Source organism: Pempheris klunzingeri, chromosome 2, assembly GCF_042242105.1.
Source record: "Pempheris klunzingeri isolate RE-2024b chromosome 2, fPemKlu1.hap1, whole genome shotgun sequence".
NCBI lineage: Eukaryota > Metazoa > Chordata > Actinopteri > Acropomatiformes > Pempheridae > Pempheris > Pempheris klunzingeri.
Window position 1 is genome coordinate 29,627,374 of NC_092013.1, and position 64,917 is coordinate 29,692,290.

Consider the following 64,917-nt stretch of genomic DNA (forward strand, 5'->3'; position numbering starts at 1 on the left):
CATTCATTTGAAATAATTGAAATAACTTCAGCCTTGTCATAAATTGTAGATTATTTATGAATGTAACTATCCAAACAACAGAACATGTACATTTTAAGTCACAGACTGTTACACAATTGGAAACTGGAGGTAACAAACTAACATACCAAACTAGAATAATATACGACTAAAAAAATAAACTGATCAGAGCAGAACATTCTATGTGCACTTGTTACACAACACATTACAACTGGAAAACTTTCATCAAGCAACGTCTTGCACTTCTACCGCTTTTCACTGTAAGAAACCATATCTTCATCATCAGCCTCATCCTCATCGTCTGCTCTCTCTTCATCTGCTTCTCCATACTCTACATTCTTGTCTTCTTGCTGTGAGTGTATGAGCGGGTTGGAACATGCACTGTCACAGGCTTTGCAGAAGCAGAAGCAGAAGCTGGTGCAGGCCTGCAGCTCTGCACTTTGCTGTTGCACATGGCTTTAAGCAGCTCTGTAGTGTCCAACAGGGCAGGAGGAGAAGCGGGGCGTGGATCCAGGTCAGACATGAGGACTTCCTCTCCTTCCTCCTTGTCCCGTCCAAACATGGTGATGTCCACAGCTGGTGGACATCACCATGGCGGTCTGCTGCTTACCGAAGCAGCACCTGTAGATGGGCACACGGTTTAGGGACGTGATTTGGTGACACCTTGAAGAAACCCCTCACTGCGTCTGTAATCTGCAGATCAGTATCTCCCTCCTCTCCCAGGAGGTGAAGCAGTTCACCAGGTGCGACTCTTGCGGCCTTGCGTACATCAGCGTTGTTGCTGAGAATGTTGACAGTTGCAGCTTCGCACCGGGCGGCATACAGAACAGCTGTGCAGGCAGGTGACCAGTGGGCAGGTTTGGCATGACAGAAGAGACAGCAATAGAGCGAGAAGGGAGAAACTGAAGCCTGGACAGAACAGAAGATAGGAAAAGAGAGACAGAAGAGAGCACACGGGAGAGCAGGGAGACAGTGCCTTTAGTCTGAGATATCGGTTTTACTTCCACTCAACTTACTAATTGTCTAAGTATCTATAAGAGCACTGATTATGATATGGGCCTTAAAGGACACTTCTGCCATATTTCAGGTTCCAGGTTTGACCCTGGGGTCTTTGCATGTTCACCCCGTGTTTGCTTACTTTAAGAAGACAGTGAAAGAAAGACAAGAGGTCCAGACCTGCACTGTAGAGACCATTGTATATGAAACACCGTGGACAAACATCCCAGTCTTTCTTTTGTTGGAGACTGGATGAGGAGACAGGAGATTAAGGTCTAACAGGGTGGGGGTGTCCCATAGTGATTGTTTGTATCTCTGAGAAGGTGGAGGTGGATCACTCAGTGTACCAAAGCACTGAGGCATCCTGCTCCCACTTATTCCATACCTCTAAATGCTCATTATCACCTGCATGCCCCCCCCCCCATCCAAAGCCAAGATCCCACACTGTGCTCATTAGCTCTAACGTCTTTTTACGCGTCACTATTACTGTTGTCGGCAGAGTAAACTGAAAGCTACAATGATGTAGTTGTGGCCTGTAGTTATACATTTTGTGTAACTGGCAAATGGAATATTTTAACTTTGGATGGTAATGCTGTCTGTCGTTAACGTTGCTCTTACTTTCACCTGACTTTACCTTTCTGTTCTCATCCAATGAAATGATACCTACTGTTAGCACTGTTGTTTTTCCTTTGCTCCCCAGCCTGGTCTCATGTCCAAGTCTTTTCCCTTTCGAATATATTTGTTCCTGTTAGAATAGTGTTAGAGTTGACTGGAGATTTGCTCCGACTGACTCGAGACTCGACTTTGAATTGAATTAAAACAACTCTTCATGTCAGCGTCCATTAAAGACTTGTTGGGATATTTTCTCTGCAGCCCATCATTTACAGCCTCTTTCTTTAACCCTTTTTACCCATTTTCTCAGTGAAAATCATCCCATTTCTAACCATCTTTTCAGAATCAGAATCAGAATCAGAATTACTTTAATAATCCCCAGGGGGAAATTGCTTTTTGTTACACACAGCTCCAAAAGAATAAGAATAAGAATAAGAATACACTTCAAACACAAAGTAAAATATAAATATATAAAAGTATGAATAAAAAAAAGAAGAAAAAAAGAGAGAGATTAAAAATTATTATTACAAATGATTACACAGAGGTAAATTACTGCACCAGGTTTCTCCAGTGTCCTCACCACACATCTCTGCAGATCCTGTCGAGCTGCCCTTGAGCACAGCACTCAGCTCTCTGGATCCTCCGCTGTAGCAGGCAGCGACTTGTAAGAGTAGAAATGTGAAACAGAGTGGTGTTAAGAAGGCATAAAATCTAAAAAACCTTTCCTGGCTTCAAAAAAGAAACCTCAAATACAAGCTGACAGGGTTCAGAGTGTGTGTGTGTGTGTGTGTGTGTGTGTGTACTGCATCACTCACACTGACCCCTGCCTGTCAGGTCACATCCTGTCCATATCTTCTTTTTTTTACTGTTTGCTTTGGCGGCTGCAGGTCTATTGGGGTTCAGGTGTGAAGCGAGCGACAGAGTGTGTTCGCATTCGTGTCTGAGTGTGTGTGCGCATTTGTGAGCGCTTTTGTGCATGCGTGTACAGTAGGTTTGTAAGTATGTTTGTGCATGTGTTTGTGTGTGTGTGTCCAGTTATTTTAGGCACAGTCACCACGGTCGTTTATTTTTAGTTCTGAAAGACGTTGTGTGTATGCATATGTACGTGTCTACGGGGATTTGTACACACCGTGCTTACGTGTGTGCGTGCTGTGTATCTGTGTGTGTTTTTTGGCAGTGGACTGGCGAGCAGGGTTAGGAGGTTGTGGTGAGTTTGTGTGTTCAGGGCCGCTGGTGTGAAAGAGCAGTCAGAGCTGCGCTTCCCCCTGGAGAGAGAGTTTAATTTAGAAGAACAAGGCTCCTAACACACACTTGTGCCGCTGAAGTCTCCTCAGCCTGTCTCTCCACACCTCATCCCTCCCCTCCCCACAGCTCTCTGCCACTCCATAAAACTTTAACCATCTCTCCAGCTTCTCTTCCTTTACTTGTTAACCTTTTCATCTCTTTTCTTCCTCTGTCTGTCTCTCTCCCTTCTTCTCGCCATCAGAAGCTTTAAACCTTTAAAACAGACCAGAAGAATAGGTGGTCAATGCCACTGGGTAATATCATTTCTGTGTGCTTTGTCCTTTGGGGGTGACACACCCCCAGTTTTCAGAAGCTGGGGTTTTCCAGGATCATGCAGTTTTCTGACAAAGTTTCTGTCTGTGTTGTTTTTTTCTTCGCTCTTCTCACTGGCCACATACAACAACAACAAAGTCACATACAACACATGAACTCTAAATCCTATAAACTCTTAATATCGCTCCTAAGATGAATAACTATGTTTTTGTTCACAGCTTTAACTTCCCAAAAACACTTCATGCAGTAGAAATACTTTGAAACCAAGTTCTAGGGAGCTTTAAAGCTTTTTTACTTAGACAGCCAATGCGCCTTATCAGAGCTGCCCAGGATGCAAAGATCTTAGTGTCTAATCGGCGATATAGAGGCCCCACATTATATCCTGAATGTCCTCTAATTACCAGACAGTAAATTCATAATCTCTCAGTAAAAATATCCACCTCTAACCCTCCATGCTGTTAGTCACAGATAGTATCCCATAGCTGCCCCTGCTGCTTAACCCTAGAACACTGACATCGGCTGATTTTCACCCACACGATTAATAATAATTTAAGAAATTTTTCATTAACAATTCCCTAATTTTTCACTAATTTTAGAGCCTTTTATATGGTCCCCCCCATCATACCTTTTTTTCATTTTATGAGACGTTGTATAGGGGAAAATAAAAGAGTACTTTAATTTGCCATGTATTATTGTACTTGATATATTTTGATGAGAAGTATTTTACGTTATATCAGGTAAAATATACCCGCCGTTAGTGATGGTGTTACTAACTGTGAGGTTAGTGTTCTAGGGTTAATATCGCTGAACCAATTCTCACTGAACCAACCGTCCTAAGATAAAAGCACCCCATACAAAGCCGACACTGAAACTCCTTCCAAGCTAATATTGCCTCCACAATATTAACAACATCTCAGGAGGTTAAGTAAGGTGCCATGTAGGCGCTCATTTCACCTGCATCACCTCTTTCCTGTGACTTGTTGCTAAGTTTGGTTACTGAGGGTGTTTGTGTTTTTCTCTCCCCAGAAATCTCCTGTCAATCAAACAGTGTGGTCAGTGCTGTGACGTCTTTTCCCCTCAGACTTTCTCTGGGTGGCACCCTGTCCTGACCATCCACTTTGTCTGCTCATTTGTCCACCTTTTTTTTTTTTTTTGCACTACATCTGAACTCTGAGGGTTTATGACAGCAAACTTAAAATCTTCCATGAACTTGGTTTAGCTAAATAAGTAGTGTGTCACAAAGCAGCAAAACAGACCAAAATATTTCAGATTATTACCAAAATGCCTGGAAATGCAAACTTTTAGATGCAGCGTTTTCACAAAGAAGCAATAAAATGCAAGTTGAGGGACCACATTTAACCCGTGCTGTTGATTGCCAGGCATTATATAAGTGTGTTTTTCCTTTACGCTGCTGTGCATATGGAGCAGCAGGTCTGGCTGTTGTCTGCAGCGTTCAGCAGAAGTTGTTCTTGGCAGGATATTATTTCGAGGGAGAGCGCTCTCCTGTAGTCGGAGGATAAATCCAGGTAAACCGTTGGTATGCCGCACGATAAATCTCTGTGGCACAGCACTGCCAGAGGGCACACATGCACACACTCAGACTCAAGTTCACAACAACAGCACAGACTACCAGAGCTGTCAGGCGGTTTGATCTGAGAGGATGATTTCCGCACTTCATATGCGAGAGGGTTTGTGATTCTGTCTCTTCATGATGATGATGATAATGTTTTTGTGTCAGAGATGATAAATGTGTTCTGGACCACCTCTCACCCAGCTGATGTATGCACTGAAGATGTGCCCTGAGGGGAGTCTGTACAGAGTGTGTGTGTGTGTGTGTGTGTGTGTGTGTGTGTGTGTGTGTGTGTTATCAACTGTTCTAAATCAGAAGCAGAAACAGTTTAATCATCTAAATAGTTTTCTTTCCTGATAAACAGGTGTCAGGGGATCACGCTCCGTGACACTAAAGACATCAACACCAGGACATAACTGGACTGTTGTGTCAGAGTGACATCTTGTGGTCAGCTGGAAGTGAATCCATGGTACACTTCCTCTCCATCCACCTCCACCTTCCTCTCGGACGGACAGACAGCAGAGTAGAAACACGCTTAGTATTTTCATGGAATGTTAAACCTGGCAATGTTACAAAGGTCCAGTTCATTCAATTCAAATATACACAGTATTTAAACATGCAAATTGTGGTTTGAATTGATGAGGATCACAGCAGTCAAAATAACTAAGCAGCATCATTTTTTCTCTAAAACAATGTTTCAGTCCCTCAGTCCTCAGGTTACAGTACTTTCTACTGTAGCTACCTGTGAGATAACCACAGGTACTTCAGTCATTTGAGATTAGTGAATAGTGGGCATCCTTAATCATTGCAAACACAATTTAAACAAATGCACCCATTAATATATGCTCTTTTAGATGGGCTGTCTCCTATACATTGGGTTTGGGTATACTGTATGATATGTAAAGACCCTGACATAAGATTACCTGAGTAGGAGAGCAGAGGAGCAAAAATACAGACAGTCCTATTATTGGTTTATTTTATTCATATATTATTTCGTAAGACAGGGTTCACTGAGGTAAAGCCCAGTCCACACTTCACAACACTGGATGGCGGTAATGAGCACTTTAACTTTTTAGTTAACCACACAAAAAGAAGAAGAGGAAGGAAAAAAACGGAACACAGCCGGAACCTTTGTACAAAGCAGCCGTCGCTAACTCGGATGTATTTATTGGTGACACCTTGAGAGCAGCTGTTTTTACCGGCTAGTAAGGAGCTACAGCCCACTTCCAGGCCAAAGTACCGTTCATCAAGTGACATTACTGTTTTCTGCCTTTTATATTCCGGGGGTAAGTGCGCCATTATCTGGAGTTAAACGTCTCTCTGTAGAAATAAACGACAGCTAGCTCACATTAAGCTAGCTCACAGTAAGCTAGCTCACATTAAGCTAGCTCACAGTAAGCTAGCTGACTGAGCTGAATGTGAGTCTAAGGTCTAACTAAAGAAACGTGGCCAACTAGAAACAGAGCGTTTCTAGCTAAGGTATCATTCCTTCTAGCTAATCTCCTCCTGACCCTATAATGAGAGCTGTCCTGTCCATCCCTGACCAGCACTCATCCAGTGTCCTCTGCTAAACCCGACAGCCTGTCCTGGACCACCGTCTCCATGGAGCCCGCCTGCCGTAAAGACAAACCCAAGCTGAACTCGACCCCGACCAGAGGAGACCGAGCCAAGCAGAAGTCCGCACAGCAGGAGCTCAAGCAGCGACAGAGGGCCGAGGTGACTGGCATCACTGCTAGCAGGCCTCCAGAGCACTGTGTAGTCACTGTGTAGTCACTGTGTAGTCACTGTGTAGTCACTGTGTAATCACTGTGTAGTCACTGTGTAGTCACTGTGTAGTCACTGTGTAATCACTGTGTAGTCACTGTGTAGTCACTGTGTAGTCACTGTGTTATCACTGTGTAGTCACTGTATAGTCACTGTGTAGTCACTGTGTAGTCACTGTGTAGTCACTGTGTAGTCACTGTGTAATCACTGTGTAGTCACTGTGTAGTCACTGTGTAGTCACTGTGTAATCACTGTGTAGTCACTGTGTAGTCACTGCGTAGTCACTGCGTAGTCACTGCGTAATCACTGCGTAGTCACTGCGTAGTCACTGTGTAATCACTGCGTAGTCACTGCGTAGTCACTGTGTAGTCACCGTGTAGTCACCGTGTAGTCACCGTATAATCACTGTGTAGTCACTGTGTAGTCACTGTGTTATCACTGTGTAGTCACTGTGTTATCACTGTGTAGTCACTGTGTAGTCACTGTGTAGTCACTGTGTAATCAGCTGGCTCTACTTTCTCTCTCCGTTCACAGATTTACGCCTTGAACAAGGTGATGACAGAGCTGGAGCAGCAGCAGTTTGAGGCCTTCTGCAAACAGATGCAGTCACAAGGAGAGTGATGACCACCTGGACCAGGACCCTCCAGAAACACCATGTTACACACACTGTTACACACACACACACGTACAACCACACACCTTTATGTGCACTGGTGGTCAACCTGTGCTCCTCATCACTTCAGCTCCTGACTCTGCAAGCTGAATATGCCAGAGAGTATTGTTATAATGAGCTGACCTGATTGTTATCTGAGAGCTTTGTTGTGTCAAATGTGTCCAGACAGGAGCAGCTGGGAGGTGGGTTGCATTTCTGTGCTTTCTTACATTTATATAAAGGTCAAACTGAGTTTACAGGCTCTTTTTTTTTTTTTTCTTGTTGAGATTTTGAAGTTGACCAGGTCAGAGACAGATTACGAGCTGTATGTGAACTGACAGTGCAGTGTTAAGAGTTCAGGAGGAGCAGAAGTTATCAGTGTTCTCAGAGACGTGCCAGTTAACAGCACAGTTTTCTAACCACCAGGACGTGTCCGTGTTCAGAAAGCTGCAGTGACAGGTCTTTGACCATCACAGACGGACATAAACAGTCAGGCTGAATACTTCGATGGGCCGAGAAAGCACGGCAGCACCTCACTGGGTTTAGAGTTTCACCCTCACATGTGTTCAAGAAGTAAAACTAGAAGCCTGCGTGTTAGTTGCTGCAGTAAATGAACAGGTTATTGTGCAGTGCTCATATAAAATATGTTTGTCGACACCAGATGTGAATGGACCTTACTGTGTAGTTTCAGGCCCAGTGTCCCCTGGGGGCTCACATGCTCTAACTTCATGGTTGGTATGTGACATACTGCTGTATTCCACATTCGTAGAAATGTTATTTTCTTACCTTTTGTATTTGGCCCAGGTGGAAATGCTCCCGTCCTCACATTGTACATCACCATATTCCTCAGTTATCCTCCCCTCTCATGAAGTGTGTATCTTATGTAATCTGGGCCTGCCTTGCTGACAGCACTGCTGCAGATGCTGTTGGCTCTGTGCTCTAAATGATGCAGCGCTCCACCGTGATGAGGACATCTCTCACACTGACCTGACAAACTCACAGCCACAGACGCCGATTCTCACTGGGAGCGTCCGGGTTGGAGGTTGTCCTTCAGCGATCGTCAGTGTAGCTTCACAGCAGACTGTTCCTTTAATGTACCAGCGTTAGTGGTGTTTCACTTTAAACACTGTCTCGTGAATGACTTTGTGCCAACTGGCCTGAACGTGAACAATATTGCGTTTTATTGTCACAGCAGTCGAAACAGCTGTAAAACATTTACAATCCAGTTTGTCTTCCACTTTCTCTGGAGTTATTCTGTTTTGGTTGAATCAAAATAAAAGTGAGTTTTTTAAGAGGGTGTCTATATTTGATAGTGTTATCCAGGTTGTAAAACAGTGGATGATGGCTGTGGCTACATGTTGAATCTTATCTTCTCGTGTCTCCAGGCCCCCGTTCTTCCTATGTGGATAACTGAGTCGTCCAGATTAGATTGTTAATGACTTGACTACATAAGTTTGGTATGTTTAATGTTGGTTTAAAACCCACAAGGGTTCCCAACACGTGCTTTCATGGTTTCTGCTGATTTAGCCTTTATTTCAAAATAAGAGCACATTGTTGATAAATTCATCCAAGAATAAAATAACGTACCACTGCTAGTAACAGTGTTTGTATTTATATGAAAGTACTTCTTCCACCACCACTTTAATGTCGATGCTCGAGGTGGAGGGAGTTAATCTACTTTAGACACAGTTTGGTATTTCAGTCCAGTGGTTTCCAGGAACCCTCCAAAGGGTCACCACATAAACCAATGAGAAAAATAAAGTTGTGCTTTACTTGAGTTATTTAAATGAAACTCTTCATTGGAAGCTCTGTGTTGGAAAACGGTAAATGTGATTTGCCCTGCCTGTCACAGGTAATAAATGATAATGTTTCCTTCTGATCCACTCAACTGTGATTTGTACCTCCTCTGTTGGTTTGCACAAATTTGACTGAATTTGTTTTCAGATTAAGCTTTTACATGAAAAACATATGAGAAGATTATATATTACAACATATTAAACAGATTCATCCAGCAACTCCAAACTTTTCGGTTTGTGACAACTAATCATGTTTAGTCACTAGTCATGTTTCAGATGTCTATTAGCTGTTTCATTTAAATAACACAGAGGCACAAAGTCCGATATTTCACAAATACGATAGAAGATTTGAGAAAACAAATTTTCGCAGTGGAACACATTTGTTTTGGTGTAAAATGCTGAGATCCCATACAGAGAAGTAAAGGACATTAAAATGTGAAGAGTATATGTTGAATTGTCTTCTCATAAGTCTGGTTATGCACAATCTTAACCTGAAAACAAACCAGTAACTGTCGCTGTCCAATTAATGTAGTGAAGTAGGAGTAGAGAGATGCAAGTAAATGCACTTTGACACTTTGCACCACTGCTCACAAGGACGCCATTGTGAACGTCCAGTTAGTGTGGCTGTGGTAACAGTCTGCACGTCCTCACACCTTCAACCACCTCAAACACACCCCCGCAGCAGGTCAACCACATCCTGTTCGTTAGATTCTGAAACACACAATGATGTAGCTGACAATTTATTTCATCATTTTAATTCCAATTTTATAGAAGTAAGAGAGATCATGTACAGCGAGCTGGTCATTAATGCAAAATGAATCATCCTGAAGGGGTTCGTTATTACGACTTCGTAATAAAGAAATCAACAGTTTGACACAAAATGCCGGCTTAAAAATGATCTTATTGATTTCAAAATGATTTTATGGCTTCCACTATTAGAACCGCACCCATAGCAACGTTCTGCTATATGAAAATAACAGACTGCTGTAACTGACCAATCAGATTTGAGTATTCGGTAAAGTCCTGTCGTACGCCCCTTTACTACTCACAACATCCCCACCCACCAAACACACATTCAGTTAACCCAGGATGAGTCACCGTGCAGAGGTAGAAGTTAATAAATGTTAGTAGATGAGGCGCAAGCAGCAATTTCACTATTTTAAGGTTCGTAATGCCGAAGTGTCACCATGATATACTATAATATATCTACTAATAACTACTAATATATAATATTAACTACAGTGTTCTTAGCAGCATTATGTTTCCACAGCATGAGCAGGGTTGCATGATATGCAGAGGTGTGAGCTAAGCGCATAAGGCAAACCTGGTCCTCTTGAAACCTCGAACTCTACACTGAAGCTCTTCTAACACTCTCTGCCCCCACCTGCCTCCTTCACCCGTCGGCGTTTCTAACTCCGGTGTTCCCCTCTCCTTCCACTCCTGTTCCTCTCGTTCAGACGTCCACAGTGACAGAGCTCCCGGTGACCCGCACTCCAAACCAGCCGTCCCAGAACCTGGTGTCTTTTCCTCCGTGTTCAAAGGAGATGAAACGCAATCCAGGGCCATACTCAGAAAATGTATGGCTGACCTGGAGTTCAGACACAGAGTGAAAACCACTGTCATGTACAGTCGGTCATTTCAGCAAGTGCCCCAAAACAGCGTGTGTGTCGAGGGACAAATCAGAAAATGCTTCTATGTGTTGATATTTTGTTGATGAGTATGAAGTATTTGTTCACATGGACCTCTTTGCATCTCTTTTGGTGTCTGAGTGACTGGTAGGTAGTAAAAGTGTTGGAACTGGTCCAGTAGATCACCTCAGCCAGCAGACACCAAACGGGCTGCAATAGCTGCAACGTGATCCTTTGGGCCAACTGCACCTGATCACAGTAGGTCCACTAAAAGAGCTTGTTTGATCCACTGACAGGCTCAGAGTGTTATTCTAAGTGTGTGACAGCATCATGGAAAGGATCCCTACAGAGAGAGACCTGGAAGATCCTTTTGGTTTAACCACAAACAGCCGTTGTATCGCTCTCTGCACACAGTAGACCAGGAACTCCTGTGTTTTTTAGTTCTAGTCAGTGGAGTCTTGGTGGCTTTGGTGGTCCCAAAGGATTATATTGCACCATTGCAGTCCATTTCATGGCTGCCAACAGAGGCGATCTACTGGATGAGTTCCAGATGTTTTTGTACCAACCAGTCATTTAGACACCTTTAAGCTAAATATCCTTACGATGCTGAGCCCCAGAGGACCTGGGCTAAGAGCATGGGTACCCACTGACACTGTGCTCTCCTCTCAAGCAGAGAAGACGACCTCAGTTTGTTTGACGTATTGTCACTCCCCCCTCTCTGCCTACCCGCTTCCATGAGCAGTCGTCATCACACTCGGGTTCGAGAGTCACCATCTCAGGTTTGAACTCCTCGATGACCTCGTGACTCTCATCCAGCAGACTCGTGGTCATATTGTAGGTGCAGCCGCAGTCCGTCCTCCCGCAGTACCTAAAGGATGAGCCACCCGTTAATCGTTGACACGAGTCACTCACAAGAGGCGCAGACATGCATGTCAGTCCACCTCCGTCTCACCAGTCTTCCACTGTGACGGTGGGCTCGGCGTCCAGCTGCTCGCAGGAGTAACCCTCAGCTAACAGGTCGATCAGCTGCCTCTTCAGACACAGCCTAGAAGAACACACGGGAGGATCTTGTATGGGGTTTATAAAAACTCCTGAACTAACAAATAGGTAGTCTGAAACAATAATATGACGAACTGCAGTAACAAAGTCATTACTGTTGTATTTATACGATCTAATAATGATAATGGAACCATTTCATCTGCTGAGATCTCGATGAAGTTGTTTTTCTAGGGTTTCATGGTTCCATTTATGTAAGTGATCCCATTTTATCTGGATTATAGTTACAGTAATTCATTTTCTTCTAGATTCCATTTCCATTTCTCAGTAGTGGAATGTACTTTTCTTTTCGTGCCATTTTATGCTTCTACTCCACCACATTTCAGAGGTAAACACTGTACTTTTTACTCCACTACATTTATCTGACAGCTTTACATATGGTTGCTGCACAAATTAAGATTTTTGCCCACAATTTTTGCCAATGAATCAATTAGCTGATTGGCAGAAAATGAATTAGGAGCTATTTTTAACGTTAAAAAAACATGTTTCCAGCTTCTGAAACGTGAGGATAGTAATTTTATTACTTTGAGTACATTTTCCTGATTATACTGGACACACTGTGACTTAAGCAACGTTTTCAGTGCAAGCTTTAATTGATCTGAATACTTTTCCCACCACTGCCTGTTAAACTTACCTGTTAATGCAGGTTGTATGTGGGAGAATAGAAAATACAGGATTTTAGCATGTAAATGCTGTCACATGACCACACATACAGTAATAAACACTCACTCAAAGGAGGTCACAAAGTATTTGGTCACATCGTTGTTACAAAATTCGAAGCCACAGTCTCCTGGCATGTCCTCCACCTTCCACTGACTCCCACCATTCTCCGTCAGCTCCCAGAATTCTAGCTGCTCTGGGGGGGATGCACAGTGTCAGCAGTGCTAACAGCAGTGTTTTACAACAAATGACCAGAACTTATTCAGTCCCATTTTTTTCCAAATGTAAAAGTTAGACCTGAACACACCTGACATCAGGGGCTTCAGATTAGTGGGCCATCAGGACAAAGGGCAGTCCCCACAGTAGAACCTTACCTTCCCCACTGGGGTTCATCAAAAAATGTCCCATTGGACCAAAAACCCATTTGTTGGACAACACACACGCTTCAGAGGTCCATTAAGGGCAGAATCCCTCCGATTCAGCACAATGGACAAGTGCGTTTGCTTTTAGGACAACGGGCTGTCGAACAAATGGGTTTTGGGTCCAGTGGGGATTGTTGGGGCTTCAGAATAATGCACCATCAGGACAAAGGGCAGTGCCCCGATGCAGTTGCAGATCGTCCTGAAGTAAAATGGCGTCTTACCTTCCCCACTGGGGTTCTTCAGCAGGTTTCTGGTCATGACTGTAGCTTATACAGAGAAGATGGTGCCTGCACAGAAGAAACAGGAAACTCAGATCAACGATTGTCTTTGCTGCAGTCCAGATCCCATCCACCCTCACCACTCACCACTGCTTCCTCCCCAGGAGCCTCCGGCCATGTCTTCACATCGATGTCTCAAACACACACGTGCATACAAAGATCGTCTTGCAGAAAAGGCAAACAACTGACTGCTGACTGCAAACAACTGAGTCCAAAAGCACCTCCACAGATGCTAACCCAAACACTAATACCCTGTCTGCTGACTCACAGCACAACAGTTGGAATGGAGCCAACCTCTTTATATGCTGAATAGGAGGAATCACATAGGATCAAGCTGTCATCAAACACACATCAGTCAGCAGGAAAACAACCTGGGGTAGCAAATTGCCATAGAAACCAGTGCTTCAAGGGGATGTTTGGGGGCTTTTTGGGGGGTACCTAATTTTATTATATATATCTATCTATATATATATATATATACTCTCTACTTAGAGAGTGTATAGAAGTGACTATTGTAATGCTTTTTTTTGTTGCTGTTGTTTTACTTTTTCTAACCACTGTTACCTCATGTATAATGTACATACCAGACACTCACAGCACAAACAGTACTAACCATTTCAGAAAGTACAAATATCAGTTTTGGCTCTTTGTTCTCAGAGGCACAAAGAACCGACAAGGCTTTAGTCTAACAGATCTGGGTGCATTAAACACTACACGGCTGCACATTTGTCTGTGTCTCTCAGTTCACCCAGTCTCCAAACACAAACAGCTGAGTCATTGGCCCTGCAGACAGGCATGAAAGATTCAGTACATGCACGATAACATCGTTCACTACAGTAAATGACACACTCTCCCCTGTCTAAACACACAAGACAGCAAATGTGTTACTCACAGCCAGTGGAAGCTAAGTGTAGTCTTCTGTTTTCTCTGTCTCTGACTTAAACCTGAGCTCCTCTGCAGGATAATGCCCTTGTGACGGTGTGGCTTTTATAGCCAGGCAGCACACACACAGGCAGTGAGAGGGAGGGAGGGAGGGAGGGAGGGAGGGAGGGAGATCAGGAGAGACATGAACCCAGTCTACAGGATGGGAGGGAGCATCCATCAAGCAGAACTCAGCAAACCCACACATGCACCCACTCAGCACAAATGTCAGTTAGAACGAACACATGTAGTAAAACAGCAGCAGCAGAAACATTCAGCCCTCTTCTTTAAAGATATTTGACAAAGGGAACACAAACACAACACTTGCATGTTGGAGAACAACAAATGTGCGCGTTTTGCCAACCATAGAGTTCTGCCTCATCCTCACTGGTGCACCCGACTGTTTTTACGTTTACACACTCAAAATTTAACTCATGAACCAAAAGAGCACAGTAGAGTAAAGAAAAGATCAGCATCTGATCAGGTATACTCAAGTCAATAACTATCCAATTAAGTATCCCCAGATCAGCCCTGATATGGATCCTGGGGATCAGCTTGGGACATATCAAGAAGGGTTGAATACATTCAAAATTAGTTAGAAAAACAATCAAACACGCAAATTATGCTGTGAAATCCAGTAAAAATGCAAATTTGATTTTTATCATACATCCATTCGTCATCACCTCAGGCTGAAGGCAGACGACATCCTTCATCCCATTGCTGGAAGAAAATCATATCATTTATCATCTGTTGGACATTTTAAAGGAACATTTTGTTATTCTAGGAAATATAATGAATGTGTTTTTGGTTTGATCATCACACACCACTCTGTCTGTTTGTTAATGATAACGCTACAGCAGCAACCAATCAGCTTAGCTTAGCACAAAGACTGGAAACTGGGATAAACCAACCCAATCTAATATTCTAGTCTAATATGCCCGCAGGCATACTGGACTTTCATCGCCATGGAAACAGTAAAAAAAAAAAAAAAACATTAATCAGAAACTGTGATAGTTTGGTTAGGTTTAGACACTAAAACTAGGTTGGGTGTAGAAAAAGATGATGGTTTTGTTTAGAATAAGAACGTCGCTCACAGAACTTAACTTTCATGTAAAACATGAATGTTTTCTGGGTCAAAGTTCACTTTTAGTGCCATTCAACCGTCCTTCCACCTCCTTTAATTTGTGGATGTTTAATGCTGTTATTCACAACATTGCCCTTTAACATCTCATCATGATGCACAGAGGATGTCTCATGTAGACATTAAAGCGTGCCTTGTGCGTCAGACACAGCATAATCAGACACCAAAGGTGTTGGTATCTAAAGCCCTGGGAACGACTGCAGGTTGGATAAACAGTTATTGCTTCCAACCAAGTAATACTCCAACACCCCCACAAAATGGCAAAGTGCCTTTAGGCATGGCCTGCCTCTGATTGGTTAGTCACAAGGTAGCCCTGCCTGTAAGACTGTAAACTAGAGACTGAGAGCAGAAACTCATGAGGAAAAGGTTCACTGAGCTGATAAATCAGGAGAGAAGTCGCCTCATTTCCTCATTGACTTCCATTCAATCAGACTTCTGTTTGGAGCCAGTGGAGTCGCCCCCTGCTGGACATTAGAGAGGATGCAGCTTTAAGGCTCTTCAGCATCGGCTTCACTGTTCAGCCCCAGAGGACACCGACACTTTTATCATACAGTCAGTGCTTCGGACAGAGCCAGACTAGCTGCTGCCCCCCTGTTACCAGTCTTTGTGCTAAGCTAAGCTGTGAGCTTTATTTTATACAGAGTGCTAACTATGTACTTCTCCAGTCAACCTGATCTCAAAGGAATCTGCTGAAAGACCACAACCTCTTAACACAGGCAGAAAGTGAATTAAAAATGTACCTCAAGTAATTGGTGAACCCCTAGACTGTGCAGCTGCTGATGAGCCCAAAACAGTCAATGAACCAACTGTACTGTAGTTAGCTGTAAGCAAGACGGAGACATATGCAGTGACTGTGTGTGGAGCTGAGCGGCGCCTCAGAACTCACACTAGACTTTATCCTTTCTGCTGTTTGAATCCAGTTTATCTCCTTTTCCTTGTACCTCTGTACGTTTAGTTTAATACCTTTTAAAATAAAAAAAAAAAGCTTTGCAATAAGCATCTCTCCTCGGTTCTCTTTCAAGGTCTCATATGGAAGCATTAAAGCATTCAGTGCAAAGCATCAAAAGTTAGACAGTATGTGAAACACCAGGTAGAAAACGTCCATCATTCACAGCTGCCTCAGAAAGTCACATATAAGACACTGAAAGTGAACTGAAGAGTAACCAGGGTCTGCAGCGTCAGTAGACTTTAAAGGTGCACATACTGTCGACATCAGGCACATGTTCACTTAATATATGAACCAAAACAATCTACTTGGGCTGAATTCACCTTCAATGATATGTAGAGGATGTGGTATCAGGCCTCCCTAAATGTCAGCATCAGGGTCGTAGTCACTGCTGTTAGCAATCAACTTAAAGTACGATGGCTGTGGTGGCACTTGAAGGCATCGCGGCTCTGTATGGTGGTAATAACACATCTCACCTGCAGAGGGAGGTACTGCATCACTAACACACCTGGCTGTGTGGAGGAAAGCCACTTTCCTGAGAACTAAATATGGAGAACTGATAAATGCAGTTATATATGAAATGCAAAGAAATGATTGGTCATCTCAAAACCTGAGATGAGAAAATCCCAGAGGTTTGTTCCATGCTACAATGCCAATGTCAAACAGTTGAAAAATATCAATTTTGAAAGGAAGAAAGCTAAATCTACACAATGTTTCTCATTGATTTTTCATTGGTTATTGCATTTGTTATTTCCAACATACAGTCAACAACATTTTGGCTGGGTATACAAAATTAGGCTTTATTCTGGGTCACACACCAATGGGTCATAACACAATGAATACATTACAACATACACAAAATACCTCCCAATATGGGAGAGGAATGGTTCAAGTTAAACACTGCAGTTTCATCAGGATTGTCGTGCAGACAGTACAGTACAACATTCAACAACCAATAGGAAAAACACTGAGCCATAAATAAAACGTGGTGTATAAATCATACAAAAGCAGGAATTTCAAGAAATATCAAACACTGGGATTTGCAATCATGGCTTAAAATACACCTTTTAGGAATGATGAAATACTGTACTATTAGTGCCTTTTGCTGGAGGTGCATCTTTGTTTTCCCTGTACCAACATTGGCTGTGAAGTCCTAATCTGTTCCTGGTCAGCACACTGAGTATGAGGAGTATTTTCCAACAAAACAGTTTTCCACAGGGATGAGCTTCAGAGGAGCAAATCCTTGCTGCTGCTCCTTCTGCAGAAGCTCCATAAATCTCAATCTGTACAAATTCATGTCCAAAACAGCAGTGCATTTTCATCTGCGTGACCTTTGTAGTCTTTCCTGCTTTGGCATTTTAGTGCAGCACCAGATATTGTGATTCCAGTGATACATCACCCATAACTGTCCCTTCATAAATGGGTTGCCTGCTTATCATTAGCAAGTTTCCTTATTTGTTTGGGAATGTGATGATAATTCCAGTTCTTTGGAACAGCTGCAGGGAGGCTCCCTCTTCGATCTAAGCTTCAGAGGACGCCTGGGGTTTGAGCTGGGCCTTCTCCATGGTCGTCCCATACGGATCTGACCTTTTAAAGAAGCCCATCTGGACGGAAACATGACGAGAGAAGATCACATACAAATCAACCTGACACAAAGTCCAGACTTCTTCCATGGGTGTAACACTTGATCCTTGTTTAGAGTTTGCAATTTTTTCCAAAATTGTTCTTAAAATGCAGTACGCACATGCATCAACACACTGCATCAACACACTGCACCAACACACATGCATCAACACACTACACCAACACACATGCATCAACACACTGCATCAACACACATGCACCAACACACGACATCAACACACATGCACCAACACACGACATCAACACACTGCACCAACACACTACATCAACACACTGCATCAACACACATGCACCAACACACTGCACCAACACACGACATCAACACACATGCACCAACACACTGCATCAACACACATGCACCAACACACTGCATCAACACACATGCACCAACACACTGCACCAACACACTGCATCAACACACTGCACCAACACACTACATCAACACACATGCACCAACACACTGCATCAACACACTGCACCAACACACATGCACCAACACACTGCATCAACACACATGCACCAACACACATGCACCAACACACTGCATCAACACACTGCACCAACACACTGCACCAACACACTGCACCAACACACTGCACCAACACACTGCACCAACACACATGCATCAACACACGACAACACACATGCACCAACACACAACATCAACACACTGCACCAACACACTACATCAACACACTGCATCAACACACATGCACCAACACACTGCACCAACACACTGCATCAACACACTGCACCAACACACTGCACCAACACACGACATCAACACACTGCACCAACACACTGCACCAACACACTGCACCAACACACAACATCAACACACAACATCAACACACTGCACCAACACACTGATTCAACACACATGCACCAACACACAACATCAACACACTGCACCAACACACTGCACCAACACACATGCATCAACACACTGCATCAACACACTGCATCAACACACTGCATCAACACACTGCACCAACACACTGCACCAACACACTGCACCAACACACTGCACCAACACACTGCACCAACACACATGCACCAACACACTGATTCAACACACACGACATCAACACACTGCATCAACACACATGCACCAACACACTGCATCAACACACTGCATCAACACACTGCATCAACACACTGCATCAACACACTGCATCAACACACTGCACCAACACACTGCATCAACACACATGCATCAACACACTGCACCAACACACTGCATCAAAAAGTACCTTTTGCAATAATATAAGAGGTTCGTTCTCCTTATTATCTTTTTAAGCATAAACATACTTTATCAAGAAACGCCATCATCATCACATGGATGGATATAAACAATGACATGTAAACGGTCCCCCGCCCCTCCAACATAGAAACAAGAGACTAACAGAGAGACTGAGACGTTTGTAGTCGTTTTATCTTTGTGGTCTCTCTGTGGTTGTTTTACTTCTCTTGGTATTTGTTTTTGCATCTCTCTGCTTGGTTTTGAGTCTCTCTGCAGTCGTTTTATGTCTCTTTATGGTTGTTTTGTGTCTCTGAAGTCATTTTGTATCTCATGGTGGTCACCTGGTAATGCCGTCAAACAGAGGCTCTGTGTCAGTTTAGGACCATTCAGTAATCCATCCAAGTCTGATGATCATTTATTGATCATGCGTATGGGTGTGAAGTGGAGACAATGGCTACCTAGCAGCAACAGAGCTGACAAAACATGTGTCATTTAACCCCCATTCAGTCTGCACCTGGGGTGATCTTCAATTTGAACACATCTAGCCCTGATTTCTGTGGTCAGGAGTTATTCAGCAGCATGTTACCTTATATAGAAGATATATGAGCAGGGCGAGTAATAGCAACCCAGCTAGAACAGCCAGGATGATGATCCACACTGGCACAGAGAACAGACTGTCCGGCTTGTTCCACATCACAGCCGTCACCACCTGAACAACAGGGAACCACAGCAGGCACATGAGCCTCGGCAGAGCTGCACCCCCGTCACCGAATAAGTTCAAGTTTACAAGCTCTAATGATGTTTACCTTTTTGGATCCCGATGGCTTGAATTTGGGAGGAATAGAATAAGGCATCCGGTCCACCTTGTACTGAACAGAGCACTCCAGAACATACTGCTTAGAGGCTCTCTGTGGACACACAAAGCAGACAGACTGAAGTTTAACAGGAACGCTGCGTGGTTGAGGATTGTCGGTGGACATGATGTATCATCTACTGTTGTTATCAACCGATAAAGTACAGCTGTTTCGTGAACTATACCTGTAAAAATGTACAATGAAAATGAGTAAATAACATAGTATATATTGTATAGTAGTATGGAGTTGGGACACACATCTGTAGCGGATGTTTGCTGCCCAACAGAGGGCAGTAAAAGAACACAGACTGTCTGACTTTATTTAGCTTCAATCAACCGGTCTGTGGTTTCCTCCTGATCACAGTTCCCTAACAGATCAGATGTGTCCTGCAGTCTCACCTCGATGAAGGTTTCGGCCCAGAGTCTGGAGCGTACAGTCAGGATAGCGCTGGCTCCTCTCTCCAGCTGCCCAACATTACACTGCAGCTGCCAGCACTCCACCGTCGAGCACGTCTACCGAGGGACAGGGCCACAGTCAAACACAGCACACAGATAATGGACTATTCAGCACTCCAGCGTTTTATAGCCCTACTTTAATATTTCCTCCAGAAGGCTTCTGTAATGACTGGATTGGCCGATATCAGCCTAGAAGTCTAAGACTAAAATAATTTGGTGCAGCTTCCTCTGCAGAAATACAAACCATGAAAGAATTATTTCAACATGTTTTAAAGAGTAACAGACAATCCACTGCCTGCACAGTGTCCATCTGAAGGCACAATACACCACTACTCCTTTTTAAAGAGGAAAGTCCTTCTTCATTATCAAAATGAATATCAAGCACCGCTATTCATTATTGTACATGAAAGACTGTGGCCTGCAGTAAGCACTGATATGTATCCCTGGCTACTTTTAGTAGACTGTAAATCCCCCCCTCAGGAGGGTGTACGTCGCACACCTGTGCATGCGTACCACCACACCTCTGCACCAGAGAGCATGCACAGTACAACAAGAAAAAGCAAATCTAACGGATCCGTATCGAGACGTCTTGCCTGTGTCGAGTGTTAATGTTAGGAACAAAGTGCTGCTGGCTGATATATAATATCTGTCCGGGGACTACAGATGACAGTAGCTGCTTAGCTTTGAGTTTCTGTAGGTGGGGCTCTTCCATGGTGGATATCATATTCCTTTTCACTTCATTCACTCTACTTAAAACGCTGAACAGAGCGGAGACGTGGGCACCAACTGAAAGATCTGGAACAGGCTGAAATCACTCCATAAACACATGAAACCCTTTCAGAGAAATAAACCTGAGTCACGTGTTTTGAATGTTTATTTTACACAACAGGCTCTGGACTTAAACCCAGAGTCAACCAAAAATCTATCCCTTTACGCTGGTACTAACTCAAAAATAATTTCAATACTTCAAATACCATTCAACTGTCAGACAGTGGACCATGTCTGGAGACATCGTCGACATGTGTTCATATCCTCCAGGCGGTTCATTCGAATACCAGAAGAGATCAGCTGTCAAACAGTTGGCGACACAAGCCGCACAAAAGCAACCCAGTAAATCACTAACCTAATTAACTTCATCTCACAAACAATTACAGCGAGCAGCAGAAGATGTTGAGCAGAGCTCATAATATCTGTTCCCATTTCCTCTGTTGAAAGAAATAATGTCATTATGATTTCAATCTTTTTCAAGTTCACATCCCACAGCAAGCTCTTCCTACAACCTGTCTAGTGTACGCCACGAGTGTGTAAAGCCCACTCAGGAGGCCGAGAAAAGGCACAGTACACTTAAGTAAAGAGCCACACACTAATGAAAACACTGTTAAATAAGAGAGCTAGGGGGACACAAGAGCCACTGACGTGATTTTGAGGCTCTGTTGTGGTGTGTTTGGAGGGAACAGATCTACAGACTCGCGTCGCCATGATTCCCTCCACATGTCGAGTCAAGCAGGAAAGAGAGGGAGAAAAACAAACACCTCCCGGGGTCTTTATAGGACACATGGAGTTAACTGTTAAATCCTGATGAGGACCAAATGTTCTCAGGGGGGTAGAAAAGAAAAGGTAAATTCACCCCAAATGGGTTATTTTGTCATTTTTCTCCTCTATCATTTACGACTGGATTTCCTGTTCTCTCCATGCTCTCTCACCAGGTTTCCCTGTTCAGGCAGAAGGTACGCCTCCCTCCTCCGGATGAGGTGCTCAGTGGTGGATGTCAGTGATGCGGGACCCTCTGCTGCTGGAGGCTGGAGCTGCACACACACACACACCAAGAGTCATTAACAAGCAATCACATGTTCAAGGCCGAGAATAGGCAGAAGGTAATGGCATCACTATGCCAACCAAGTGTGTGTGTGTGTGAGAGTGTGTGTGTGTGTCCTCACCTTGAGTTTCAGTGCATTGAAGGTGTGTTTGGAGGAGCAGCTGAGCGGACCCTCAGTGACCACCTCCACAGGGTAGAGCAGCTCGTGGCCGTTGGCCCTCAGAGGACATCGCACCTCCAGTGTGGACTGGCTGACCACACTGGGCCCGTTATTCACCAGCTGACAGGGAGAGACAGTCTCAACACACAAGCAGGCGTGTGCTGTTTCTGCACACACCTGCTCAAGAAGCTCTTGGGGATGAAATACAAACGTTCTACATGGTTACAGAAACTGTAATTCAGATAAAAGGATGTCATGAAATCTCACATTGTAAAGAAAATGCATGTTTGTAGAATGTTTATTTTCTAAACTACACTACACACAACTACCACACAAACCGGTTTTAAAACAGAGAGGCAGATGGTTGGCTATGTATGGTTAAGAAATCCTCGCACCTCATAGACCTGCTGGAGCTCCGGCCCAATGTCCCGCTCCTCCCGCAGACTCTGAGTGAGGCTCCAGCTGGGAGGGGGAAAGATGACTTTGTCTGGGCGGGAGACGCTGCAACAGGGACATAGAGTTTGGCCGTTACCCCAGCAGGACCCCCGGTGATCAGGATGATCATAGTGTAATGTGAGCGAACCCTCACCCCTGCAGAATGACATCAGCCATGGCAGCCACCTCCAGCTCCAACAGCACCACCTCGCTCTCTGAGTTATTCACATTTTTACTACAACAGACACATTCGTCCTCATCACTTACAAATATCTAAAATGTTCTTTTAAAACTTGCTAAAAATAGAAGTGGATTTTAATGACGATGATAATAACAATACATTTTAATTACCTTTCAAAACATCATTACGAAGTGTTTTACAATAAAATGGCAGTCATAAAAAGAACATAGCAGTTCATGATTAGATATTAAAATAATTAAAAATAGGATAGATTATTAATTAATTATTATTAGTAAAAGTGCATTTTACTAGAGAACAAAGCTTTGGCCTGATCTCCTCAGGTCAGATGAGGCTCTGGTTTTCATTCTAGATGTTGGAACCTCTAAAATGGACCCACCAGAGGATCTCAGGCTGCACTTAGACTGGGACTTGATATTTCATTGAGAGTCAGGTGTCAAGTGAAAAATGTAAACCTAAAATGCAAAGGGAGGCAGAGTAATGAAGCTAAATAACAGCTTGAAATTCATGAAAAGTCTGTCAGCTTGTGCTTGGTAGAGGGAGTTACGGTAGTCTAGACAGGATATGATGAATATATGAATGACAATGTCCAGGTTCTTGGGAGACAGAAAGGACCAGATGACTTTGTAAGATTTTACACATGAACCCAACAGTACTGGACTCTAACAAGTGGCCTACCTTCGTATTTGGAGCTCAAACTGTACGGTCCTGTGAGCGTCCTTCAGTCTGGGCACAGTGAACCGAAGGCCGGCCCATAACTAGGAAATGAAGAAACAGAAAATGTACACAGTGTATGAACTGAAAACTGACAGAGAGCATGTTCATATCTCAAGAGGTCTAAAAACGACCTCTGCCCCTCATCAACACACGTCCACCTGATTCTGTAGGTGGCGCAGTAAGAAACCTTTGTGGCCTTAGATTTATGTCTTGTGTGTTTTACCAGGTCAATGAAAAAACCTCTCGCGTTTGAGTTACGAAATGCAAGAACAATTTGACTCGACTAAATTGCAGTCACACACAAAAACTGCAGACGGCCAAAGACAACACGTGGGCTTTGTCGGCTCTTACACTGGTCCCAGACTTCATGGGGTTTCCCAGATCACACACGAGATAGCGGGTCTGGTTTTCTGCCTCGTAGCTGCACGTCAGCTGAGTCAAACTCTGGAGAGGACACAAAAACATCAAATCCTGTCATCGCTTCCACTCTCAAGTCAAGATTACCAGATAACTAAACACATGAGTTCAAATATTTAGTCTGTCTCTTTTCTTCATTATCATCTCAGTTGGTTTTGGTGGACGCACAGCTTTTCTGACAAGCTTTACCATGTGTGTTCTGCCAAGAGGTGATTCCTGTTTTGTTTGTTTTTTTGGCACATTTTCCATGATGTGTTTTTATTCTGCTGAGATGCTGGTGGGAACGTACACAATGTGGGTTTTCCACATCGTTTGCTGAACAGCTCTACATTCAAGTGCTACTTTCCTGGAAAATCAAACAATAATCAAATTTGGCACGTTTGTTCTATGCATGAGAAGCCCTTCCTGCAAAATAAAGACCTGATACTGGTCTTAAAGGTGTTGCAGGGTCTGAACTACTGCCTCTGCTTGAGGGTTTTTCCATCACCAATTCACTTAAGCAAAGATCCCAGCAAGCCACTCTTACCTGTGTCACTGTTGGCGTGTGGCGCTGCAGTTAATGTCACTCACTTTAAATTGAAAACTTTCTTAGCGTCACTCAGTCTGATGCTACTATCAGTGAGGGCTGTTCCTCTTCACTGTATTGAATGTGCTGCTACTGTATGTTGATGAGCTTCCACTGTAGGCAGCCTGTAGGCAGGGTTCATCTGGATGTGACGGCCACTGCCTCATTACTAGATCTCACATGGTGACATAAAGTAGGCCTAAATGTTCAGTCCGCCCTCTCTTTGAGACACATGGTCATCACATCGTTACAAAGAGGGAGTTTCAGTTTAGTACATTGTCATAAAAGCTGGAGTTTCGTTATTTTTTACTTCACATGGAGGAGAATAATAATAATTACCTGTGTTCATGCACAACTCAAACAGTGGTAGCTAAAGGTGTGGTTACGGTGACACGTGTCTGCCTCACCACGTTGTTGCGAGCTATCCCACTGTAGTCTGCCTCTGGGGGAAGCACCACGTAGAGCTCGGCCTCGTACGCCCCTCCCTCTCCCTCGTTCCTGGCATTGAAGGTCAGGCTCAGGGAGTTTTCGTCACCCAGGTAAACCTCAGTCCTGTCACTGCGAGAGGAGAAGCACAACGTCATCACGGTGTTTCTCCTGACTGTTTACACTCCTAACTGATCCGACGCCAGCAGACTGAACCTCACTCCAGCTGACGAGAATGATCGGGTGATGATTCTCTGCAGGTTCATCACTGCCAGCCGCTCCTGTGTGACAGATCCACTGCTAAGATAAAACTATTGATTGGTGCAGGTCAGGGACGGTGTGAGGAGGAGGTTCAGCTGTGTCTTGACACTCTAGTGTGGATGGTTTGATCCAAACATTACAGCTTTAACTGAGGAGTCACGTTTTAGCAGGCACAGTTTTGTAGCAGCTGCATTCTTAAGTTAAAATGTGATTATAACATCTTACAGACAATCCTGTCGACGAACACAGATTGAAAACTTGGCGCATTAAGAAATCAATATTATTAAACTACGGTGGCTGACAAGGACAAACATGTTACAAAGGTCGAAAGAGAGAAAAGTGTTTAGTTTCGAAGCGGTGGTATAAAAATGTATGAATTCGGTCTGAAATTCTGTTGATGTCACCTCTTTACTCCACTTTTCTAATGAATTAATTCATATAATTAGTACCTTTTGTCTTTCTGCAGCATAGTTTTTCATTTGCAGCATGTTCCCATTATTGTATTTGCTTTGGATTTCCATGTGTGCCGCTTCAGAAAAGATGCCGTGCTAGCTGCATCAACTATGCATTTTGTTTGACAATCTGCCCGTTGAAGGACTTAAATATTCAGGAGCCTTTTTTGATAACACTTCATTTACAGCCTGCATCGCTTGTGTGTAATCAGGAAATTGGACTCATACGATATAAGCAAGAGCATTTTGTTGCTGACTGTTGACTCTTCAGAGGTCTTGTTGGAAGTGTTTAAACCTTTAATATGTCTTTGGATGGCCAAGAACAAAAGTAGACTGTCTGTCAGAATTACAAACATGGCCAGTAAAATGACTGGGAAGAGCAGAACTAGTGGGATATTTATATATAACACATGTGAAACAACACATCAAAGCAAATCATGTCTGATCCTGTTCATCCCTTCTTCAGTGAAGTCACACAATTGCCCTCTGAAAGGCACAACAGACCTACTGGAACACGTCTGTTACTGCTGTCAGCTCTGTGCACGTTGTGTTATTGATTATTGTGTGTATTGTGATTCATTATGATGTGTTTAGACCAACCTGTGAAGCCAAAGGCACACTTGTGGACAGTAAAGATTACTTTCACCATTATTACATTCCACTGTAATGTTGTTCTGTTGGTACACAGCTTTGGTCCAGACTGAAACATCCCCAAAACTATTGGAGGGGTTGTCCTGAAGATTGTTACACACTTGCTCAGGCTGAACTGTATTAACTAGGCATGTTAGCATGCCAATATTACCATGTGGCTCAAAGTAACAGCATGCCTACATAGAGCCTCACAGACACCAGCATGGCTGCAGACTCTTAGTCTTGTTTCTTTTAAAGTGGCATTTCCCATGAGTATCTGCTGCACAGACGTCATTTTTAAGTCTTGAAAAGCTCATTTATGTTCTGCAGTCAGAATGACTGAATACAGCAACTTCTATTCTCAGCCTCTATTCGCTAAAACAGTTTAGTTTGTGCTACCTCTGCTGCGGCGCTCATTTGAAGTGACTGGTTGCAGGGTATGACCAAAAAAATGCCCAAGAAGCAATTGTCAAACGTAATGAAAAGCAGGGACGTGAATTTTTTCCAGACAATGCATCTCTGTTTTCAACAGCCCCCAAAGGCCGTTTTCTCCTTTCTGCCTATCTGCCCGACCTGGGAAACGACCCAAATCTGATCACTGTGATTTGTCTCAGGAAACCGACCCCCACCTTATTCTGCATGTTCACAGTGACACCCCTGTGTGCAAACACAATTTCAGTGATAAATCTTCTCGACGCCCTCTGACACCGGCCCTCCCCCCTGCAGAAGCACACTTGGTGGTAGTAAATTCATGTTTCTATTGAGCAGAAAGAGGAGAAAGGAGTCTAGTTGAGGGTCAGAACCAGGGCTCTTCTTTCATTCCCCGTTTCCTCCTCCCCTCCCCCCGTCATCAGAGGGTCTGGACGCAGTGACCCCTCACTAGGTAAGACAACCGCCAGATGATTCTAATTAGGCCTGAGCAAGTTTAGTGAATGAAGAGGAAGCAACTTTGATACCCTGACAGCAACAGTGAGCAGATGCTGAGTAGACTGACTTCCGTTTGTTGGGAAAATATAACAGTGAATCATGAAGTTCATAAAAGTATAACTGAAGCCAGAGGATACAAGTCAAACACCAGGGACAGACCACTGGGCAGTGAATGTGAAACATCCCACTGTTTGCAGGAGAAAAATGCTGTGACTTATTGTATGTCAGTGAAGGAAAACTCTGTTTAGTGAAAGTGCTGAATCATTCGAGTCTGGTCCCGTGGCAAACTCAATATGCAGATCTTTTGAGTTTTCATGGGAGACTTTTTCGCAGTGATTGTATTTCTGCAGCTAAGAGAAATCACATGGCCATGTAATGGAAAACACTCGTCCCAACAGAGCTGGCTGGGAGGAGAGAGTCTGAGCATGTGAGCTTGTGAATGGACTGAGATGTTGCCAAATGTTTGGCTGCTGTCCATTCACAAACAAGCACACATGATTAATTAGCAATCATATGTGAGAGTGCCAAGAGCCAGGAATCTGTACTGCAAACAGACATGTCACGAGCTGCAAACATTGAAGTCTTTAATGATCTGACTCACAGATTCATGTCTATTCTTTTGGAAATCACTGTTACCAAACTCACCTGCAGATAGGGTCAACTAATCAGCTAATCTGACATAATGCATTTGCACGTCAGGCTTGGGTGTTGATTTTGGGCAGTGCGGTTTTGCTCTCATAACTGGTCAGGTCACTGTGTGCATCACTAATGCATGCTAATATTCCACTATTATTCCAAATGTGACAAAAATAGGGAATACAGGTCATGTAAACAGCATAGTCTGTTGCTCCAAATGAGGCAGTTTGCAACTAAGACATGCCAATAAGCATTCTTTGGACACAGCGCATTCACAATATGCATCTCAACTTTAGGTTTTACCACAGTGTATGTTAGTGAGTATTGCCTGTAGACATTTTAGTAATCTTTTTCAGATTAAGGGCAAAAGCAGAACATTGTGTGCATGTAGTCACTGTGACTGACAAATAAGGGAAAACACTGACTAAAAAATGAATCAGAACATCAGACAGTTAAAGTTGCGCTAATCAATAGGTTGTTGGTGGTGAACCTACAATACGCCCATCTCAGCTCTACAGGGAGTGAACCAAAGCTTTTACTGTTCTGGTTCACTCTCAACGTTACCTCCACCAAGATGGTTATGTGTTCTGTGCCTCTCGTCTGTCGGCGGGATTACAGAAAAATTACTTTCATGAAGCTTGGTGGGAGGCTGTTCATTGGCAGAGGTGTGCACCGTCGGAGTGCTCCTCTGGTTTCCCCTGTTTTCCCCAGCACCAAACTGCACATGGGCAAGGCTAGCAATTAGCCGGTGCACATAGGGGAGCATTTAGCAAGTAAATAGCCAGTTATTTTCCTGAGGTGGTGGTGGAGACCAAAACAGAGTGAAAAGAGAGGGAATATTGGACTGACATTGTGTGGCCAGACCCTCAACTCCAAATGGATGTTAATGCTGCTCCGAAACTATGACTATCAACTCTATGACAACGTTGCCATGTGAGAGTATACTTTATGACAGTATGACGTGTTCTGATTCCCCAAAATGGCCAAAAAACTCAGTTTGTGTTTGTGCCGTGGCAGTTTCTTGTGTTTGGTTCCTGTAAGTGGTCGTGTTTACTCTGTCTGCAACTACTGCTTATGCTAACTATGCACTTCTTCTTGTGCTCATTCCATCCTAACCAGAAACATAAAATGCATCACTTTAAGTGCAGCAGAAGAAAGGCCCACCGGACACACAAGGCACATGTAAGAGCTTTCCTTGGTTTAGGTTGAATCTCTGGTGTGTTATATCAGTCACAGATGGATAAAACCGCAACAGATGACTGGAGGGCTTCATTTCTGTTTGTTGAATCAGGTAAAGCAATAGAAAGGTGATTTTCTCTCACCCATAAACAGCCAGCTTGAGGTCAGGGACGCAGATGTTGTCCTCTCCACAATCCAGTTGAATCTGGGCCTGAATAAGAAAGAAGGGTAGAGATAAATGGAGGAAGAGGGAGGAGCGAGGGATGCTTCTGATGGGTGAACGACAGAGAGGTATCCAGGGAACAGAAACCAAAGGTATGGAGAGAGAAAAAACTCCAGAGGAAGAGGATGTTTACAGGAGCCAGCGCACTACATTCACGAGTTAATGAAAGGATAAGAGAGGATATAGAACATACATATCCTGCATATAAGTGCAAAACAGCATCAATATTTGCAACAACCAGAGGCCAAGAAGTTGTGTGAAAGCAGCATCCTTTCATGTTGACGGGATAAAAGTCAAATTTGTGCTTTACATGTGGGAAAGAAAGAAAAGGAAGAATAGAAAAAACATGGTGAAGGTTTTGGGAGAATGAAAGGATGATGAATTCTATCTAAACAAGAATTACATTTTTGTGGAAAAGCCTCAATCAAAAAGAGTGAAAACCTCACATTTTACAGAGGGGCTTAATCTGCTCTTTGCTCTCCCGTGACAGATGACTTGGAAAAAAACCACAGAATAAGATAAATGTGATTTGATTTGACGGTATTGTCTTTTCCAGTGTGTCTCTTGAGCTTTTTACTTTCTTCTCGCCCGTCCCCGCCATTCCTCCCGTGTAGCTCCATAGTGTCACTGTTGCCATGCCCTCATCTCTCCAACATATGGGAAACATTAGATTCCCAAAGAATGCTATGGAAAGCTACAGAGAGCAAAGAATCAGCCTGGCAGTGGTTAACAGCGTCTCAGTGGAGATCCCTCATTCAAGTCCCTGGTTTTACATTCACTCAAGAGGCTATCGGTCATTTAACACCAAGCAGACGGGAGTGCACACGCTCTGTAATAGACTTACTGAGATCAAGTGATGAGTCCTAACTTATCTTCCCTCCCTTCAAACCACTTTTCATCTCTTTTTCTCTTTCATCTCTTCATCTTACCATATGTTTGACCCATGTTCCCCTCCAGCTCTTAAAGGAATAGCGCACAAGATCACACCACATTAGACCACTGACTATGGCACTGCATGCTAACACTGTGTTCTACCAAATAAAGAATCTAATCTGAAAATGACTGTAATAGTTGAATGTTTACAATAAATACACACTCGTTTCTACCACTTTTACTGACATATTTTGGCACGGCAGCCTCTACAGGTCAGTGGTTGTTGAGAAGATCCTCTCACTTGAACAGCGGCCTCAGTCTTTATGCAGGTCTCTGTCCACTTTTGATCCCCACTGATGAATTCTGAAGCTTTCACGTGTCCCGTCTCAAGTGTCTAAATGAGACGACTATCACGCGTCGTCACACTGAACACGGACGCTCGTCTAACCACTTCACCTCCTTCACAGCCTCCAGGTGTGTTTGTACTTGTTACCAAACTATTCTAACTCAAACTTTACAAGTTTACATAGTTTTCAAGATTGAAGTGTAGCTTAGTGGTGGTGACATGATGCATTTACATTTCAAAAATTATAGGAGTGGTGTTCATTGTTCATTGGAGAAGATTATCTCGCTGAACAAAACTTGTGAGTATCATAAACTTCTGTTTGCCACAGAGCAGATTTTCTGTGAGAATCAAAACACGAGTGGAGGACTCCTGTTTGTTGTGGGAACCGGGGTGATGCTAACATCCAGGTTGGCCTACAATAATACAGCATCCCTGCAGCACTCTATATACTCTCATCTAATAGGCCGTGACTGTCACGTCCCCTTGACCGCCTCTCATATTAGTCACGGGCCGCTTTGCTTTAGTGAGACCTTTTTCAGTGTGTAACTTCAGGTCAAAGCACTCTTTATTCACAGTACAGTACAAAGCTGCTCTGATGACATGTTGGCAGCTGACTGATTCAGATTTTCTTCATTGTTTTGGATCCTCCATTACCACTGCTGACTAAGTTGACTGAGTTTATTATGTTTTTGTCTGCTGATTTCCGACAGCAGCAGTTGAAACAATCAATTTACGACAAGTTGGTGCGTTTAAAAGTTGTCATGAATCTGACTTGTATGAGCAAACTTCACAGAGACATGTAAGAGAGCTTCAGGATAAGAACACAAACATGCTAATTTATGAGGCCCAGTGTGTCTGCTGAAGCCGTCTGACTCTGAGCCTGGCAGGATTCATCTCTTCATATTGTTTAAATAAAGACGACGAGTGAATTACAGGATGTCCTGCGTCACATGCAAGCACCGACTTTTGTCTTCTCATCATAAACATCATAAACATGGATGTATCTTTTCTTGTGAATCCCTCGTGCGTGAGTCGAGTACAAAGAAATGAGATCTTGTTATTTCTCAAGAATTTGCACTAAAATCTGGTCCTGTTTGCCTCTCAGACTTTTAGAGAGTGATTGTGTGTGAGCGTATGAACGTCTTCCACACAACTGTCACAGACATAGTCCAACCTTAGATTAGATTGGCATTATAATGGTAAAAATAACAGCTCTTCAGTTACTTGTTGTGCAGAAGTGGCAGCCTACACTTAAGTTGTGTGGTGAAATGTTTTATCGATGAAGTGAACGAAGCAGAGTGCACAGATGTAAACAATCCAGGCACTTCAACACGTGGCGTGGTCAGACGCACAGACCTAAAATCCCAAATCAGAGCAGCTTGCAGAGCAGCACTAAAAAGATGGAGAATCAAGTGCAGAAAATTTGTCCTAATGCTAAAACTAGATATCCAGCATTAATGTTCTTATTCTTATTAAAGGGTCTGCAGGAGTTTTTTTCTCATCTATAGTGCCTGTAGATAGTAACATTCCAAGAGGAATAAATGACAAATAATTATCAATTTATTTGATATCTTCTTGGGAACTCAGAAAGGCAGACTCCGACAGCAACAACTAGGACTGCTATATAGAGATGCAGTTGAAGAGCTTAAATGCATTAAACGGTTATAAGTGAATAAACATGAATAGTGCGAATGGTGTGGTTTGACATGATGAAAGTCTTTGACGGGATCATTTTAACTGTAGGTGTGGTCAGAATTGAGGCCCGTTGCACTGTGACCTCACCCAGCAATGATTCAACACTGCACTAGAGTACAATGCTACATCACTACCACGATATCATAAATGTTACTGCTTAATAGCAGAAAAGCCCTGATTTCCAGCTCCTACAGTCCTTTACTTTAAAATCTGTACTGATTTACTCTCTAATGGACATGGAAAACTCTGTAATGGATAAGAATGGAGGGACAGAGCCGCAAGAATGTGCACGACTATGCTACTCAACACAGGATGTAAACTAGCATGAAGCATCAGGGCTCACAGTCTACTGGGAACAGGGAGGACTGTTGCACAATGTTCTCAACTCTCCAGCTAAACGATCACTGGGTAAAAAAGCCAGCTGATTCCTTCCAGACAAGGAGCAGGGAGAACAACAACAACAGATGAAATTCATAGCATTGCCTTCAAGGTTTTGTATCTGGTGTGGTGAATCCGTTAAAAACAGACAGTTACAAGTACACACACCCACATCACACACTCACCTCACCTTATATCACTCACATAAACATGTGCACGTTTTCGGGCTCTGGCTCTCGCCTGGTGGAAGAGACCACTGGTAACATACATAAACAAACCACAACCAGATGTCTGAGAGCTGAGCGCCGCCCGCCCCACCCAGACGGAGCTGTCAGGCCTCTCTCTGTGCTTTTGCAGAGCCATGACTTGCCGGTCCTCCATAAACTTTCCAATCTTGTGCGAAGCAAAAAAAAACACCACCAACGGAGAGCAGAGCGCAGTAATCAGCTCTCGCTCCTTCAGGACTGACCCTAAACCTGCCACCACATGGCACAAGAGAGGGGCCGTACATGTGATGGCAGGTTTAAGAAGGGAGGCCTGTAACCGTCCTTGGCAGTCAAATAACTTTCCTGCATGTGAAATGTAAACAGTGGGAGATGTGCTGTGGTGTGGAGGGTTAAACTCATCACCAGGAGAACAGCAGTGTATGTAAGAGACATTTGCACATGATTTTAGATTGTTTGGAAAAGTTTTGTGAAAGCGTTCGTCATGCCATCTGCTCTCTCCACTGGTAATCGTTGTGGTGACCGTCTGTTTAGTTCATAAAATGTAAGGCGTGTGGCCATATAAGTGGTGTGGCCTGGATGTTTAGTGTGGTAATGCAATATATAGATACTGTTTACAACTCTACACAGAGATTTAAACCAAGAATAAGTGAAACAGAGTACTGGATTTCCAGGTTGGACATTTAGGACCGTTAGCCAGCCTGGATATTTCTGACCTGCGGTGATTAGACATCAAGTTCATGCAGCGTGAACTATAACCACTCCACAATATCACAGCCACATGTTTAAAGTACAGTGTTGGACTTGTGCTGGACAACAGGGACACACCGTGTTTGCAGTTAGGGCTTCAGCTAATGAGTATTATTATTACCTATTAATCTGGCAATTATTTCAATATACTTTTGTCTATCAAAAGTCAGAAAATAGTTCTAATTTCCCTGAGGAAATGCATTCGCATTGGTTGTTTTATGCGATCAACTGAGTGTGGGAGACACACAGCAGCGGGTCAAAGGTACCTCAAGAGTTTAACCGTACATTTTTAAGTTTCACCACATTAAAATATGAGGCAACTCTCATTGTGTCTTTTTATAGATTTTTTCAAACATACACTACTCACAAAAAGTTAGAGATATTCGACTTTCAGGTGAAATATATGGAAAATGTAAAAAGTGAATGCTACAGTGATATTATATCATGAAAGTAGGACATTTAAGTAGAAGCTTCATCTTAAACAATGTATTTGAAGAAAACCTACCAACAGTGGTAGGTATACCACAACAAAACATGTTCAGTGTCTCAATAAATTGGGATGTGGCCAAAGGACGTCCACTCCTCTCCTTTCTGTGACTCTTCCAGTCTCTGTATCACTGTTCCAACCTCCTGATGACACTCTGTGACCCTCTAAGCTCAGTGAACACCTCCGTCTGAGGACTTCCTGTTTGAAGCCTCCAGTGTTGAGGTGCTGCTGATCAACTGTTAGGTGTCGTCTTGGTCTCATGATGTCAGAATGTGAACAGATGATGAGGAGGACTGTTTAAATACCAATTCTAACTGAAGCAGGAAATGTATTGGTGGATTCATGGATCAAACCTGTTGTGAATGTTGCTGTTAAGCTTCTTGTTAGAGAACAGCAGCTGGTGCAGAAAGTACTGAGACACTGAACAGTTGGACATGTGCATTCAAAGGTTTAGAGAAGGTCACATTAAGTTCACCTGGAAAGGTTAGAATGCATTTTAGGTTCATCCTGAGATTTCACCTGAAAGCTGAATATCCCTAACTTTTAGTGAGCAGTGTATAAGAACAGAGGAAATAAGCAATATCACCAAACTCAGCTTATTGAAAATCCTTCAGTCAGACAATGACACCAGCCAAGATAAGTGACAATATTTCACACAAGGCGGTTGTCATAGTAACTCAACACGCCGTTTTTCAGGCTTACGGCAGGTAAAAAACGCACCTGAAATATTTGGTAAAGCAAACAGAGCTCCACCAAATGCAGAAGGTGGGAAATAACAGAAAGTTTGGTTCTGATCAAACACAGAGTTGTGTTGCGGGACACAACTAAGGTGGGCCACACACACACACACACACACAAAGAGGCAGACAACAGACTACTATACACACCTTCTGCTCTACACGCTGGTCTGTCTGGTAGTTCAGGACTGGTCTGAGGCCGTGCTGGTCCACTGGGGCACGAGGATCCAGACTGAAGTTCAGGCTGATGTAAATGGGAGAGAGTTTATCCCGAAACTCCTCCTCACTCTGCAACAGGTAAAGATGCACCAATGTGAGTGAGTGATGAACCTTTGTCTTGTGTGTTGATGTGCAGTTTTGTCAGTGCGACAAACTGCCACTCCACAAAACATGGTCAGAAATGTGTCGTCAATTTCCAGCCTTTTAGTGCAGATTATTGTGAAACCCTGTTCCAAGTGAATGTACAAGAGAAAAGTTGTAACAAGATCAAAAGCAGATGTTGCAGCAACTAAATGCAATGGCCTAAATGTAGGACCGAGTCTGCTTCAAGTTTCTCTAATATGTGACATGAATCCCGTTGGAGCAGCTCCAAAGATGTGGCCGCTTTAAAGAAAGAGTAAAAGGAAGAAATGGTGTCCAGACAGATACAGTCAGCGCTGACTGACAGGTGAGTGGATGGTCGGCCAGCTCTTATCCTGCCGAAGAGCGACGTGCTGTGATCATTATGTCCTTACAGTGAACGTCTACACATATGACTTAAGTGTTTTTGGCCGGCGTTCACTTTGATCAGGTCACCACTGAGTGATGAGAAGACTGGTACTGTAGTAGTTTCGCCTCAAACAGCACTTCAAACAGCAACTTCAAACCCTGTCTATTAGGAAATGACGTTAACCTCTGTCCTTCCAACCACTTAATTACATTCACCTGGTGGTCCAGGTGCAAATAGTCTCTGATTAGGTGGCTCAGATGAAAACCAGCAGCTGCAGCTCTTTGGTATTTTACTGCTTTATATCATCATAAACTGAGCATCTCTCTGTTTCACACTGTTGGTCAAACACAAAAACCAACCATGATTATTTACTGCATTAATCCAGTTTTTATAGACAAACCGGTTGTCCATAAAATGTCAGAACAGAGTGAACGTTCTCGTAATTACTCCACAGCTCAAGGTCATGTGACCAACTGTATAAAGCCCAACGATATTCAGTTTATTGCAGCACAAGCTCACATCTGAGAGGCTGAACCGGTCATTTAATTGACAAACTGATGATTACTAATACAAGTAATTGTTCCAGGTAATAATAATTATATCTAATAATAATTAGATGGCTCAGATGAAAACCAGCAGGATTAGGAACTGGAAAGCACAGGCTTGGCATGATTGGCCAGAGAAAGAGTTGTGTTTAATCCAGGCTGCGTGACGCTGAGGTGGACAAAGAACTAGTATGACTGACCCGCAGATAGATCTTGGTGTCATGGCACGAGCGTTCTCCGTTGGCGAGGCTGAAGGTCTTCAGCAGACTGGGCTGCTGGCTGTCCAGGAACAGAGTCCTCCGGATGGATTCCCTCTGGTTCTGCTTCACATTGTCCAGCTGAACCTCCACCACAAAGTCTTTCAAATACACACATATAAAGAAAACAGTCAATATGCACGCAGTCTGTGCATCTATATGGCTGTATTAAACCCAACAGTGTATGTAAATGTATGCACAGGCACACAAACAAATATTTGCACAGGCATGCTACATGCATGGCTCACCACTCAGTACACTCATACATGCAGTGGTAAACATTAATCTGGTAAAGCGCCTTTATGCACCAATGTGCCGTGTGTACAGAATACAGACACACACAGAGAGGACTGCTGCACCCACATGACAACAACTATGCAAAGAACACAGACAATACACACATGTGCACTTAAAATAAACACACACACACACTTCTCTAAACTGCCGGAGCCCACCAAGTTACCCTGTATTTACAGGATTGTTCTTTTATCTTGATCTTAACTTCCAAATTGACCACAGTGAGGTCCAGCATACTTGTGGCTACACAAAGAAAGCAAGGTAATAGGGACCATCTGTGTGTGTGTGTCTGTGTGTGTGTGTGTGTGTGTGTCTGTGTGTGTGTGTGTGCCTTACCTAAATGAGAGGGGAGGTGCTTCCCATTAGCCAGCAGGCAGAAACCAATGCTGACACTGGAGGTTGGAGACAGACAAAAATATGAAAAAAACCTTACGCTTATGCTCATGCAGAAGTTTTCACGCTGATTTAAGGTAATTCTGGATATCTTGTTTTATTTAAAGCTAGAATCTTTGACAATATTTATGGTTGTGCTTTTTTCTGTAGTTCCCATTCATTGTATTTACAGACAAACAGTAGTTCTTATTGGCCGCGGCAAAGTCCGCCATTCCTGTGACTGACTTCTTTATTAGGACAACAGGAGATTGTTTGGCTGCACTGTAAACAGATACATCAGCTGTTGTATTTCTGTGACTGCTCAAGGAGTGTTTGCTGTAGTACTAAAGAAGAACTTCTGTATTTTTAAAGCTGGGTCCAAACTGTCCATATCCTGGTGTTTTAGTTAGGCCGCCTTTCTGACTGGTAGGTAGTAAAAGTGTTGGAACTGGTCCAGTAGATCACCTCAGCCAGCAGCCACCAAACGGGCTGCAATGGCTGCAACGTGATCCTTTGGGACAACTGCACCTGATCACAGTAGGTCCACTAAAAGAGCTTGTTTGATCCACTGACAGGCTCAGAGTGTTATTCTAAGTGTGTGACAGCATCATGGAAAGGATCCCTACAGAGAGAGACCTGGAAGATCCTTTTGGTTTAACCACAAACAGCACACACACCAGACTACATTCACTAAAACAGAACATGGGAGTTTAGTGGCTGCTGGCTGAGGCGATCTACTGGACCAACTCAAAACCTTTTTGCACCTCCCACTCACTTAGACACCAAAATATGTTTTAACTAAAAGGCGCCGAGGTTCATAGGGCCGAGGTTGAAAAATACCAGAGTTCCCTTTAAACTACACTTACTGTTACCACGGTAACCTTGAGTGTCAACAAATCAACCAGGACTGGAATCTTAAAGATTACAGCTTTAAAGTATCAAATGCTTAAGAGACACAGTAGATACACACATGTAGATAATGTGTGGGCGCATAAACGCTGACATGCTGTGCGTGCTGGAGTCAAACAATATTCATCATTCATTTCAAGAAAGCTACAACCCTTTCCCAACCTTTTCAGTCTTAGTAAATACACTCATCTTTCCATATAACTACTCCACCTTTCTTTCTCCCACTTCCTCTTCCCTGCTCAGTTTGTCTTCTCTTTGTTTCCATGGCAGCAAAAACACCAATAAACATGAAAACAGGACTTGTACTTGTATCAACCTACAGGGCAGATGCTAAAACACCAGCCAGTTCGGCAAATGCCTCTCAGTCTAAAAATGTTCCACATTTAATAGGATGGTTAAACTGAATTTGTGGAAAGAGATTCATTGAGATTAAAAGCGGGGTGAATTTCCCTTTTTTTTTTCCAGCGTCTAAGAATACCAAGTGTGTAGTTCAGAGCAGCTTGGACAGGAAACTGGCAAACATTAAGTCATTTGACATTTGTGAGGTAAAGTTTGGAAAGCTGAGCTAAGATGTGTGTTATATAACAGTTGCAAGACTTTCCATGTTCTGTTATTGTCAGAGAGCTGTATAACTACTCTTCAGCTCTTGAGCTTTTAGTTAAAACATGAAATATCTTTGCTCCAATGACAAATACTGCATGTTGGACCAAACTGTGTATAATCATCCTATTAGGATATAAGTGGAGCTGAACTTCTTCTGAGGAAAATAGTTGTCGCTCATACCAGGACACGGCGATGGTTTGGTTCCCTGTGAACAGCTGACAGGTCTTCTCCTCCTGGCTGAACATGGTCGGCTGCACCGTAAGAGTCGCACTGGCACTCACTATTGGCCGAGCCCTGGTTGTAGACACAGGCGGTGAAAGAAAAAGAATAAAAAGAGTGGTCTGCCAAATCTAATGAAAGATGTGATGAAAACAAAATTCAATTCTATCAAACAGGAAGAGAGATTTTAGTTAGGTCGCCTTTCATAGACCACTTGTATCAAATCTTCTGATAAGAGTTAAGATGACAAACAGTTCAGAGGCGTCCATCACCCTTCCTCTTTTCTTTTCTCCTTTTCTCCTTTTATGGAGGGATATATATATATACATATATGTCTACAGCATGGGCCATAATCTGTACAGACTGACCTCAGGCATTACTAGTTAGAGACAAAGTTTGTTACACACAGTTATAAAGCCTGTAACGTAATGATGGATAGGTTTTGGAGTGCACATCAGCAGTCAGATCTATTCTGAATATGCTCTTGACAGAACATGTGACATATTAAACGTGACTAATAACTGCAGGTCATGAAGAGATAATAATTCTGATAATTAGGCCACTTCATCCAGTTTGTAGGAAATGTAAGTGTGTGTGTGTGTAAATATGGGTACAGGTTGGTATTTGCTGCACACCTACTTCCTTTAACATACCTGTACAGCACTGCTTTATCAACCCCAAATGCACCAACAATCAGATCTGCAAGAAAGGAAGTGAGTTAAATGAAGTCATCAAAGAGGAGGATGAAGAAGAAGATGATGATGGTGAGCAGATGCCTGGTGGTGGAACACTTTCTGCAGTACCTGGGTAACCGTTCTGGTCCAGATCTCTGTTTCCTCGCAGAGCAAAGCCAAAACTGGCTGGGAAAGAGCTGGAAGCCCATTGGCCAGAGAGAGTCTGAGTGGGCGTGTCCATCAGTCCTCCGACATGACCGTTATAAATGAGAACCAATCCGTGCTGGTCGTCTCCTCCATAGGGACAGCCGATGGCCATGTCTGGTTAAAACAGCAACAACACACTATGTGAACAGTCTCACGAAACATGTGACATACACCCAGTGTAAGTTAAACCAAATCCAGTCAGACACATACAAACACATCTCTCTTCTCAACAACAGCTTTCAGTGCAGTCGCTTGTTCTTCTCTCTGAGAGAATATAATGTCCAGTGTGTTTAATGCTGACATGATAACAGATTCAACAGGACGTTACACATCAGCCGCAGACATCTTGGTTGTTTCCAGAAATGCCTCAATGTCGTATCGCATCATATCAGACCTCCCTATATTAGATAAACGGTCGTCATTGGTCGACTGTCATTGGTTTATCTGACCGGAGGGGGCCCAGGCACATCAGCCAGAACAAATAAAACATGAGTCTTGTCTGGTTCCCGGTCTGCATACATGTATGTTCACATCACATCCAGTGAGTCAATGTGCTTCAATCCCAACCGACCAGGGAGATTTGTGGGGCAGTAAAGAAGTTACTAATAGAGATTATTTTATGGACTTCCTATTATCAAAACATCTGCTAATTCTTGCTGATCCAATCAACTAATTGACTATTGACTATTAACTATTGCAGCTATTAATCAATTAATTAAAAAAAAACCAACAAAATGGTCATAAATTAAACCTTCATATATAGTTTTAGTTTGAAGTATTAAAATATAAATGGAAATATTTTTAACAGTTAAATGAATATATTACAAATAAGTATTGTTATCCAACATGTGTCACACAAACCATTGAATCCGTCCTGGTTGAGATCCCCCAGGGGCGCCAGCGAGGTGCCGAACCAGCCGAAGGCCTGCTGACCCATGAGGTGGGTTTGGCCTGGCTCCAGCAGCAGAGGGCCTCTCTGGAGGTACACGTACACTTTACCCAGCTCCTCCAGACGCCCACCGGACCCCCGACGCATGAACGTCGGAGCTCCCACCACCAGGTCATCCAGACTGTGAGGGGGGGGGCAAGCAAGGGCAGCAGACAGATGATGGGGATGAAGCCAGAAGGATAAAAAACTAAAGTATTGGTATACAGATATAGACACTAGACAAACTGACATGTGTAAACTGGATTTTAGGGCCAAAGCAGTGATTCAGCATTTGGATTTCCCCTTGTAGCATTTCTCCTTAATCAGCTTGTAGTTTGGAGAAATATTCTCCATCAGCTCTTCATTGAAGCCGTATGAGCGAAAATATTCAGACTAGTCAAAATGAAACACTGTACATTTCTTTAGAGAAGAAAAGCTCTTTGTCAGGATCCACTGTCAGTATGCAGCAGTTATTTTAGGTGAACAAGTTATTTCAGAAGTTATTTCAAAGAATATAGGAGTACTAAACTCTTTCTTGTTTCCTCTGAGTATATGTGTTACTGCAGTATGTCTTGTAATCCGGGATGGTAACATAACACACATAAATAATAATAACTAAACTTAAACTAAACTAAAGTTTCCCCTTAATGGAGCCAGACACACAGGGGTTGGTGTGTGTGGAACCCTACAGATCTGGACTAGTATTTACTGTAAATAAAGCTCTGAGGGGTGAACAGTGTTGCTGTGCACGGTGGTTAACACTGACTCACACTTACAGTAATGACTGATTTTCTGGTGAGAGTTAGAATGATGAAATTCATGCATGTCCCTCTGACTCACTGACAATATATTACCAGCAATATAAAAAGACTGAACAAATCATACTGCATACAGTAGAACTACCACTACCATTTTCATTCGTTGATATAAATAGTATAATCATCTTAAAGTTTACACTAAAAACAAGACAGAATAGTTCTCTGGGCATCACTCTGCCACGGTTGAGGAAGTGAAACTGGCCAAAGGAGAACTTTACACAAAATGAGAATATTTTCAGATATTGATGACACATTAGAGAAGGACGGGGTGACTGAATGAACGTGGGAAAGAGTCTGTTCTCTGTGTCTCTGACCTTATCCCTGTTTAAGTTTTCCCTTTCTGTCATTTCACCCATTGTGTGTCTCTTTCCTCATTTTCTGGCATCATCTGCTTCACCGTAACTCCGCTGACTCACCCGTCGTTGTTGATGTCGGTAGCTGCCACTGCGTATCCAAAGTAGGACCCCATCTGGAACGCATTGCAAACAAGACCTGGTTAGCCTGTAATCACACCACGGTGCACAGATCCCTTCCTTTTCTTTCATTTTGTTTCTCCATGTCCTTTTTCTCTTTTTTAGCCTCTGCCACCACCCCCAGAAGCTTTCCTCTTCAATCCAACAGTCCCCCAGGGTCTCCTCTTCTCCCTTTTCATGGAGCTCAGCGTTAGAGCTTCTGTAAGCTCGAGGAGAGGTAGGGGGCGTGGGGATTGAGGACTCAAACTCCTTTAAAACCCACACCAGAAAGGTTCTCATGGGGTTTGGCTCTTTCCGGTTTAATTTCATACCATGTATGATAAATTACGGTCACGTTTCAAAGTGATTTGTAGCGCAGCAACACAGAAATGAGTTTGGGGACCCTTGTGAAAAACTAGACTGAACATTGGGGTTATCTTCCTCTATCTCACATGCAAAACAACTCATATCAGCATAGATCAAACTGACGCTCAGGACAAAGTTCAAATTCACCATGATACCCTATAGGAGCACCGCTTGGCCACATTCACGGCCTTAGAAATATGATCAACACTTCCTGTAGAGCTGAACCACAGGGAATGTTCATCTGAGGTGGGATCTGCAAGCCAAGAGAAGTCGACCACATCAGCGATCATTGATTCGATTTCTTTGATTCTCGTATTTCAGATGTGACAGTTGTAGCAGCAGTAGTAAACCTGCAATGACTGGTGTTGTTTGGCCTCTTGGGGCAGTGGAAACAAGCTGCGAACACAACATCGACCACCGAGGCACACAAAGTTAGCAACTAAAAGCTAGCTAGTAAAGTCAAATGTCTAATGTCACCATTATCCAGCCTGACATAACCTTAACAGCTAAAGAGCCAGGTATTTCCTCTCATCAGGAGTTGGTGGAGACCAAAACAGAGCTTTAAAGGGAGTTTCCCATGGTCCTCTGTTTCCCAGGGACCTACATCTATCCTCCTGGTGACTTAAAAGTTTACAAATATAATAAATGTATGTGATTATTAATTTTTTCAAAATCAGCATTCTTCCATGTATCTTCTTTACAACATATTTCAGTCTGTTTTTGTCCCCTGCTGTTCTTCCTCATGGTAATCAGTGCATACAGTAGAAACGTGTATATGTTCGATATATGTTCAAATCACCTACAGATGCTGAATTCTTTATCTTGGCAGTCAATAAGGCCAGAAGATACTAAACAGGGGATCATAGGACACTGGTGGTCTAATGTCGCCCACGTCTACTGTGAAGTGTGCCATTTGGAGAGAGTATTGCTTAATGGCATGACAACGTTTGAGGCATCATTCAGCCAACGAACATGGCCTCTAGCACAAAGACCATCCGGTGTGTTTTTGCAGCTGACTTTGACTCCACAGTCTAAGCACCCACAGAGGGACCAGCGTTCACCCACAGAGAGCAGAGAGACGATCAGCCCGGACTTTACCTCAGATCACTCTGCTATGACTTACTCAGCGGCCTCCACCCTGAGAGCGACACCTCTGAGCAGTCACTGATGACCTCCCACACTGAAAACACACACACACGCTTCCCCATGTGTGTGTGGTCACATGCTCTTACATCTTGCAATATGTGCACAATGGCGCTGTGTTGAATTACACAACAGAGAATGAAGTCTGTTTCCCCATGACGGAGCTGGCAGGGTACATCTTAAAGGGCTGGTTCACATGGTTGAAGTTAGAAACAACTCACATGCCCATATATTCATTAGAAAGAAGAGTTTTGGTTCCTCCTGCTTATACCAGCTGTGAGAAAACCCTGCCTAAAGCAGTTTAACGTCCACAACTTGTTGAGCGCAAAAATACATTGTTAAGTTCAAGCGAGCCTTCAGCAGCCAGAGTTAGACACACCAAGTGGTTTACAATACATGCAGTGCAAGAGGTGTATTGGTTAAGAAAAGAAAGAAGACGACAGTAACAGCCTTGGTGAATAAATCCTGATGTACATGAAGCTTCTGCTCCACCCTGCTCCACAGATATAAACAGTGTGCCACTTTTCATTTTCTAATGTCACTTATCAAGAGTGGTGTTAGAGTGGCCACAATGAAATAAAATCAGGCTTTTGAAAAAGGGTATTGTGAAATAAAATGTCTAAAATGAAATGACAAAACAACATCCAATAAAGTTCATTCATTAAGAAAATTGATGATGAAACAACGTTTCATAATAATGCACTGAGATTTAATAATTCCTTCAATTATTTTCAAAGTTCATTTATCTATTTTAAATAATTCATCCACATGATTACTCATATGACTACTCTCTCATAATGTCTGTTGTATTCGTCTGACAGTGGACATTTTGCTGTTGCAGACACTGGAAGTTGAGTGGGAGGTAAGTGGTCGACGCTTCACACCTCAAAATGCAGAGCAAATGAGCCAAAAAATAAACGTGGCTGCTGAACTGAGTGACCTTTTGTTTTAAATAAAGTCATCAGTGGGTTTTATTTGAGGGCAGTATGACTAAAAGCTCAGCCGGTGTCAGTGCTTCCCATTTTAACACATGCTGAATCAGTGCAGTGACAACATGAACACTGGCCTCGTCTGCTGCCTCTGGGTTTGATTTACAGTTTTTAGAAACCACGAGCTGTGTATACTGTGAGCCAGACCTCTGACCCCGCTATAGGACTCCTCTCCACAGGCCAAATTCCTTCATCTTCAACCCTCCTCTAAACATGCCACTTTAAATGTGTGCCCACTATGAAAACAGGGGTCAGGCTACTACAGAAAATCTGTTACCAGATGTGAACATACCTGCTCTCCTGTCACGTTGAGCAGAGACTTCAGATCACTTCCATTTAATATGGATACCTATATTGAGACAACCAATGTCATTATTTATCATAAACTATACTTCACATTCCCAAAATACAATGATTATTCTAAAGAAGTTCATGCAGCTTTATTCATTAGTACTGCTACCACTCTGAATATACTGCGTGTCTATACTCTGATGTTCTGTAGATAGTGCACTGTACAATGGTGTGAAATGAGATTGTAGGGAGTCCTTACTACACCATACAGCATGAGTCCTTTTGGAACTCCGGTGATGAAATCTGCGAGAGGAAGAGCAAAGACCAAAAGGTTAGAAGGTTTCATATCACAACAAGACTGATAACTAGGAACTGTTGGAGAAAGCTTGTGACCAACCAACAAATGTTCTGGCTTCCTGACAAAAGCCCTAAAATCCTTTTCCACACAATACAGTCCTGTGTGCTTCGTCTGAGCTCTTAAATGTTAGGCAGAACATGGGGGGGGCTGTACTCAGCCATGCATTTTGTCTCTCTGTACTATAAATATGACCCTCACCTTCCTCATCATCCCCAGTGAACTCGCCTCCAGCCACAGAATAACCTGCAGGAGAGATGAAGAGTGGATACAAGGAAACGTTTCATGACTCATCACTGAGATTATAGATTAACCGCATCGGTTTCTGATCACTTTGGGTAGAATATAATATATATATATATATATATATAATATTATATATAATATAATATAATATAATAACAATATGGAGCACTCGTGTATTTTTGTTGTAATATTGGTGGTTGCTGGTAAAAAAAAAAAGAAAAAAAAAAAGCCCCTCACACATTGGAAGTGTCACGCAGAGTTTAGTCATGGGATGAACATTTAAGTGAAATGTATTGATTTTCAACCAGTTTTATATCATTACAGTGTTCTCGGTAAATACAAATGAATCAGGTTTAACTCTCCGTGTTCCCTGCACCGCTCTGTGTCCTCCAGGTCACGTGTTTCTGACTCTTTGCCTCACTATCTAGATAAGTTACAGAGCACAAATACATTCTGTAAAACCAGGAGAAGTTTTTAGGGAGTCCGAGCGAGCTGGTCAGCTCACTTCTGACTCGTGCAGCTCCCTCTGGAGACACTAAAGGTTTAAACAACCTTTTTCATGAAGTTGTGATGTGTACAACCAGCCTGTCCCGAGGGAAGCACTATAGAAAGGGTCGTCAGGCTGTTCTAACCATCATGGGTTTATATTCCTCTGGGAGCATGACTGTGCCTGGTATATTTAATGACAGCCTGCTGATTAGATCATGAGTCGTGCCATGTGTAACGTTTCAGTTTTCTGTGTGCAAAGTTGAAAGGTTGATATGATGGTTAGGATGTGATGTGGGGATTTCAGGGAAATCTTTCAGAGAATGTTTTAATATCTTGTGCATTAAAGGTGAATTTTTGGCTTGATGGTGAACTACAGGTGAGGTCAGGAGGTCACTGAAAACATTCTCATCATCTGGAGACGATAAAAATCAGCACCAAACTGAATGAAAACCCTACAATTTGTTTTCAGGGTGTTTGTTTTGTCCTTGACAGGGACTAACCAAACTCCTGTCAAAATGTGGACTTCATGGTGGTGCTAAAGAGGGTCAGGGGGTCACTAAGTCCTCAGACATTACCCTCCACTAACCACACACCCAGAGTTTAGCAGATGCTGTCGTCTGCTGTTGAGATATGTAGCCTTGGATCATGAGGTCTTGCTGCTTGAAGGTTTAAAACTATCGGCAGCAATGAACATGTGTTGTTGCAGAGACAACAGTAGTAGTGTTGGTAGAATTTGTTGGCAGTGTGTTTGTACTTCCTCACCCAGGTAACTGTCGTCATAGCTCCCCTGCACCTGTTGTGTCTGAATCTGTCCGGCAACTGACAGCAGAAAGTACGAGGGGTAGTAGGCCTTAACAATCTCCTCTGTGGTGGCTGAGATCAGCTGACCTATGGGATGGATGGGTAACAAGGGGTTAAAGGTCAGAGTTTAAAATAAGACATGTGACTTCTGAACTGTGGTTGTTCCACTGAAGTCTGTTCACTGACTTGACTCTGGCAAAGGAAACATCTATTGGAAGATATCCCCCAATACTCCATGCTGGTCCACATTCTTGTGAGCTCACCTTGCCAGTAAAAGCTGCCTGGTCCTCCAAGCACAACCCTCCCATCCTGTAACGCACAACAGTAGTCAGAGCTGAGCTGTCTGCGTGTCACCAGTTTCATCAAGTTTCAAACAAAGTCTGCAGATCTGATGTACACTGTGAAGTTTCCAACGCTTACATCAGCCACAACAGAGAAACGGTGGCTGTATGGTTACGAAGAAACCAGATAGAAATCCAAAAAATATTTCTCTTACCCTGGTGAAGTCGGCACTAAATCCTCCCTGACAGTAGCCCTGTCCGGCAGGTCCATGTCTTTCTGCAATGAACAGCAGCAAACACGGGGAGCCCCGATAAATGTTTCATGAAAACTAAAGACAGAAAACAGGGCACCATTCTCCACTGTGACTTTTTCCCCATTCCTACTGTTCCTGAAAAACCCACGACTGAATTCCAGACCAACACTTGGAAAACAACAGAAGAGAACACAGAAAAGACGAAGCCTCTTTGGTTTGCAGCGGTGTCCTGTAGCACATTAGGGTTTAAAGTGCTGCTTTAAACGGTAGACAGGAGCCTGATTAGATATGCAGACAGCTACATTCTGAATATTCAGCACAAACATATTTTAAACCAACTGTAAAAGTGTGAGTCAACAAATACAAATAAAAAGAATGTGGAACTACAACTTTTCCTCTACATGTCCACAGGTTTGCAACAATGCGTGTCCACTGTCCTCTGTTCATATGATAGGAGGGTGTCGGTACTCCCGGGGTATAAGAACTATGTTGATGGGACAATCTGAGCCTCCGTACTGCCAGAAACACACTGATAGTTAATTTTGATGAATTTTGTATTACTTTCACCACAAATCAAAGTAATTTACTTGATTTGCTAGAATAGCTTGGGTGCTCTGAGGGGTGTAAATAATAATAATATATAATAAAGATAAGTGAACTGACTCTCAGGCAAGGTCTGGAGTGAAAAGCATCTCTTTGTAAGAGGACTTATGGACATTTATTTTCATTTGCATACTGTAGATAACGATATCCCCAGAAAATACAAGTCACACAGTGTATAGAAATGTGTGCAACATGTCTTCTTCTTTCACGTCACCCAGATATTCCTGAGTTCACCGAGGCCAAACCAGAGCTAAAAGGAGAGTCAGTGTTATGTCTGTTGGGTTAAGGTATGTCGGCCACGCCTCCCCGGAGGTTGGCTATCACTGCAGTTACCCACCTGTTCGGCAGGGGGCGTACTCCACAAATGTTTTGAGGCTGTCTACAGAGAGGTAGCAGGTTCCTGTGACATCAGCAAAGGGGGCTTCATGTTCGGTCCTCCAGTAATACCTGGGAGCACAAGCCTAGAAAGCACAGAGAGAGACAGCTCAGTGACCACAGTTTCTACCTTGACCCTTCATAAAACTCAAGAATTACTTAGATACTGTAGTTAGACACAGAAAAGGGGGACTCTGTCAAGCGCTAGTTTTCCAAACCTGCTGAAGCTGTCTGATGAGGAACCAGCAATGACTTTACAGAATAAGTTTCAGTATCTATTGTACAGTCACCCACTGGTTTGTGGATTGCTGGTTTGAGGCCTCAAGTTTGGCATTTTGGCATCTTGTTTTTTTTGGAACCAGAAGTGACTCTGCCTCTGTTAGAGTCAAGCATGGCATCCCTCTGATTGGTTAGGTTTAGGCTTGGCCTGCCTCTGATTGGTTGGGTTTAAGCATGACATGGCTCTGATTGGTCAGTAACAAGGTAGCCTAATGTTTTGTCCAAAACCGAAAAACACAAGAGCAAGTGCAAGCTATGGATGAAACAATTGGTGCTCTGAGGTCCCTTTAGTCCATGGCCAAAGGGTTCCATTACAGCAGCCATCCAGACTTTCTGGGATAGCATCGTTAGAAATAGCCTTAGTATCATGTAGCATGGACAGCACGGTGGTGCAGTGTTTAGCCCTGTCGCCTCACAGGCCGGCAGGTTTGAACCTTTCTGTCTGGAGTTGGCTCTGACTCTATTGTCAGTCCTGTGACTGACTGGTGACCAGTCCAGAGAGTACAGATAAGGATAAGGATTCACAATACAGACAATGAATGGATAGATCATGTAGCATCACATGCAAACAGAAGATTCTTCTGTAGGGTTACTGTCTAGCATGTAGTGCTCACTGACTCTATTGGTAAGTTTAACATGGTCAGGTCCCATCTAACATCACAGACCTTGTTCACTGGCAGGCAGCTCCCACAGTAGGTTTCTTGGATCTGACAACACTTCTCTTCTGTATGTCCAACTGTAACAACTAAAACTGGAAGGTGACAGAACTTGTGCAGCTGCTGCTCTACAGTTGTGGACCATATTTTTAGTATGAAAACATATGGTAAGAGAGTTGTCTTAATGTGACTTGACTTTTGTTCTGTATGATAAAAGCACAGAGGGGTCAGTCCAAGCATCCCGGTGTGTACAGCACACTGAGGGACCCCATATGGAGTTTGATGTTAATGTGCATTAAAACAAATCTCCCAGCAGATTATTTAAAGAAAGAATGTACCCAGCCTAATGTAGGTCAATCATAAAAACAGACCGACCAACCCCCCGACCCATTCTTACCAGAACGCTGTTACCATGGGAACGCACAGTAGCTCCAAACCACTGATGGGACTTGAACTCCACCTGAGTGTTCACGTCATTAATGTAGAAATATCGATCACCTAGGAGAACACAGAGGGGAATCCATATTAGACAGAGTCAGAGACGGAGCTCTTCTGTGGCTGTATGATAACAAAGCAGCCACGTCCTCAGAGAGTGAAACTTCAGTGAGACTTCAGTAATGTCAGGAGTTGCTATCTTAACTTAGTCACAGATCACCCTGTCATTGGCGTTTGATTTTTGTGCTGTCAGGGCTTCATCTGAGAGTGTTCCCCACATGTTCTTGGCTTTTTACATGGATATTTTATGGCCTTGTTCCCGGGGTCTGCAGTCTTAATCCATCCTCCATCCTATGGCAGACATCAAACAGCTCAAAGGGACTTGGACTTTGTTGTTACTGTAACCCACACGGCTGCACTTCATTGTCAGGATCTGTTTTGAGAAGAGGCCCTCTTAGTAAGAAGGCAGGGAACAGTGAGGGTAGAGGTGTGTGTGTGTGTGTGTGTGTGTGTGTGTGTTTGCATAGTTGCCTCGTTTTTAACTTTACTTTTGCAACTTCGGCAGCATTACACCTCCTGGATTTCTGCTTTCAGCAACATGCTGTTATAACAATTAATTTGGAAAAATAAGACAGCAATATTTCTACTTGAATTGCTATTCCTGGTCCACAAAACTGACGTTCTGAGCCAGGTGGGTGAGCCAGGTTGCCTTCATATCCTACGGAACACTGTAAAAGCAAGTTCCTGACTTGGAAAACCCATCCACATCCTTATCCAGGTACAGCATAAAAGTTTGTGATGGTGGGATTTGCAGTCAGATCCTAATTTCTTCAACATGCAGGATTTTTGCTCACCCTTGCACCAAAAAATTCCGCATCCTTGAAAAGTAATTTAACAAAACCTGGCACCTTCACTGTGCCTGAATGAGAAAGCTCGTCTTTGGTCCCAAATCAAGCACTAAACATTTTAAATCATACTTAAATGTGCCTGTAACTGTGTAAGCTTTACTGTGGTATATTTTCTGACATATGTGGCTGCTGACTGCAGCAGAGTGGTGACGTTAAACTCTCCTGGCTGCAACTCAGGGTGCTTGTTGGGTTAATGGAGTCTGCGCTATGTCCTAAAACACACCATGAATCCTGAGGCCTGTAATGGCAAATGCAAGACTAGTGAATGTAAAAGAGTGTGTGTGTGTGTGTGTGTGTGTGTGTGTGAACATATGTGTGGTTTTGCATTGGATTGGTTTTTTTCTCCAGTGTCTCATGTTTCAGAGGCTGTTGTAAACAGTTTGTAGGTGTGTATTTATGTACGCAGAGTTTGCTCTCTCTGTGTAAACTGCTATTTGATACGATAAGTCAGCCCCTGTGATCCTCAAACAGTGGTCCTTATCACTTCCTGCATTTCTGATGGAGGCGATTATTTTTCTGACAGAGCCGGGGGCAGCCCAGGTCCTCTGGGGTCCCTCGTCCCCGTAATGACTCTGCCCTAATTAAAGGGCACTCACAACATTGGGCCCGAGTCCAGCAGGAAATCAAAGCTCTGTGAAAACACTGCAAAGACAGGCCATGTCCCAAAATGGAGACCTCAGTGAGGGGTGGAGCGGAGCAACGCCTCTGCAACCATTAAAACTCAGGAGAGACATCAAAGGGTGGTTTCAATCAACCAGAGAACCGCTGGATTAGGAGCTGTGAGATGGCAGGGAGCCATACTTCTGACCTCAGGGTCAAGCACAGTGGAGCTTCCCTCAGCCACTTTTATGGCTGGTTAGAAGCAGGTGAGTGTTAACTACACAGCCCTGTCTCAACTGTTTAACTGTGTCGTTGGGGAGAGTGACATTTTTATATCCTGAAACAATGAGTTACCAACTACTGCTGTGATTATGGTGTAAGGAAAATTCCCTCCGTTGGATTTTGAATATTGAGGGAAAAATCATAGATCATGTTTTTATCTGTGCGGTTAAGAAAGAGGCCGGCCGTCAATTTGGATTTAACAAGACACCCTACCTTGCTTGTCAAAGTCGATAATGCTGCAGTTAGCTTGGCTCCAGGGGCACAAGAACACAGCTCCTCCCTCGGTGATGTTGGGCTGGCTGGTGTTGGCTTTCGGAGCGCCGATCAAAATACTGATACTAGACAGCAGAAAGGAAAACATAATCTTACACTGTAGTGGAGAACTGAGCCCAGGAAAAGTCCAAGATACAACTGTTTGGATTTAAAATCATATGCATTTAACTTCTTATAAGCATGTCATACACACAGCTGATGAAAAAGGTACCTGGATGAAGAGCCTGAAGGGTAAAAAGGAGCTGAAAGGTACCAAACAGACATGAGACTGGTATCATTATTGTCACCTAACTCTCTTAATAAGAAAGTAAATGAGTATATTACCTAAAATGTTGAACTATTCCTTTAATTACAACTAAGGAGCAACGCTGTGATGAAATAGTCCTAAGGGACTTGTTACTAAGGTACAGCACAAGTGTTTCATATTATTATTTAAGTACATTTAAAGTTCATTTTGGGGTTATTACCTCAGTGGCAGTATTTCTGCATACCCCTGTCATTATCAATAACAGTTGGTCATGGAGCTTTTTAATGTTAGATACAGGAAAAACACTCTGTGCAGATTTGCTGCCCACAACATTTAAACATCCATCTCTGGCTGACAGTACTAACGTAATGCTCACATAATGTCACATCAAGTAAAGCCAAAGCTCTGTGACCTCAGCGTGGGGTCTGAGTCTGCAATCCTTTACCCTCTGGTGATGCATGAATTAAAAACCGGTGAAGTCAGAGGAGTCTTTTGAAGAAGTAAGTAAGTAAAGTTTATCACTAGGGCACATTTAAACATAGCTTCAGCTGTACAGAAAAACACTGAAATACAACTTACAAAGTAAAAAACACAGAAAGAAATATACAAACAACAAACAAGGGACTAAATTCAGAATTCTAAGCATGACAACAGATCTACAACATCTAACGGCAACAAGTTCCACAACTGTAGAGCAGCAGCTGCACAGGCTCTGTCACCTTCCAGTTTTAGTTGTCACCGTAGGACTTACAGGAGAGATGTGTTGTCAGATCTAAGAAACCTACTGTGGGAGCTGCTTGCCAGAGAATACGTTCTGTGACGATGGGGCCTGACCATTAAGGTCTTGAATTCAGTCCTAAAATGAATATGGAGCCAATGGAGGCATTGGACTGGGGTAAGGTGAAGGTGCTCCCACTTTTTAATACGAGTCAACATCCTTGCAGCTGCATTTTGAAGACAGCAATAGCTTCTAGACTTAGTGGGACCGAAGGCAATTACTTTTGTTTTATTACTGTTTAGCTAAAGCAAATCATTTTCTATCCAGCCTATAATACCCTTGAAGCAGTCTAGGAGAAGCTATAAAGAATCTCTACATTTTAGTGGGAGGTACAGCAGGGAATCATCAGCACAGAAGTGACGGGAAACGCAGGTTTACAAGAGGGAGTATATACAGGCAGAGGAGAAGCGACCCCAGGATGGATCCCTGAGGGACCCCATAGGTGACCAGGGCAGAAGAAGAGGAAAACTCACCTATAGCCACTGAGAATGTCCTATGTTTCAGATAACCTCTAAACCCATGTATGCTAAAAAAGTTCCCCTGTATTCACCAGCTTGTTGCTGACTGGGTTTGTCTGCTCTCTGGTGCGAGGCAGGTAGTGTTTAGTGAGTTTATCCAAGCTGGTTTGCTGAAAACAAATGCCTGCTGCTGCTGGAAACAATGTGGACAAGAGCCATCAGAGTGAATCAAAACAGTAAAGCTGCAAGCTGGAAAAAACTAAATGATGACCTGAATGATGTTAAAACACTGTAAAAGAAGCTTGAGTGGTAGTGACATGAGTGCAATTATTATAGCCCACTCTGACTAGACTCTGGCCTACATGACTAGCTTTCATTGGAGCTGCTTGTTTGCTGATGGTCATCCAGACAAAGAGGAGATCATTTTAGTGTTCTTCTTTCTCAAATGAAATTTAGTGCTGCAACTGTACCACAAACACAGTCCGAAACCAGGTCGCTCAAGTTTGTTAGAAATATGAATATCATAACTGCTATTGCCACGCTAGTTACAGTTCTGCATCTATCTGCCAGTTAGCTAGTGGTTTAAGCATCTTATTTCCAAAAGGTTTCAAAAGAAAAGTTATGAGGAAATAAAGAGTGGGAGACCTAAGAAGACAAGCATATTTCTGCACATTTTCACGAGATGTCAGTCTGAATAAGGATGAAGAGGGAGATACAGCAAAACATGTGCTGCTGGTAACATTATCTCTTCACTCCTGCATGCAAATATACAAGTGTGTGCGAATCACAAATCAGCTACGCTCTCAAGGTTTCCAAGCGCTCCTGCTAGAGAGGCAGGGCCTAGAGCAAATGGCACAACTTAAGACACTGGTGACTGATGACATTAGCAGAGATCAGACAGACTGCGTAACCACCCCTCAGTCCCCCAATTTGTCTGGAGAGCACAAGAAGAATATGTACATGGCTCTAAGAGCTTTCCTTATTAACCACTCACTCCACAGCCACTCAGACGACCAGGGTGCCGGCTCTCAGTGGGCCTCTCCTTCAAAGGTACTTTGGGGACTTTAAACCCCCCTGTGATCTCTGCATGTGTGGATTTCTAAAATACCTTTGAGTCGATTAAAAGCACTCATAATGAAAAGACAACAGTCAACAACAGACTCCTTGACATTATGATGTGCCTCAGTGGGATGACGGGTGATTTTTTTGAGGCCTGAAATGAGGATTCCTTTCCTTTAAGTCACACTCAATTTGAACATCTGCTAACACGGAAATGGCTCAGAGGCATGGCGAGGTCAAGGATGCAACGTGTAATTTTTAGTAAAAGATTTATGAGCACCAGTGAATGCATTGACAGTCACATTATTCTGAAACAAGTCACAGCCTAATGGTAGGTCCTTCTCAGTTTAACTGTTTGCATCCATTGTAACAAAGCTACGTTTATTCTTCTTTCTTTCTAATAACTCATTTTTTCTAATATACTGAATAGTTTACCCTATCAGGCATCTAAAATGATTCAGATAGAACAATGACATGACAAGGGGTCACCTGTGGACATTGCTTCATTTTAGTGGACACAAGTCAGTGGTTGGACACCCCTGAGGTATAATCATATGATCTTCCATTGTACTCGGCAGTGAACACAATAAATGTTCATGGAAACCAACAGAGTGTCTGTATCCCCTCTAACCCTGTTCAGGTTTCTCCAGACCGTATCTGGGTTGTTATAATAAACAGGATATGATGCTCATGCCTGAATATCTGCTTTGTTTGGGTAACATGTAAATACACTCATTAAAATCGCACATGTGTGGGTGGCCCACAAGAATCTGACACTCAATTAGTGTGTTTTCTCTCCCGTTGTCTCAGTCCTGACTGAACCTCTGAGAGCAATAGAAACGAATAAGATCAATTCTGTAGTATTTCAGTCAGATTGTGCAGCTGAGCCTGCATTACAGCTCCAGACTGTACAAATGAAATCCTGTCCTTTAATGCAGAGCTCCCAGACAGGTTAGTGAGCATAAACATCAGGTCACAGAGTTTCCATCTGTGTCCCATTTCATCATAAAGACTAATTCTACGCAGGTTGTGGGTGCATACTGTGTCCATAATGGGAAAGTGACTAAATCCAGTGCAATGAACAGGACATGGACCCTGTTTACCCTCGGTTTTAAAATGCGTCGTGGGATCACAAGTGGACAGCACTAAAGTCCACATAGTCTACATAAAGTGTAACAAAGTGTAAACGACAACCAGGAAACACTATGATCTGATCGCTCACACCACTTGCCGAGGTGCTTTTGACCACATGTCTTTTGTAAGAACAATAACAAGGACATGACAGAAAAACAGTTGATGCTCTGCTATTAACGATGCATTCTTTCTTTTTTCATCTTGTCCTGCGTTCTTTTGTAAGTCACAAATGGCTTCCTGTCCTGCCAATCTCAACAGCTGGCACAGTCTGTACATTTTTGTGAGTGCAAACCAAATCTGGTGCTTCTTTGGCAACAGACCTTTGACCTTTTAGCAGAAGTGACGTAGGTGGATCAAAAAGTCATTTTGAAACCAGGTATAAACAGACTCTTAGAGTCTTACAGCTCTGTGTGCACAGCTAAATGGTCACATGCTAACATGTTGATGTTTAGCAGGTATAATGAATGTACTTCCTGTGGCAGCTGAAGAAATTCAACCTTCCAAAGACAGTGATGAACACTTCTACACTGCCATCATTGAGTCCACCCTCACCCGCTCCGTCACCGTCTGGTACGCTGCTGCCCCTGCCAGGCCCAAGGGCATCTGCTCTGCAGAGAGGGTGACTGGCTGGTCCTGTACACCTCCAGGATCCTGAGGCGTGCAGGTAAGATTGTGGCCGACCCCTCTCACTCTGCACACAGTCTCTTTGAGACCCCTCCCCACCAGCAGGAGGCTGCGGTCCATCAGGACCAAAACTTCCCGCCACAGGAACAGTTTCTTCCCCTCTGCTGCCAGCCTCATCAACAAGGCCCCCTCCAACACTTACTAATCAGCACTAAACAAAGTTCAGGTGAATCTGATCAGTCATTCGTTTTGAAGATATTTGGTAATAAACCAAAAAAACTGAATTTTTGTGTGCTTAATGAAAAGTCAGAGGATCAAAGTTTTATGATTCATCCTCTGGGAACCATGAACATCTGTATCAAATTTCACAACAATCCATCTAATACTTGTAGAGGTATTTCAGTAAAAACCAAAATGTCAACCTAATGCTAAGGTAAAAGCCAGATGATCGCAAAAGTCAACAGGAGTCATCCTCTGTGTACCATGAATGTCTTAAGAACATTTCATGGCAATTCATCCAATTGGTGTCCGATTATTTCAGCCAGAAACAAACTGGTGGACCATCCGAGCAACAGTACCATCCACAGAGCTGCGAGCCATGACTAGAGTTTTGTTTTATTGTCGATGTAGACTACACTACAGTCCCGCGGTGTAATCCATAAATTAAATGATACACTGATCATATTCATCATGGTACTATGAATGGACACAGTTTTCAAACCTCCCTCAGTCCACATTTGGTTAAAAAAAGCACAAGCATAATTAACAAACTATAGTTACTATACTATAACAAATTATAGTAGAGATAAACATAAAATGTCTCCTATTTGCCAAAAACAGCAAAAACAATCACCCAGCCTCTTATCAATACCCTTCCAAGCGTCACTCATTTATTGCTCATTTTGATTATCTTAAAATCAGTCAAAGTGAGCCAACTCTGCCCGCACACTTGATGCCTGCATCCTTAACGAGACTTATGGACATAAACTGGACATGTGTGCAGAGACACAAGGTGAACAACGGCAGCAGCTCTTAACAAGGCTCCCCGCAGCCAAACAGTCTCGTAATTGTCAGAATGCATAACAACCAGCAGAAACAACCTCATCAGCAGAAAAAAACCATCTCCCTCATTGAGGAATGCATCGTTCCTGCACTGTTTATCCAGCACGAAACAAGAACAGACAGATTCTAGCAAAACTATTGCAGGCAAAAGGGGGCTGAGTCTGTGCAAATTGGTCTGAATCAACATCCCAGAATTACCAACAACATGCCCCCTGACTGCCAGAGGCTTAGTTAAGCAAACTAAGAGTACCGTAAGCAATTTCCTCACAGGAAAATATCGACATCCATTAAACTAACATTGCCTTGAGGATGTTAGTGAGGGAAACGGAGACAGCTCCTACAGGAGCAGCTAAATGCTGTCCGCTGCAGGCTGCTCTCCGGCAGCTTCTCATACAGCAGATAACACGGCGAATTAGCTGATATGCACTAGATTTCTGTCATCATCTATAAAGGCCTTACAGGTGATGAAACACATCCTGCAGAGGTCCTCGGCTCTGAGCAGCAGCAGCAGCTGTGAGCAGCTGGCTGAGAGGGAAGTTTGGCCGTTCAGAAACATGGTTGTTTTCAGAGCGTTAAAGTCTTCATGTGTTAACAATATTGCTCTAATAACTACACCGTCATACTGATGTCTGCTTTCAGCTACAGCAATAAAGTCGTTCAGTTACAGTTACTGTCCAGAAGCAGAGTCGCTCTCTTGAATTGTGGGAAAGTACGAGGCAAACATTACTTTTATATGTTGGAAGATACAGATAAAAAGAAACGCAGCCAGCGTTTGAAAGCGGACATCTGGGCACATTTTGTATTTTATGAACTTACTGGGAAGTGTAGTCAGCAGACTTCTTGTATGCAAAAAGAGGTGCTTTTATTTTACAGTGCTCAATCATTTAAATTACAAAATAAAAAACACTATTTCAAAATTAAACTGTAGCTACTGAAAAGGAAATATTTTCTGTCACAGCACAGCCCTCCAGTCTCAAACCAGCCTCCAGCCCCCCGGCATCCAAGTTCTCACTCCTTAAATAGTGCTTCCAATCCCCCCTGTGCTCACTTCAGCTCCACCATGTGGGGTCATGGGGGCTGTGTGTATTCCGAGTTGCAACTAATCTGCAAATCAAAATAAAGGATCACAGCACACACTACAACCCTCGGAACCTTTATCTAATCCTTCAAAACTAAACAAGCAAAAACTATTTATGTCGTCTAATAATCCACCATTTATCAAAAGGAAACAAATAAAACCCCCTCCACATGGTCTGACCCAATGATGTCATGCTGACATCACCTAAACCATAAAATGGGGAAGTGTTGTGGCCGGCCTCCTCTTGAACACTCCTCCCACATGGTGAGTCAGAACAAACAAAAGGTAAGTCTAACAAATGACCAATTGAACCATAATTAAACCTGCAAATTAATAAAAGGATAACTGAACTAAATGACTGTCTGTGTTTTACTTTAATTCTTCCTGAGCTTGATGTAAAATGTGACCTGACGCACACAAACCCAGGATAGTAAGTGTGCTGCCACACTAGCCTGGTTAAACAAAGCCAAAACACATATAGGGAAACCAGACCGGTCCAGGGACAAGTGGTGAGAGGACCCAAGTGCTCACCCACTCCGTCACAGGAAGCACAAACTGGACAAGACGTGTGTGCAATGTGCCTCCCACGTTAGCTGTTTTCCCCCTGGGCCGGCGTGTGTGAGGCCTAGTCAGCAAAGAATTTGCTATCTTGTTATGTTATCTTTGAGAAAGAGGGAGAGAATCATCTGATCTGTGGCAGCTTTCATGGATGAGGATCCACAGCCTCGCTCAGGCACCTGCCGAAGACCCTGGAGCTTCCAGAGACCACTATACCAGCAAAACCACAGGCAGCAGTGTAGAAAACCGAGGTAGCTGCATGGACAGGTGTACTGTCATTGGATCGGGAGGCCAGTGAAGATTCACACCTGTAGTTTTACAGATGGTCTACAGTAGCATACATTTGGGAATGGAGCCCTGTAGTAAGTTACTGTGTTACTGCACCAAACTACACTATAAACTACTGCCTATACACAGGTTCCTCTGAGGATATTAGACTTTATCAGTCATTATGAGTCTGTGTGTAGTCCCACAGTGGGCCTCTCATGTATCACTGCAACATACTAGTCACAGCTAAGCATCCGATTTACAGACAAATGAATGTACTACCTTTCTGCTACTAATCTAACAGAACTTACTGCTGTTCTAAATCCTCAAAGACTCAAATATTTTGAAATATTAATTAATATTAAAATGTTTAGCTGTTTCCCAGCCTGTGACTCCTTGCCAGAAGTGACATACTATGTCCTTTCTGTTCCTTTTTGTTATGAATGTTATCATTTTGTCAAATATCAAATACTGGAATATAACACAATATTGTACAAATTGAGCAGTGAGCATTTCCGGCTACCATCCGTCTTTGGATGAGGAGAACAAGGCACAACTTGACAAACAGGTTAAAAATGCATCTTTAAATGCCTGGTAAACAACTTTGTGGCTTAAGATCACTGGGTATACAGATACGCTGGAAGAACGAGACGTAAGCTCTGTGATTTGAATGTGATGGTGACTCATGAGAGGAACAAACTGTCTGACGGAGCGCCATGATTGTGATACTTCAGACCTCAGGCACAGATGATGACCAGCTACACGCTGTGTGTTCGACCTGTGACTTTATCTCACTCAGCAGCTCCTCATCTGGTGCATATTCAGAGAACATTAGCATATTTCTGACTCTGCTGTGGGTTAACCCCTCCTCTCTTAATCACACACACAGAAACATGTATGTCTGTTTCCAATCATGCTTGGGCTAGAATCCAGTGTGTGTGTGTGTGAGAGAGAGAGAGAGAGAGATGTAGACATGTATGACATCTTTCTACCCAAACATTTCCATTACTGTGTAACTGGGAAATATATTCTAAAGGCTGCTGTTGAACTTATAAATGTTGTCTTGACTTAAACAACACTTCAGGTTGTTGTTCAAACACAACAACAGTGTACATGTATTGTGTTTCCATCATATCTAATAATCTAAATATCTGATAGACTCTTCATCACTTCATTCACTTTGCTTAACAAGGCTGCAAAGTGTTTCATAGTAAATAAAATGACTAAATGGTGTTTACTCCTAAATAATATGAGGTGAACACCATGAAAAGATCCCTTTCAGCTGACTGAGCTACTGTATTTTACAAAGATATTAAGAGTCTAACAGAAGTACAATATTATGGAAGGACTGATATTAGAGTAGTAATATTATAGAGCAGAGTTTCTGAGGAGCACAGGCTGCTGTAAACTTTCTCCTGCTGGCTCCAGAAGTGAGGAAGACTTTACCTGGATGAGTTGGAGAAGAACTCCACCGAGTAGCCGAAATAACTCCCCCCTGGCCCGGTGAAAACGACGCGTTCCTCCGTGTCCAAGTTAAAAGCAGCGCAGAGCTGGACCAGAACCAGAACCAGCACAGGTACGACCCTCACGGTGAACCCACGACTGTTTCCCCACGGCAGGGAAGGTGAAAGTCCAGGATCGGTGCCCATCGCTTCTTCTGCGCGTCTCTTCTTTCATCGAACAGCTGAAGCGCAACACGCATCATCCGGGCTGTTCCGTCTCATGGAGCGGCGTCCTGAAGAGTCCCTCCTCTGGTCCAGAGAGGGAGCTGAAATGTGAAGAAGGGCCGGACCGAGGCAGGGAGAGCGGGAGACAGGGGGGAGGAGAGGAGGGGAGGGGGGAGTCACTGCTACCTCATCTGGGGTGGAGCTTTAAATATTAGCAGGCGCTCTGGTCCCCAAAGACTGAAGACTGCTGTAATGCTGCGTTGACCACCAACATCCAGTGGAAGTAGAAACACCAGAGAGCAAAAGTAAAAGTTCTGCTTTGAAAATGTGTCTGAAGGAAAGTTACAAAAGGATGAGCAACCAAATAAACTTAAAGTGCCAACAGTAAAAATACTCCTACTGCTCATAGAGTGGCCCATGGATGTCACACCATGTGTGTTATGATCATTCATGTGTTCATCACTGTAATGTTGCTGCTCATTAAATGACTGTATACACTGCTGGGTCACCGAACATAGAAAGACTACATCATTTCTTAATCGATTATTCGGATCAATTATCCAAATCTGGAAAGTACTTAAAGCTGTCAGGTAGATGTAGTGAGAACAAAGTACAATATTTCTATTTGAACTATAAAGATACTCAACTAAAGAACCTCTAAAGGGTATTTAAGTGCAGTAGTTTTATCAAAGGAGACACAACATCACTGTGGAATATGATCAGGTCAGTGAGGTCATCATGAAGCACTACAAACACAGTGTGTCAGAGGAGCACTGAAGGGATGGAGCCATCGTTGGTGGTTGGAATATCAGCTGTCACACGGGTGATTTGTTTTAGTTTGACATAAACTCATGAAGGAAATATCTCTCTCTTTAGCTGCTGATGAACAGGTAATGTGCTGTGCGTTCTTCTCTGCAAGCAGCCGCCTGCTGCAGTGGAACATGATGATATGAGAGAGAACCGAAACAGGCTGCGGGCCATAAAACCAAACAATGAGCTGAAAGATGCCAAAAATCTGCAGAGAGGAGCTCCAGAGCAGGGCGACGATTCCAGCCCATCCTCAAACCGAAAACAACAGCAGTTATTTTCTTAACCAGATTAAAACTGACGACTGACACACATCAGGCTGAAATCATGTTTACGGACAAGGAAATTGTTCAAATGTTCACGTGTCTCATTTCATTCTAATGAAATTGCTGCAAGTACCATTAGCTAACGTAACGACCGAGGGAGCCGTACAATCAGCAGAATGAAAACACAACAAGAGTCTAGTTAGCTGGTTGGCAGACTTCCTTCTTCACTGTCTGATGTGTCGTCTGCTGTTTCCTGTTTGCCCTGAGAGCAACTAGAGGGGCGAAGGAGGCCTGACGCCACTGATAGGAGACCAAGTGAAATGGGTCTGAATATTGTTGGAAACATCTGGGATAATGAAAGTACACATCGTATGATATAGGACTGGTTGTTTTTAGACATTTTAAGGTGGAAATGGCAACAAAAGAGGGAGACGAGTCAAGCAGACTGACATAAACAAGTGGTAAATGGTCTGTATTTGTATAGCGCCTTTCTAGTTATTTCAACTACTCAAAGCGCTTTATATGACATCCTCATTCACCCATTCACACATCAATCATACAGGAGAAATGTAATGGAGGAGACTATTCTTTCATACTCATTCACACTCTGAAGCCATGCTTCAGGAGCAAGTTGGGGTTCAGTGTCTTGCTCAAGGACACTTCGACATGTTGACCCATAGGAGCTGGGGATCGAACCCCCGACCTTCTGACTGAGGGACGACCCACTCTACCACTGAGCCACAGCCGCCCAAGTGATGAAAGTGATGTCTTTACAAAAGATAAGGTGGAGGCCTCCGCTAGAGAGAGCAGAAGGCAGAGCACGCTGGGCTAATCACTCTCCATTAGGTACCTGCAGGACAAAGACAAAACACAAGGCCAAAAGGGACAGGGACACCTGATGGGACCTCACTGTGTTACATCCTTTACCTTTAAATAACTCTTCAAACCGTCCAGATGTTCACAAAAAAACAAAGGCTCAAGAAAAAGTCAGAAAAACAAATAAAGATTTGTATGACTGAGCCGTGTTTTCTCACCCTTCCTCCCCCGTTAATCATCTTGTGACCCCTATGATCTATCTGGTGAGTGACAGTGTAGGTCTGACACCCACTGAGTTAAACTACCCACAAACTGGACATGAAGTAGTTAAAACTACCTCTAGGTCAAGCAGCTGTCACTTAAAAACTCTCCATGTCGATGCATCAGTATTAACAAGCAGACAATGTGATAATAGATCTTTACTTCTGATACTCTGACATGAATGTCATGAGTCAAGTGTTTTACGTGTCCAGTCTGCTTGATGCGAACAGAATAAGGAGTTCATTAAACAGTAAAGTGATGGATGCAATGGTTCGGACCACAGTTGAAAACATGAGAAAACTTCTCAGGCCGCATCTGTCAGAGTTCTGTTCTGGTTTTGTTCTGAACTTCTCTTCGTGTCAAGACTGAAGTCAGAGTGACTAAACGTGGAAAACCCTCCGACGTCCATCCTCAGCTCTGTCTCTCATCACTTCGCTGGAACTGAACTCGCTATCATGGCAGACTGACAGGCAGGCAAGCATACAGTACGTGATTATTTGTAGGTCTCCTCAAGGTTGTGTGTGTGTGTGTGTGTGTGTGTGTGTGTAGCCTATAGGAAAAAAGGGCCCCACATTTGAAGAACTGTGAGTCAAGACGTGTTACCTGCCAAAGGCAACAGAGCTCGAACAAAGAGAGTTTTCTCTCTGTGAAAACACATTTTCACATGGCACAGAGGCAGCGCGCTGAGCAACTGATAATACAACAGCTAGTTCCTCTCATAACTTAACAAATGTGTGCTGGATGTTTATCCAGCTCTTTATTCCATGAAGACGTTTTAATAGGGACATGTAGGATAGAGCTGATTTAAAGGGGCACTTCCTCACGTCTTAACAAGTTATTCTTCACAGCTCAGGAGTTACCATGATATTATTTGTGTCTAAAATCTGATCAATCAATTGAACTTTTATGGGTTTCTTGATTCTTGAGTTGTTGAGCTGTCTATGTCTGACCTCCACAACTCAAAAGCTTCAGGTTTTAATAGCTTGAAGTTATCCACTGTGCCACGGCTGTGAGGTAAAGACTTGATTTATTTCTGATTGAAAGAGACATCTATGAAATCTATGACCTTTATTGACATCTATTGGCATGAATCATGAACTGCACCACGCCGTGCCGCCTCGTTAAACAGCTGCTCTGCACACACTCTTTTTACAGCCCCAGGCTTAGTGTTCAGGTAGTCTACTGCTGCATTCACTGACACACTTTCATCACGTAATCCTGTAAACCGTACAGCACGATGTGAAACATCTAACGTTGCTTTATTCCTGATCAAAATCCTCACAATGAGCAGTCATATGCTGAGGAACAGTAGATAACATGAAGCAAGACGTCCTGTCGTCCCTTTTTACAGCACACTGCACCAAAGCATGTGCCACTGACTGATGAAGTGCCCAGAGAGCCAAATACCTGCAAAGACCATAACGTGCCAGATGAATAAAGGTCTCCAATTCTTTGGACTCTTTGTTGAATTTGTTCAGCCAGACATTGATTGTGACTTAGCTTTTATTAAAGAAATAAAAGTCTTGTCAGCTCTGCGCTGCGTTTAGCATCTTTCAGCTCAGCTTTACTGTCTGGGTTCTCTCTGCTCTCAACAACAGCGCTGTCCAGCAGCAGCAGGCAGCTGGTGATAAGCCCCCTGTGTTCCACCTGAAGAGCAGACAGGTCAAAGTTAGCAGGTGAGGAGTAAACCTTACTCTTTAAACAGATTTTTGCTTCTGGTGAATATTGGTCTTAAATGTGCCAAGTGGCCTGAAACAAGGCTCACATTGCACCGTGTCTACAGGACGTGTACATGTACAATCACTGTGACAGCTGTTTCAGGTGATAACATGTCAGTGTGGTGTTTACCACATATTCTGCTGGTTCCAGTGGCCAAAACCAGAAACCGTGCACAAAAAACATCACAAAGGTCCTCTGAAGTTCTCAACAGTCTGACGAAAAATTTACTTTTGGTTCTTTCTGGCAAATTTTCAATACTGCAACATAGCTGTGAGTAGCCACAGGCTGTATACTACCCTGCTGTCACTTCACTCCTTGAACTGTTGCTGAAATATGTCAAATTATAGTAGCAACCACCATCCTAGCACTGTTTCCTTATGACTTTAAAACCCTTACTTCTCAGAACCAGATACTTTCCCCGGTCCAAATCAAGCATCAGGTTTTTATCTCGGTGGAACTGAAATATGGTTTGAAATATGAACTGGAGACTCGCCTCAGAGGAAGCTTTAGCTTTGACTGGTATGAACGACACCTGTGATCTCACGGAGGGTCAAACAGTCCATCTGAACATGAAGTGTGTGCAGTGTTTGTTCTCTGTAGTGACTTCACAGTGAACACTGGCCCACAAACCAAAGGCCGTTATCACACTGAAGAAAGATCAATGATATTAGTGCCTGTTGCATGGACGTCCTGCGCTGTTTCATTTCATTTTCAAAGACGGTAAACGGGGAGACAGTGAACACAGCTGACCTTT

At 43.2% G+C, this 64,917-nt stretch overlaps 3 protein-coding genes across 3 annotated transcripts; 1 reads left to right on the forward strand and 2 right to left on the reverse strand.

Annotated features, from left to right (window-relative positions):
• Positions 1 to 5,931: 5,931 nt before the first annotated feature.
• svbp (small vasohibin binding protein) lies at positions 5,932 to 7,426 on the forward strand. Its single transcript, XM_070847548.1, has 3 exons — positions 5,932 to 6,039; positions 6,334 to 6,469; positions 7,052 to 7,426. The coding sequence occupies exons 2-3, from the start codon at positions 6,356 to 6,358 to the stop codon at positions 7,136 to 7,138; spliced, it is 201 nt and encodes a 66-aa protein (XP_070703649.1). The 5' UTR covers positions 5,932 to 6,039; positions 6,334 to 6,355; the 3' UTR covers positions 7,139 to 7,426.
• A 2,427-nt stretch (positions 7,427 to 9,853) lies between these two features.
• On the reverse strand, positions 9,854 to 13,018 carry fbxo2 (F-box protein 2). The gene is made up of 5 exons (XM_070850283.1): positions 12,953 to 13,018; positions 12,379 to 12,505; positions 11,546 to 11,638; positions 11,320 to 11,461; positions 9,854 to 10,553 (listed from the first exon to the last, which is right to left on the reverse strand). The coding sequence occupies exons 1-5, from the start codon at positions 12,987 to 12,989 to the stop codon at positions 10,419 to 10,421; spliced, it is 534 nt and encodes a 177-aa protein (XP_070706384.1). The 5' UTR covers positions 12,990 to 13,018; the 3' UTR covers positions 9,854 to 10,418.
• A 3,783-nt stretch (positions 13,019 to 16,801) lies between these two features.
• On the reverse strand, positions 16,802 to 60,329 carry LOC139208444 (integrin alpha-5-like). The gene is made up of 30 exons (XM_070838134.1): positions 60,074 to 60,329; positions 51,303 to 51,427; positions 49,262 to 49,362; positions 47,892 to 48,015; positions 46,913 to 46,974; positions 46,680 to 46,725; positions 46,378 to 46,503; positions 45,082 to 45,126; positions 44,785 to 44,828; positions 44,527 to 44,583; positions 41,701 to 41,753; positions 40,400 to 40,608; positions 39,461 to 39,652; positions 39,311 to 39,356; positions 38,619 to 38,732; positions 36,891 to 36,946; positions 36,201 to 36,358; positions 34,897 to 35,034; positions 29,177 to 29,244; positions 24,930 to 25,080; positions 23,892 to 23,984; positions 23,502 to 23,581; positions 22,779 to 22,859; positions 22,585 to 22,690; positions 22,151 to 22,309; positions 21,917 to 22,018; positions 20,157 to 20,270; positions 19,711 to 19,812; positions 19,491 to 19,613; positions 16,802 to 17,621 (listed from the first exon to the last, which is right to left on the reverse strand). The coding sequence occupies exons 1-30, from the start codon at positions 60,274 to 60,276 to the stop codon at positions 17,538 to 17,540; spliced, it is 3,162 nt and encodes a 1,053-aa protein (XP_070694235.1). The 5' UTR covers positions 60,277 to 60,329; the 3' UTR covers positions 16,802 to 17,537.
• Between the last annotated feature and the right edge of the window lie 4,588 nt (positions 60,330 to 64,917).

What these genes read in the sequence shown, in the direction of transcription:
- svbp (XM_070847548.1), top strand. Translation starts at nt 6,356, where the DNA reads ATGGAGCCCGCCTGCCGTAAAGACAAACCCAAGCTGAACTCGACCCCG. An exon ending in AGCAGCGACAGAGGGCCGAG is followed by an intron (nt 6,470 to 7,051) that starts GTGACTGGCATC and finishes CTCCGTTCACAG; the next exon opens with ATTTACGCCTTGAACAAGGT.
- fbxo2 (XM_070850283.1), bottom strand. Translation starts at nt 12,989, where the DNA reads ATGACCAGAAACCTGCTGAAGAACCCCAGTGGGGAAG. An exon ending in TACTTTGTGACCTCCTTTGA is followed by an intron (nt 11,639 to 12,378) that starts GTGAGTGTTTAT and finishes GTGTTCTTCTAG; the next exon opens with GCTGTGTCTGAAGAGGCAGC. An exon ending in ACGACTGCTCATGGAAGCGG is followed by an intron (nt 10,554 to 11,319) that starts GTAGGCAGAGAG and finishes TCTGAACTCCAG; the next exon opens with GTCAGCCATACATTTTCTGA.
- LOC139208444 (XM_070838134.1), bottom strand. Translation starts at nt 60,276, where the DNA reads ATGGGCACCGATCCTGGACTTTCACCTTCCCTGCCGTGGGGAAACAGT. An exon ending in TCAACGTGACAGGAGAGCAG is followed by an intron (nt 41,754 to 44,526) that starts GTATGTTCACAT and finishes AATGCGTTCCAG; the next exon opens with ATGGGGTCCTACTTTGGATA. An exon ending in AGCTCCAGCAGGTCTATGAG is followed by an intron (nt 22,310 to 22,584) that starts GTGCGAGGATTT and finishes TCTCCCTGTCAG; the next exon opens with CTGGTGAATAACGGGCCCAG.